The 72,089-nt window shown below is 42.9% G+C and overlaps 3 protein-coding genes across 4 annotated transcripts; all 3 read right to left on the bottom strand.

Annotated features, from left to right (window-relative positions):
• Positions 1-2,611: 2,611 nt before the first annotated feature.
• On the bottom strand, positions 2,612-21,255 carry LOC120935309 (C-C motif chemokine 20-like). The gene is made up of 4 exons (XM_040347443.1): positions 21,032-21,255; positions 13,879-13,984; positions 8,520-8,597; positions 2,612-2,930 (listed from the first exon to the last, which is right to left on the bottom strand). Exons 1-4 carry the CDS (start codon positions 21,219-21,221, stop codon positions 2,918-2,920), a joined length of 387 nt encoding a protein of 128 aa, XP_040203377.1. The 5' UTR covers positions 21,222-21,255; the 3' UTR covers positions 2,612-2,917.
• A 14,142-nt stretch (positions 21,256-35,397) lies between these two features.
• On the bottom strand, positions 35,398-41,362 carry LOC120936401 (C-C motif chemokine 20-like). Its single transcript, XM_040348691.1, has 4 exons — positions 41,084-41,362; positions 40,782-40,896; positions 39,792-39,884; positions 35,398-36,530 (listed from the first exon to the last, which is right to left on the bottom strand). The coding sequence occupies exons 1-4, from the start codon at positions 41,151-41,153 to the stop codon at positions 36,446-36,448; spliced, it is 363 nt and encodes a 120-aa protein (XP_040204625.1). The 5' UTR covers positions 41,154-41,362; the 3' UTR covers positions 35,398-36,445.
• Positions 41,363-51,426: 10,064 nt separating this feature from the next.
• On the bottom strand, positions 51,427-62,709 carry LOC120935308 (C-C motif chemokine 20-like). Of its 2 annotated transcripts, XM_040347441.1 has the most exons (4): positions 62,538-62,709; positions 59,496-59,601; positions 55,945-56,019; positions 51,460-51,723 (listed from the first exon to the last, which is right to left on the bottom strand). In XM_040347441.1, the coding sequence occupies exons 1-4, from the start codon at positions 62,692-62,694 to the stop codon at positions 51,678-51,680; spliced, it is 384 nt and encodes a 127-aa protein (XP_040203375.1). In that variant the 5' UTR covers positions 62,695-62,709; the 3' UTR covers positions 51,460-51,677. The 2 variants fall into 2 exon arrangements, with proteins under 2 accessions (XP_040203376.1, XP_040203375.1); XM_040347442.1 differs by lacking the exon at positions 55,945-56,019 and having other exon boundaries at positions 51,427-51,723.
• Positions 62,710-72,089: the final 9,380 nt, after the last annotated feature.

Here is a 72,089-nt window from a genome sequence, read left to right as displayed (position 1 = left end):
TGGCGGCCCATAATGCAGGGTGCAGAGGTGCCGCCACTAATCCATGCGTGTTGCCCCCTACTCTACATGCGGGGTGCCGGACGCATGAATTTCAATGTTTTTTTTTTTTTCGAAGCACATGATTAGAGCCAGGAGCTCTAATAGTCTTAAAAAAAGAGTGGACTTGGGGTGCTTTTGTCACACTGATTCTCCTCCTGGCCAATCAGGAAGCGGGTCTTGAGACCCATTTCCTGATTGGTTGAAAGGAGAAGCGATCCTATTGGCCTAGGAGGCGGAGGGAGGAGACGCATGGCTGTCGTGATGCTGAGGAGAAGCGCTGCCGGAGGGAAGTGCTGCCCGCACTAGAGATGGGGTAAGTGCCTGGGTGGCAAAGATTGTCTACAGATATAAAACATCAATTAATAAGCTTTAAAAAAATCTAAATCTGATCTGAAACCATTATAGACTATTGAAATAGGTGCCTATGAGATACCACCTCCTGTATAATGTCTGGTGAGCCTAAAGAACACAGCACTTAGCCTAGGAAGTCTCTGCAAACCTCCATGTACAATTCATGCAAACAGGGAGAAAGAGTGATGCCATGGAAGTCGGCTAAAACATTGTTTTATTATTGCAGGTGAACAATAGCAAAAAAAAAAAACAACGCCATCAGGCTTTAATGAAGAACTGCAGTCTGCTCACATATTTTGTAATAAAAACATCTTTGCCATTCTGAAGCTTCCCTCCAACCACTTTGCATATTATTTTATACATACTGTGATTCTGTACTTTCCAAATATGTTGCATAAATCTCCCTCACTTTAAATCAAGAGCATATTAGCAAAAATGTCTTTCTTCTTTTTAGAATTTTGGCAGTAAATTACATAATCACATTGGAATTTGATATGCTTTAATTGTCAAGGCAAGCAAAATATGCATAAATGCAGTCCTACACCCTAAGACTAATAAGCACACAAGGAAGAGGATATGCAAAGCTGAGCTATGTGGAAATTCTTTTTGAGGTACAGCTTCAGGAAAGAAAGTATCAGAAAATGTAAGTAAACATGCCACGTGGGAAACTAAGGAACTATCACTGTCGATCTTCTGAGAATGCTCATCATCTAGTTGTGCTGACCTGTTGGCTTTAATACTTTGAGTCACTGATTGAGAACAGGTAGGTTGTTTATAAGGCCTCGTACACACGACCGAGTTTCTCGGCAAAAACCAGCAAGAAACTTGCTGGGATTTTTTTTTTGCCGAGGAAACCGGTCGTGTGTACATTTTTCGACGAGGAAACTGTCGAGGATCCCGTCGAGCCAAAAAGAGAGCATGTCTTCTTTTTCCTCGACGGGAATGGAGAAACTTGCCTTGTCGAGTTCCACGACAGCCTAACAAGGAACTCGACGAGGAAAACGATGTGTTTCGCCCGTCGAGTTCATCGGTCGTGCGTACGAGGCTTTACAGTTGCAGGAAATTCCTAAATTTTTATTTGCGTACTTGTTCTGGAGGTGTGACTCTCGGTATTGAAGCAAGAGGGCCAGTAAGCATAGGCTTCCTTTAATGCCCTGTACACACGATCAGAATTTCCGATGGGATAAAACCGATGGAATTTTCCGTCTGAATTCCATTCAAGCTGTCTTGCATACACACTGTCAGACCAAATTGCAACAGTCCAAAACGTGGTGACGTAAAACACTACGATGAGCCGAGAAATATTAAGTTCAATGGGCCTGATCCACAAAAGGGATACGCCGGCATATCTACTGATACGCCGTCGTATCCCTGTTTCTATCTATGGAACTGATCCACAGAATCAGTTTCTCATAGATAGGCAGAAGATCCGACATGTGTAAGGGACTTACACTGTCGGATCTTAGGATGCAGTACCGCAGCCGCCGCTGGGGGCATTTCTCGTCGAAATCCAGCGTCGGGTATGCAAACTAGCACTTACGGAGATCCACTAAGCTTTTACGCTTCGTTTTTTCTCCGTAAGTATTAGTTTGCCGTCGCAAAATTAGGGCTGCTTTTACAAAGTGTAAAGTTAGTACACCATGTAAAAGTAGACCCTTCTTTCCCGCGACGCTGTCAATTTTTTTTTTAATATTTTTTTTTCCCGCTGCATCTCTTTTTTTTTCCCGACGCAACTTTTGTTACCCGGCGCGATTCACAAAACTCGGCGTAACGTAATTTAAGCAATGCACGTCGGGAAAATCGCGTCGGGAGCATGCGCAGTACGTCTGGCGCGGGATCGCGCCTAATTTAAATGGGACTCGCCCCATTAGATTAGGAACGCCTTGCGCCGGACGGATTTAAGTTACACCGCTCAAAATTTCTAGGTAAGTGCTTTGTGGATCGGGCACTTAGGTAGAGATTTTGCAGCGGTGTAACTTAAACGGGAAAAATTAAGTTACGCCGGATCTTTGTGGATCAGGCCCTATGCTTCCGAGCATGCGTCGACTTAATTCTGAGCATGCATGTTTTTTTTTCTCCGTCGGAGTTCCACACAGACGATCGGAACTTTCCATCGGAAAAAAATAAAACATGTTCTATTTCTAAACTCTGACGGAAAAAAGTCAGATGGGGCCCACAGATGGTCGGAATATCCGATTAAAAAAGTCTGTCAGACTTTTTTCATCAGAAATTCCGATCGTGTGTACAAGGCATAATACTTCTCTGCTGCTGGAACAAACTTTTTTTTATTACTTGATATATAAGGAAATGTGGGGTCACAGGGAAGGGAGAGGGAAACAATAAAACGTGTATGGGGAAGGCTCTGTAATATAACTCAAAGCAAAGGGTTTCCCATTGCTCTGATTAATCAGAATGAAAGAAAATGGTAATGTAATGCCTATGGGTAAAGCACTTCTCTATACATTATTATTCGTCCAATCATGTTATGCACTTGTCAGCTTCTAACATAATTCTTCATCTTCCGATGTTAGGCCTTTTCCCTGTAAAAGTAAAAAAAGCCATATATTTACAATGTTCCTCATTAATGTGTTTATACAGCGAAGAACGTTTTATGTTGTAGACAATATAAGGAAGGTTTAAATCCCTCAGTTTATTTTTTGTTGCATGTGTCCCATTTGGGGAAATTTCCTCTCACTTCACAAGAAATTTAAAGGTGTTGTAAAGGTAATTCCCCCCCCCCCCCTAAATAACTTTCTTTACCTTAGTGCAGTCCTCCTTCACTTACCTCATCCTTCCATTTTGCTTTTAAATGTCTTTATTTCTTCTGAGAAATCCTCACTTCCTGTTCTTCTGTCTGTAACTCCACACAGTAATGCAAGGCTTTCTCCCTGGTGTGGAGTGTCGTGCTCGCCCCCTCCCTTGGACTACAGAAGAGTCAGAACGCCCACTAACACACAGCTCCTTTTTCTATCTGCAACGTAGAGAGCATCCTGACTCTCCTGTAATCCAAGGGAGGGGGCGAGCACGACACCCCACACCAGGGAGAAAGCCTCGCATTACTGTGTGGAGTTACAGACAGAAGAACAGGAAGTGAGGATTTCTCAGAAGAAATAAGGACATTTAAAAGCAAAATGGAAGGATGAGGTAAGTGAAGGAGGACTGCACTGAGGTAAAGGAAGCTATTTAGGGGGAAAAAAATGTACCTTTACAACCCCTTTAAGAACATTTCTACAATGTAAGTCGAGTTACCATATTAGACTGTTATCACCTGAACCGGTGTCCCCATTGGAAAATTCTCCTCACTTCATGCTCTGGTGAGAACAGTAAAATTATGGTTACCTATTAATTTTTTCCTAACTGACAATGATCATGAGGACAAATTGGGAACATCTCCTTAGCAGGGACACATGGGATTGATTCAGTAAGGCCCCTTTCACACTGGGGCGGGAGCAGCATCGGCGGTAAAGCGCCGTTTTACCCCCCTGCTAGCGGCCAAGAAGGGGTTAAAACCGCCCGCATAGGCGCATTGCCGGTGGTATAGCCACGGTGTCCCATTGATTTCAATGGGCAGGGCGGTGAAGGAGCGGTATACACACCGCTCCAAAGATGCGGCTAGCAGGACTTTTTTTACCATCCTGCTAGCACACCGTTCCAGTGTGAAAGCCCTCGGGCTTTCACACTGGAGAGACAGCAGCGGCTGTTTAGGGTTGGTTTGCAGGCACTATTTTTAGCACAATAGCGACCGGCAAACCGCTCCATTGTGAAAGGGGTCTAAAGACAAATAGACTGTGCACTTTGCAAGGGAATTTCCCCCCCGAACTTAGTAAGTGCGGTGAAGCTCTGCTGGCTTCCATCATCCAAACATGCAGAACAAAAGAATGCTATTATTTTATTTTTCTTGCACATAATTGGATATTCTTTGCAAAGTGAAATCTTTTTAATAAGTAAATCAGTTTTACTGAGGTAATAAAGTAAAAATTGCCTTGCACACTGAACAGCTTATTTGCCTTTATTAGATCAACTCAAGCAGATCAATTTTAAATATGGTATGCAATTAAAGTTTGAAATTTGTCACCAGTGCCGATTGATGGTTTTATTGAGGTCAAGTTGCTAGTTTAACCACTTCAGCTCTGGAAGGTTTTACCCCCTTCCTGACCAGGCCATTTTTGGCTATACGGCACTGCGTTACTTTAACTAACAATTGCGCTGTCATACGACGATGTACACAAATAAAGATTGATGCCATTTTTTCCCCACAAATAGAGCTTTCTTTTGCTGGTATTTAATTTTTAATTATTTTTTATTTTTTTAGCTATAAACAAAAAAAGACCCACAATTTTGAAAAAAATTACTTTCTGCTTTGAAACAAAAGCAAATTTATTCATCAATTAATGCCAATATGCTACATATTTTTGGTAAAAAAATCCCAATATGCGTATACTGATTGGTTTGCGTAAAAGTTATATGGGTAGATTCACATACAATTGCCTAAAATTAGGACGGCCTAGCCTAGTCTTTTTAGGCTACACCGCCATAAATTATTTAGGCTATTAGTGATTCTCAAACCACTTACCTTCAAATTTTCGGCGGCGTAGCCTAAAACGAGCGGGCGTAAGCGCGCCTAATTCAAATGACTGGGAGGGGGGCGTGTAGTATGGAAATGAGGCTTGACCTCACGTTTTTTTAAGTTTTTTACACTGCGCATTGCGGCTAAGTAGGCCGTACCGGCCTATTGATTTAGACGCGAACGTAAACGACGTAAATCCCGATTCGCGGACGACTTGCCCAAATGACGTAAAAAATTCGAACCTCGCGGCGGGACATACTTAACATTGTTATTCCACCTCATAGGTGGAATAACTTTAGGCGGCCTATCGCGTACGGAAACTACGTAACTCGACGGTGTAGGCCCTGCGTACTCTCGAAAATCGTAGGGAATCGGCGTATCCCCTCATTTACATAATCTACGCCGGCCGCAATGCAAGCGCCATCTAGCGGCCACCAGAAACATTGCAAGCTAAGATAGAACGGCGCAAGCCGGCCTATCTTAGCTTTGTTTAAGTGTATCTCTGTTTGAGAATACACTTAAACAAACGCCGGCGTAGATTCAGAGTTAGGTCGGCTTATCTGCAGATAAGCCGGCCTAACTCTTTGTGAATCTACCTAATAGTGTCTACAAACTATTGGATAGATTTATGGACTTTTTTTTTTATTTTTATTAGTAATAGCAGAAATCAGTGTTTTTTAGCGGGAATGTGACATTGTGGCGGACAAATCTGACACTAAAGGCCCATACACACAATTGGACCTTTCGACAACAACGGTCCGATGAACTTTGCGCTCAAGGGCCTGCCGCAGTATATGTATGTGGGGCGGTTAATTACACACAATTTTGTTAAGTTGAGATGGCCCCAGATGGATCACAAACCTGCAGGTACTCTAGGGCAGTGGTCCCCAACCTTTTTGGCACCGGGGACCAGCTGCATGGAAGAAAATTTTCCAAGGCCCGGTTGGAGGGAGGTTGGGGATGGCATGCGGGGGGTAAGCGATTTTTCGCGGGCAATTTGTCAGCGCATTATTTCTATTTATTACATTGTAGTAAAAAATAAAGTTAAACCCACCATAATGCAGAATCAGTGGGAGCTTTGAGTGTGTCACTTGCCATGCTGCCTGCCACCAGATGCGGATTGTCACTTGCCACACTGCCTGCCACCAGATGTGGATTGTCACTTGCCACGCTGCCTGCCATCAGATGCGGATTGTCACTTGCCATGCTGCCTGCCACCAGATGTGGTAAGGCCCCAACAGATGAAGCCAGTGCCCCCACTAGGCCCTGCTCACACTCACCCTGTCACTGGTACTGTTGTCATACTCTGGGCTCCCCCATTAACAGTACTATCATCTGCCCCTATTTATATCATAACCCCACATTACAGTCCTCAGTCCCCCCCACACATTACAGTCCTCAGCCTTCCCCCCCCACACACATTACAGTCCTCATCCTCCCCCCCCCCACACATTACAGTCCTCAGCCTTCCCCCCCCCACACACATTACAGTCCTCATCCTCCCCCCCCCCCACACATTACAGTCCTCAGCCTTCCCCCCCCCACACACATTACAGTCCTCATCCTCCCCCCCACACATTACAGTCCTCAGCCTTCCCCCCCCACACATTACAGTCCTCATCCTTCCCCCCCCCCCCACACACATTACAGTCCTCATCCTCCCCCCCACACATTACAGTCCTCAGCCTTCCCCCCCCACACATTACAGTCCTCAGCCTTCCCCCCCCACACATTACAGTCCTCAGCCTTCCCCCCCCACACATTACAGTTCTCAGCCTTCCCCCCCACACATTACAGTCCTCGGTTCCGTCCCCCACACATTACAGTCCTCGGTTCCGTCCCCCACACATTACAGTCCTCGGTTCCGTCCCCCACACATTACAGTCCTCGGTTCCGTCCCACACACATTACAGTCCTCGGTTCCGTCCCCCACACATTACAGTCCTCGGTTCCGTCCCCCACACATTACAGTCCTCGGTTCCGTCCCCCACACATTACAGTCCTCGGTTCCGTCCCCCACACATTACAGTCCTCGGTTCCGTCCCCCACACATTACAGTCCTCGGTTCCGTCCCCCACACATTACAGTCCTCGGTTCCGTCCCCCACACATTACAGTCCTCGGTTCCGTCCCCCACACATTACAGTCCTCGGTTCCGTCCCACACACATTACAGTCCTCGGTTCCGTCCCCCACACATTACAGTCCTCGGTTCCGTCCCCCACACATTACAGTCCTCGGTTCCGTCCCCCACACATTACAGTCCTCGGTTCCGTCCCCCACACATTACAGTCCTCGGTTCCGTCCCACACACATTACAGTCCTCGGTTCCGTCCCCCACACATTACAGTCCTCGGTTCCGTCCCCCACACATTACAGTCCTCGGTTCCGTCCCCCACACATTACAGTCCTCGGTTCCGTCCCACACACATTACAGTCCTCGGTTCCGTCCCCCACACATTACAGTCCTCGGTTCCGTCCCCCACATATTACAGTCCATTACAGTCCTCGGTTCCGTCCCCCACACTTAGGGACAGATCGGAGGGAGGCACAGCATGAGGAGAAAAGTTGCAGGGAGGGAGGCGGGACAGTTCTGGATGGAGGGCCGAGGTAACAAACAGGTGATTGGCTGCTAGGATGAAGGACAGTCCTAGCAGCCAATCGCTTGTTTGATAACCTCGGGCAGCTCCGCCCTCCACCCAGAATTGTTCCGCCTCCCGCTGTCGGCTCGACGCAGGAGGAAGAAAAGTCTCCTTGCGGTCCGAATGGCAGAGTGCAGCGGTCCGCATGTGGGGCTCTCTCATGCCGCCTGCTCGTGGCCGGGCTGCAGAAGTGCCGCGGCCCGGTAGTGGGCCGCGGACCGGGGGTTGGGGAACACTGCTCTAGGGTACTGTGGAATTTGTCCATTAGAATATGAATTTGCCAATTCTCTCCCTGGGACCTTCTTATCTGTGTTATGTCAATAAAATACCATAATGGCTAATATTTAATACTAGAGAATTTTTTTCCCATTTTTTCCACAACAGCAATTAGCCTTCTTACAAACTTCCATTCAAATTGTTTGTATATGTGCTAGCAACATTACACTGCAAGTTCATTTGGGGATCAAAGAATGATGTAAATGATTTGATGTTCTCTATAAAAAAAATGCAGACTTAAGCCTCATACACACGATCGGATTTTCTGCGGACAAAGCCTAGGACGTTTGTCCAAAGGGCGTGGCCAGGAATTGTATTGCATACAAATGGCAAAGAATTGTCGGCCAACAGACACAAAACTATATGTTTTTCAGCTCTTTAGTGCCACCCTTTGGCCAACTTCTGCTAATGTTGTGTTATGGTTAGCATTGCTTCTGAGCATGCGTGTTTGTACTTTGGAGTTTTGTCCTATGGACTTGTGTATACACGATCGGATAATCCATCAACAAATTTGTTGGCAGACAATTTTAAAGCATGCTATCCCACATTTGTTGGCGGAAAATCTGACAACATTTGTCCGATGGAGCATACAAACAGTTTGATTTTCCGACAACACACAATTCTCGTTGGATTTTAAAAAACTTACCCAAGAATTCTTATAGCTCTCTTGACCCATCCATCAGTGGAGTCAGCACAGAACACTTTGCCTTTCTTTGTCCTGAAACTGAAGGGGAAAAAATCAGTAAATCACTGAATGCAAGTTTTTGGGAAAGTGCATGCAACATACAATATCACAAAATCCCTGTGTCATGTCAACCCAATTAAAATATATGTAAACCCTAACAATGAACGTCTTTTATTTGGTCCTTTTTGATCTGTTATATATATAAATGAATGTGTTATGTTGTTATATTTGTTCAATAAGTGCAGAAAATGCCTGTTGATCCTGCCAGAAATGTGAGTGGATACTTTTCTCTGTTCTCTGCCTTTGCCATATGTTATCAGACCCATTGGTCCTAACTCAGTGGACTCCAGAACATCTCCTATGTTCTGGAGAGAAGGAGAATGGGCGGTATTCCACAGTCCTGCCCTAGACTGATAAGGCTTTTCCTCCAGATACAGTATATTGAGTCTCAGTGTTGCTCATCTTCCTTTAAAAAAGTAATTAGTTACAGTTACAAATTACTTGTCCGAAAAAGTAATTGAGTTAGTGACTCAGTTACTTCATAAGCAAAGTAACTAGTTACTCGGCAAAGTAACTGAGATTTTTATTTGTAATATTCTACATTTCAAAGACTCCAATTATCTGTCTATATAAGTATAACAGCCTGTTATATATTTATAGACAGATAATTGGAGTCTTTTAAGCTTTACAAGCAATATCAGCAGTCAGTCAGCTCAGTCAGCTCAGCCAGTAAGGCCTTAGGCCTGGTTTGGTGAAATATGAACTTTGTGCTACTGGCTGAGCTGACTCACTGCTGATATTGCTTGTAAAGCTTAAAAGACTCCAATTATCTGTTTATAAATATATAACATGCTGTTATATAGACAGATAATTGGAGTCTTTCAAGCTTTACAAGCAATATCAGGCAGTCAGTCAGCTTAACCAGTAGCACTAGCAGCACAAAGTTCATATTTCACCACACCAGGCCTAAGGCCTTAGACTAGGCCGCTCCCTCCCAATCCGATCCTCGGCTCCTCACCTGGCTCTGGCTGCACAGGGGGCATCAGTCGGTCGGTGCTGCCTGTCTCTGCTTGCGCTCTAGCCTCTCAGTCAGGAGGTATCCCGGTCCCCAGAGTCCAGACCGCCGACCGGTGGTGGAGCGGAGCCTCCACGGGGGACGGGGGAGATGTCGACGGCTGTCGGCTGAGGAGTGAGAGTGAGTGACTCACTCAGTCAGGTCACAGGTGAGAGGAGTTGAGCGCCAGACTCCCTTGGGCCTCCTCGACACAGACACGAGCGACACTGCAGGCGGCCGCGGGCGGGAGACCCCAGGCGCGCGCATGCGCCAGCGCCACCCACCCACGACGAGTCACGAGTCCGGAGTCCGACACATGACCCGCCGCCGACAAATCGAATCAGACAAGAAGATGATGTGCATGACCCTCACCCAATCACAAACACATTGTTTGTGATTGGGTGAGGGTCATGCACATCATCTTCTTGTCTGATTCGATTCGTCGCCGCCGGGTCATGTATCGGACTCCGAACTCACGATCGTGTGTAGGCAAGGCCTGAAAAACGTTGTTTTTTTTACAACCCGAAAAATTATCGTGTGTTCGCGACAATAGTGTGCACTAGGCTTCAGAGTGCTAATTTACACCTCCAGCTGGGAGTTTGCGCTATGTCTTTTGAAGATTTGTTCTCTGGAGGAACTGGTGGAAGTAACATGCGAATGACCATTATCTCAGTAAATCTCACCAGAAGCCAGGATGGAAGTTCAAAGGAGGTAAATAGTAAGGTTGTCAACCACTTTAAGACATATAAATTATGTTAGCAATCCTTAGTAATGCAGAACAACTATTTTGAACACAATACTCTGTATTGCTTCTTGCTCTCCCTGTATACAGGTCTAACTTGCTTGTATAATAAAAACAACCACTTTTCAATTTGGCTTCAATAGTCAAAATGTTACTGAAACCCATGAGTTTGGTTTTCCCCGTCAGATTGAAATTTGGCCAGTGTAGCATGGTCCTGCCAAGATTCAATCCATCTATGGGCAGGCTGATTGTTTTTTTTTTATTGGAATTTCAATAACACCATCAACACCCACGCAGGGGAAACAAGGCAGACTGTCGGAGCCTTGGACTATCGCCTACAACGACAAAAAAAAAGTACAAAACAGCTTAAAAAATTTGTGTGGCTGGCTCACCTCTACTATTAAATGTAATATTGACAGATTAAATTGCCTCAACTGGCTTCTGCAGCCAAACTTACCCCCCACAACAGTAAGACGGCAAACCCATAAAAAAACAAAAACAAACCAAAAAAAAGACCTGAAGTCGCCCCAAGTCGCTTCAAGTCGCACTGCATGAAGAAAACAATGTAAGTGAAAGGAGCCGTCTTAATGTACACTACTGCAGTCGCTCCGACTTCAAAAAAGGTTCCTGTACTACTTCAATCCAACTTCTAGGCGACTTGTACCCATTGATTTCAATGGAAGTCGCATCCAAGTTGGATTCCCGTTCATAGTGAGGCGACTTTACAGTATGTTGCCCCAGTGTGAACCGCAAACCCCTCCCTCCCACAGAGCTGGTATTTGTTATGAATCATGAGGGGGAACTCCACGCCAAATTTTAAATAAAAAAACGGCATGGGTTCCCCCTCCAGGATCATACCAGGCCCTTCGGTCCGGTATGGAATTCAAGGGGAACCCTGTACGCTGAAAAAATGGTGTGGGGGTCCCCCCAATATCCAAACCAGACCCTTATCCGAGCATGCAGCCTGGACAGTCAGGAAAGGGGGTGGGGATGAGCGAGCTCCCCCCCCTCCTGAACCGTACCAGGCCGCATGCACTCAACATGGGGGGGGTAGGTGAGAAGAAAAGTAACCGCTCAGATGAACCAAGGAACTTTTACTCACTGGATCCAAACCATGGTTGCCGGCAATGCAATTAATGCAAAATTGAAGAGAAGAAGCTGGGACAGCCGCACTCCAAAAACGTTCCTTTTTATTAAAACTGGTCACAGAACATCACACGCCACAGCAAACAATCAGGAAAAGGCTAACGCGTTTCGCACTCCCTGCGGCCCCCCCCCCACCCCAAAGCACCTTGTCCCCATGATGGGGACAAGGGCCTCTTCCCGACAACCCTGGCCATTGGTTGTCGTGGTCAGCGAGTGCGGGGCTTATCGGAATCCGGGAGCCCCCTTTAATAAGGGGGCCCCCAGATCCCGGCCCCCCACCCTATGTGAATGAGTTTGGGGTACATCGTACCCCTACCCATTCACCTGGGGGGAAAAAGTGTCAAGAAAAAAAACACTAGACAGGTTTTTAAAGTAATTTATTAGGCAGCTCCGGGGGTCTTCTTCCGACTTCGGGGTCTTCTTCACACTTCTCCGCTCTCTGTTTTTTTCTGCCTTCTGCGGGGGTCCTCCGCTATGTTCTTCCAGCTCTTTTACTAGCGGCGGCCCAGTCTTCTGCGTCGCCTTCTTCCCTCTTCTCTTCTTCGATGTTGACACAACGCTTCCTCCCGCTATAATGCCGGGTGCGCAACGCTTTATATAGGCATGGTGCGTGGTCACCTGGTGATATCACCCAGTGACCCCGCCCCTTATGTCATCACCACCCGGTGCATGATGGCACTGTGATGTCATAAAAGGCCTATATAAATCCTACCCCATGTTGAGGGCATACGGCCTGGTACGGTTCAGGAGGGGGGGGGGCGCTCGCTCGTCCCCACCCCCTTTCCTGACTGGCCGGGCTGCGTGCTCCGGTATGGATTTTGGGGGAACACCCACGCCGTTTTTTCGGCGTACGGGGTTCCCCTTAAAATCCATACCAGACCTAAGGGCCTGGTATGCTCTTGGAGGGGGAACCCATGCCGGTTTTTTGTTTACAATTTGGCATGAAGTTCCCCCTCCTGGAGGCGACCCAAGTCGCCCCAAGTCGCGCTGTGATTCATACTCAAGTCGTGTCCAAGTTGCCTCCCAAAGTCGCGCTGGAAGTCGTGTTGCCCCTGTGTGAATGGGCTAACCCTCAGTGGGAGGTATCAGACATGTATGCCATGGAGTCCTCCTTGATCCATTTGTAGGCAGGCTGATTGTACCAAAGTATATCCATCGATCGAGTAGGGTACAACCAGCCTGTTGGATTATTTACATTTGATTACTGTCAGCGGCTATAGCCAATAGCAATAATCATTGTGTACTGCGGTCCAGGAAAGCTCCCTGTGCCCCCCCGCCCTGCACTGGCAGACCACAATAGAGCTGTAGGAGGCATTTCCCCATCAACATTGACTGCTCCATTCGCAGTAAATTCCTCTCTTTTCATATATTTGCAAATACAGGCATACCCCGCTTTTAAGCACACAATGGGGTTTATTTACTATCGCTGGAGAGTGCAAAATCAGGATCTCTTCTGCATAGAAACCAATGAACTTCTAACCCCAGCTTGTTCAATTAAGCCTGGTAAAAAAACCTGGAAGCTCATTGGTTTCTATGCAGAAGTGAGCCTGATTTTGCACGCTCTAGCGATAGTAAATAAACCCCATTGTGTGCTTAAAAGTGGAGTATGCCTGTATGTGTAAAGCAACACTGCCACTTCAAGGCACCTCTGCAATTTCTTTAATTATTATATATCAATGCATACATTTAATGAAATATCGAAATAGTTTGATTCATTATTATTTTTTAAATATCTGGAAAAATTGTTCTGGGGAATTATTGTATTTATTGTAGTGCTTGTTGGATTTGTTGCAGAGACCCTCTTAGGGACTTCAATTGCTTTGAGTGATGCTGAACTGCTTGGTGTGTATGAGCTGTCGCCAATTAAGTCTACTCAATTATTGATATTGCTATATACAGTATGGGGGTTATTTACGAAAGGCAAATCCACTTTGTACTACTGAAAGTGCACATGGAAGTGCAGTCCCTGTAAATCCGAGGGGGACATGTAAGGAAAAAAAAAAATAGGATTTTAGCTTACACATGATTGGATAATAAAATCAGCAGAGCTTCCCCTCATTTCAGATCTATCACTCAGATTTACAGCGACTGCACTTCCAGGTGCACTTTGAGTGCAATTTCAAGTGAATTTGCCTTTCGTAAATAACCCCCTATGTCTCATAGCTGAGTTAAAACTTCTAAAGCTCTGTCAATAAATGCTTGACAGAGGTTATAACCATTGCTATGCCTTTCAAGATGAAAGAAAAACAGTTACTCCCACCAATTTCTAACCACAGTGCTGCCATGATTTTAACATTTATGTGGCTGTGGCCAAAAATAAGACAGAACAGCATATAGCGGTCAGCATCTTGTCAACAACAATAATTCTTACAACGTACATGATGGCATCGATGGGGCACACCTCATTGCTCCTCTGGGTGGTATAACTCTTAATGGCTTTCACAGATACAGGCGTTTTGCGGTATGAGTAGCAGCAGTCAAATACTGTAGATACAGAATATGCATAACATGAACAGAATTAATGAGCTACTTTAAAGCATTAAAACAAAACTATTGGCAAAGTATTAAGAATCATTGAAGTAAAACTGTATTCGTAAATAACATGGCATTTACTGTTCATATCAGTAATCTGTTATTTATTGTTAACCACCTCAATACTGGCCTCGTTCACCCCCTTCCTGCCCAAGCCATTTTTCAGCTTTCAGCGCAGTCACAATTTGAATGACAAGTGCGCGGTCATGCAACACTGTAGCCAAATGAAATCATTTTTTCACCACAAATAGAGCTTTATTTTGGTGGTATTTGATCACCTCTGCAGTGTTTCTTTTTTGCGCTATAAAGAAAAGAATAGCGACAATGTTGAAAAAAAACAATTTTTTTACTTTTTGCTATAATAAATATTCCCCAAAAATATATAAAAAAACTAATTTTTTCCTCAGTTTTGGCCGATACGTATTCTTCTACATATTTTTGGTAAAAAAAATTGCAATAAGCGTAGATTGATTGGTTTGCGCAAAATTTATAGTGGCTACAAAATAGGGGATAGATTTATAGCATTTTCATTTTTTTTTTATTAGTAATGGCGGCGATCTGCGATTTTTATTGTGACTGCGAAATTGTGGCGGACACATCGGACACTTTTGACACTATTTTGGGACCATTCACATTTATACAGCGAACAGTGCTATAAATATGCACTGATTACTGTGTAAATGTGACTAGCAGGGAAGGGGTTAACACTTGGGGGCGATCAAGGGGTTAATGTGTTCCCTAGGGAGTGATTCTTACTGTGGGGGGAGGGGACTGACTGGGGGAGGTGACCGATCGGTGTCCCTATGTACAAGGGACACACCATCGGTCTCCTTTCCCTGACAGAACGTGGATCTCTGTGTTTACACACAGAGATCCACGGTTCTGCTCAGTTACTGGGCAATCGCGGGTACCCTAGTGGCTCGGGAAGGCGCGGACGTCATATGACATTCTCCCAGAACGAGAGGCTTATCGTCCCGCCGTCATTTGACAGCGGGCGGTAGCCTAGTGGTTAGAAATACTTGAAATAAGTGTATGGCTTCTTTCATCGTATTACATATCATCCGCCACCCCATAAACCTGTATGTTTTAACCTTCTTAAGCCAGTGTAACCAAATCACCCAGGCTCCCCTATGCCAGGAATTGCTGGAGAAGACCATAATAAAAGACCAATGACCTCTACCTGCAGTTTCCAATGATTTAACCTCCCTGGCGGTATGATTCTTTCAGAAAAAACATGCTGAAAGCGGTACCATTATTTGCAAGGAAATTTGGCGTTTTATACTGTAGGCCTGTAATTTTTAGAAATAACTCACTTAAATCTGACCAAACAAGATTCTGATAGGCATCCCGGGTATGACATTTTTTTAAAAACGAAATTATAAATTATAATATAATAAATAATTATAAATAATTATAACAAATAATAATATAATTATAATAAAAATTATTCAATAATGTAATCAAATCAAAATCACTGAAATTTGCTCAGTTGCAGAATTGTTGCTGTCATTATTTTTTTTTTTATGACGAATTTCCCCACAAATCGCTATCGCACAATTCTGCAAGTGATTATAATTTATTATCGCTGTTTTTTAGCTGATCTAAAAACCATTTTTGACATAAAGGGACACTTTTGGTTGCTATGGACAATCTACAGTTTGCAGGGAGAAAGAAACGTTTTTATTATATAAAATGACATGCATGACACAGGACAGACCACTAGGGACAAGGGGGGTGTGTTTTTTTTACATACAGTACTGTAATCTATAAGATTACAGTATACTGTATGTAAGATGTTTGTTTACTTTTTTGAATTTGGCGCCGTTCTCCGTCCCCGAGCGTCGTAACGTCGCAGGGAACGGAGATCGGCGTTACACAGAGGCACTGTGTGAATCGAACGAGGTCCCGCTCGCTCACACAGCGCAGTGGCATCGCTGGATCCAGGGACAAGGTAAGTAAACCAAGCCTGTGAATCTAGCGAGGCAAGCCCGAGTCTGACTCGGGGTTACCGTTCGCAGCAGGAAAATCTAACCCCGAGTCAGACTCGGGAATACCGCCAGGCAGGTTAAATCTTGTTCATTCACTGATTTAGAAAAAAAAAATGTATACATATGATATGATACCTTATTCTTGAGGGACAGCTGGGAACCAAAGGGACATTTGTCCCATGGGCCAGAATGAATAAGATATGTGTTTCTGAGTGTGGATATGCGGGGAGGTGCAGCGCTGTGCGGTAACAGTAAACACTCAGGCCGCGTACACACGGTCAGTCAAAACCGATGGAAACGGACTAAGGGATAATTTCATCGGTCCAAACCGATGGTGTGTGGACCCCATCGGTCAGTTATCCTCCGGTCCAAAATTTTAGAACTTGCTTTAAAATTGAACCGATGGACGCCTAACCGATAGGTCAAAACTGACGGTTAGTATGCAAAAGCATCGGTTAAAAACCCGCGCATGCTCAGAATCAAGTCGACGCATGCTTGAAAGCATTGAACTTCATTTTTCTCAGCACGTCGTTGTGTTTTACGTCACCGCGTTGGACTCGATCGTTTTTTTAACTGATGGTGTGTAGGCACATCAGACTATCAGTCAGCTTCATCGGTTTACCTCTATTACTGTCCCTGTTAGATGGGTGACCTATCCCGACACTACCCACATGTGCAATCCGCACCAAGCCTGGTAGCCTGGGATAGGAATAGGCTCTGCCTGACCCAAAATGGCTGGGCATGTGGAGCGGTCCGTTGGAGTGTCTGTGAGCTCACTTTATAGGGATTTTTTCACAGTTATGTATATCTTGCATACAATTAGTGCAAAAAGCTGTAGTTGCCAACATTTACTAAGCAGGAGAAGAAAAAAAAGGAGCACAAAGTACACAGTCCACATGTGGTCAAAAATTGTATGTGACCAATAAAGTGGCGGACGGTTAGTGGGGCCCATTGGTGTCAGGGAAATAAAACAAGCCCCATTACTGGTGTCAGTCTGATAAAGTAAACCCTATGTTATTAACCCCCCCTGGCGGTATTCCCGAGTCTGGCTCGGGGTAAGATTTTTATACCAAAAGCAGTATCCCTGAGCCAGACTCGGGCTCGCCACGCTGCAGCCAGAGACAAAGTTACTTACCTTGTCCCTGGATCCAGCGATGCCACTGCGCTGTGTGAGTGAGTGGGACCTCGCTCGATTCACACAGTGTCCTCCTGTGCCGCCGATCTCCGTTCCCTGCGACGTTACGACGCACGGGAGCGGAGAACGGCGCCAAATTCAAAAAGGTAAACAAACACCTTACATACAGTATACTGTAATCTTATAGATTACAGTACTGTATGTAAAAAATACACACCCCCCTTGTCCCTAGTGGTCTGCTCAGTGCCCTACATGTACTTTTATATAATAGAAACTGTTCTTTCTGCCTGCAAACTGTAGATTGTCCATAGCAACCAAAAGTGTCCCTTTATGTCAAAAATGGGTTTAGAGCAGCTAGAAAACAGCGATAATAAATTATAATCACTTGCAGAATTGTGCGATATCGTTTTGTGGGGAAATTCGTCATAAAAAAATAAAAGTAATGACAGCGAAAATTCTGCAACTGAGCAAATTTCAGTGATTTTGAGTTGATTACATTATTGAATAATTGTTATTATAATAATATTATTACTTGTTATAATTATTTATAATTATTTATTATATTATAATTTATAATTTTGTTTTTTAAAAAAATTCATACCCGGGATGCTTACTAGACACTTGTTTGGACAGATTTAAGTGAGTTATTCCTAAGAATTACAGGCCTACAATATAAAACGCCAAATTTCCTTGCAAAATAATGGTACTGCTTTCAGCACCTTTTTTCGGAAATAATCATACCGCCAGGGAGGTTAATGTCAGTAGGAAAAGATAGGTTTCATTGTTGTGTCGGTTGGATACGGTAAACCCCATACTGTTTATGTCAGTAGGAGCAAAAGACAGGAGATCATTTTGCATCGCACTCATAAAACTCGTGCTGAATCATGCTGAATATTATTCATGGTAATTGACATTCCTAAAGTCAGAGAGTTGCTCACTGTCTAGTGGTGTAGGTGTGCAGAGATATTAAAGCGGAGTTCTGGCCACAATTTCACTTTTTAAATATAAATACCCCTGTAATACACAATCTTAATGTATTCTAGTAAAGTTAGTCTGTAAACTAAAGTCCATTTTGTTAGGTTGTTACAGCATTTAGACACTTTATAAAATAGAAATGGACTGGGGCCATCTTAAGTGTGGGCATCATGAAGCCAGACTGTATGACTTCCTGGATTTTAGCCTTGCAAATCTCGCACATGCTCAGTGCTGCACAAGCAGTGTCAGATCAGGTTTCAGCACCTGTGCTGTCCAAGTCACATGATTCTTGGAGACTGGGGAGTGCACAGACTCCTGGAAAGTTACACCCACTACATTCCCAGGAGTCTGTGTGGTGTAGTTTAGGAAGCATTAAGCACCTAGGTGCAGGAAGTGGGAAGATTAACTATTCTGTCTAGCAACAACACTTTGAAGGCATCTAAAAAAAAAAAATTTTTTCGTAAAGGACTAATGACATTTTTTTAAAACTACTGATGTAATGTTATATTTATGGGTGGAACTCCACTTTAAGTATATAAAAAGCAGGTTTGATTCTGCTTCTGAAAATAGAGAACTCTATATGAGACGCTGCCACAGCAGCAAAATGACAGTAATTACATGAGAACAACTCCACCAGGGATCTATAGATGCAGAAATTCTGTGGTGACAATATTTTTAAAAACGCATACAGAATTTACACTAGGATAAACACATCCATCAACACACATCAGCTTGTTACAGATGGCACAGTGAGGGGTCGTCTTATACAGTTAGTATATCCCAAAACCAAAATTTTAGCTGGAAAATTAGGGGGTCGTCATATGCCGGCAAAAAAAAAGTCAGTTACTTTGCTGAGTAACTAATTACCGTATTTATCGCGGTATAACGCGCTCCCGCGTATACCGCGCACCCCTAAAGTTGCCCCGAATCCTGTGGAAAAAAAGTTTTTTTTGTACTTACAGTTTTGGTGTCTTGCGCGGCGTCCATCGGCGGCCTCGTCGGGTCCGGCGTCCGTCTGCGGCTTCGGGTGTCCTCTTCGTCGGGTCCGGCGTCCTTCTGCGGCTTCGGGTGTCCTCTTCGTCAGGTCCGGCGTCCGTCTGCGGCTTCGGGTGTCCTCTTTGTCGGGTCCGGCGTCCTTCTGCGGCGTCCTCGCGCGCCGAGTTTGAATACTGCACCGACATATACAGAGCGCGGTACACTCGTGTATTGTCGGGCAGGCTCGGCAACTCTCGCGCTGACGTCCTGTACGTCCAGGACGTGAGCGCGGAAAGAGCCGAGACTGCCCGACTATACCCGAGTGTACTGCGCTCGGTATATGTCGGCGCAGTATTCAAACTCGGTGCGGGAAAGCGGGTATCGGCGTATACCGCGCACCCACGATTTTGCCCTGATTTTCAGGGCAAAAAAGTGCGCGGTATACGTCGATAAATACGGTACTTTGCTAATGTAGTAACTGAGTCACTAACTCAATTACTTTTTCGGAAAAGTAATTTGTAACTGTAACTAATTACTTTTTTAAAGTAAGATGAGCAACACTGGTGGTCATTGGGATGAATTACAGATAGCAATTTTTTTTTTTTTAAATGAAGGGTGTCAGCAGGAGCTTATCTGCGAGGCAGAAATTGGACATTGTATAAGAAACCCCTAGAAACCTCTGGAGGAACTTCTTAGAGAACCCTGGTTCTAAGCCATGAAATTATACATCAGCTTTTGAATTGTTAACACTCATAATCTACTATAACCAAATATAAGTGCAAATAAAGCTATGAATATCATAAAATGAGTCCACTCTGAACAATTCCTCATCTTGCAAGACCATGTCATTGGAAATAATATGCTTAGTGCAAAATATGTTTAAACAGTTTCTAAATACTCCTCTGTATCTTCTACAAGTTTCATGAATTGCTCACAACAGTGCCCACCATAGGATTTAAGTACTCGCAGAAGGCGATGACCACTTATCTCTAAGTTGGTCAAAATGTTTACATTATTTCAAAGTACAATGTCTAGGAAGATGAGTACAATACCTACACCATACCCCCCAACCGTCCCGGATTCCGCGGGATCCTCCCGGAATTCCAAATGTGTCCCGGGGTCCCGCGGACTAGACAAGATTCCCGCAAAACAGGGCCCCGAGCGCGACATTACGGGGGCCTCCATGTTTGATTTTCCCCGCCATGTTTTGGTGTCCGTAGCCTGGCCTGTGATTGGGCGTATTGGCGTCATGTGCGTCGTGGGGCTGGCCTGTCTGCGAACGTCTATAATGCCCGCCTCCACACATGACAGCTATACGCCCAATCACAGTGCGGGAAATACTACGGACCATGGTGGTGGAAGGGGAGGTGGATGGCGGCAGGTGGATGGCGCTGGTGGGGATTCGGAACAGGTAGGAGACCCCCCTCCCGCGCAACAGCTCTGATCCCCGGCGCCCCCCCCCCCCCGCTCAACAACTCTGATACCCACCCCCCCCGGTTAACAACTTTGGCCCGCCCCCCCGCTCAACAAGATGTCCCGCATGGGACTTATTAAATGTTGGGAGGTATGCCTACACCATTTCCCTAGAGTACAACTGCCACATGGGTTCTCATTCTCCTGAAGCTTTACCTGGTCTGCAGAATACATGGGAGGCTCTTGAAATAAATGGATAACACAGCAGCAATGCTTGCCTTCTTAGTTCCCCCGAGCAAACAACAATGCAAGGACTTCACTATGTGCTTGTGTCTTTTTAGCCATATGACTCTGTACACTTTATAGCTCCTGGTCCTATTTGCCAAATGTTAGAACCAATACCAGCACATCCTTTGATGCTTAAGACTAATCGAAATGGAACTTGCTACTTTAAGAGCCGTGACAAGCATTCTATGAAAGTATATCATCCACAACAGCAGCAAAGACACTCACCTTGTGCATTTCCTAATAAGCACAACAAAAAAACAGCAGCCACAAGAATGAAAATCTTCTTTGCTAGTAGGCAATCCATTTGGCTAGAAGCACAGAAATGTGCTGTGCAGAATCTACTGTATGTATATATCTGCACTGTGTATGGGACAGAAGAAGAGACTGCCCAGGGAAATTTCCAGGGTTTTCCCATTACGCTTTACCAGTGTTTTATTATTCCTTATGTGACTGTGTGGCTCCTAAATGTTCTATAATGAGAGCTCATTCAAGGATATCCCCTAATTATGTAAAACACAAGGAACTTGGTTTTTAAATATATAATCAAACACATCAAATAGTCCCGGCTATCAGTAAGAAGGCATCCGTAAACAGGTCTTTCCTAAGCTTTGAGTATTTATTGAAGAGGATCTAAACTGTGCCTAAAAAGACAAGCAGAGGCAAAGGACAAGTCACCAGCATTGCCTTTGTGCTCTCTGCATCTGATCTTTTACCTTTATTGACTTAACGTGTCTCTGATTGGAGGTGGATTAGAAGGATAAGCTCAAGGCTTGGTCTGAGAAAGTTCAAGCTCAGGCATTTTTCTAAACGTCAGACTTTTTCTAGTTCAGCAGAAGTCGAGCATGATTCATGGTATTTCTACAACTATGACAGCTTCCTTCCTGTCATTGGTTGTTGAGCAAGCAGAGGGTACCAGTACCCGCCATGTCCTTAGAAACCAGTGATGTCACCCAACCCCATTAATTTACAGGCCAGGCATATGTGGCAATGTAAACAAATGGGTGGAGATAGCACTGACATCACTGATCAAATATGACCACATGGCTAATGACATCATTAGGGAAACCCTGCATCTTTGTTTACTTTTGGGGGGTTGAGTTACGTGTGTTCCCCTCTTTCCTGGCCAGCCAGACTGCATGCTTGAATAAGGGTCTAGTATTAATTTTCAGAGGGACATTTTCGGGTTCCCCATAAAATGTATAAATAATAAAATACTGTTCTGCTCCCAAAAAAGTGTGTCTACAGTAGCTGCCAACACAACAAAGGATAATGTAACAGAAAAATGAAAATAAAGTGCAGCTCCACCATAGAATAAAAGGAAATCCCAATGTAATGCGAGTTCTTAGGTGAAGTGAAAAAATATCACAAAAAAAGAAGTGAGATCACAACCTCATATATCAAACTCAATTAAAAGATATAACATATTAATCTTATTGAAAAATAAAATAGTGCAAGTGTCCATAAAACGAAAAAAACAAAACTGTCCATAAAGGTGATGATATCAAAACATCAGATTCTTTCACGAAGAGTAGGAAATGGTTCCTTTAACATCAGTGCAGATTATTCACGCCTGGAAGTATATTCGTCATGCATCAACAGAATAAGATGGATACTCTTACTAGATCTGGTGGACCCACCTCACCGTACCATTACCATCCATACCAGAAACTCATACAGAATAAAGGTCTTGTAAAGACATGGAGAGTCCTTGGCTGTTTGTTTACAAACAGAAATAAAGAGGCCAAAGCTGACATCTACCTGCAATTTAAATAGCAATCTTTTTCTATTTTAATGTAGACTTTGCTGCACTAGATTCTATACTGTATATCGTACAGATGCACTACATCACAGCTAGGTTAAAGTGAAGGTCCACCCATTTTTTTTTTTTAAAAGCCAGCAGCTACAAATACTGCAGCTGCTGACTTTTAAAAAATGCACACTTACCTTTCCAGCGTGCCCGCGATGTCGGCAGCCGAGGCTGAGCAATTGCTTGTCTCTCGGCTGCCCCCACCATCATCCTCGGTGTGGGAATCAGGAAGTGAAGCGTGGCGGCTTCACTGCCCGGTTCCCTATTACGCATGCGGGAGTGGCGTGGCCCGTCCTCACTGGTCCCCGCTGTCTGCACCCCCCTTCCCCTCTGAAAGGTGCCAAATGTGACAACGGAGGGGGGGGGGAGGGTTCCGAAAAGCGGAAGTTCCATTTGTGGGTGGAACTCCGCTTTAAGGGCACCCCAGACATTTTTTTTTAAGAATTTTAGCATATTGAATCTTTTCTCAAAAGCATTATTAAAATCGTTGCTCCCTGCTAAAGAATTTGTTTTAAACTTTTTTTTTTTTTTAATTCTGTTGTATTAAGTTTGAGGTAACCAATACAGTTACAACAAGAGAGAGCCATGAAACAAACCCCCAAACAAGCAGTAATGAAGGGTTGCACAGAACCCAGCTGCTATCCCCAATAGTTCCCCCCATGGAATAGTAGACCCACACAACCATACCATAAAGTGCAATAGGGAATAGGACACTGTGCATACATAGTTAGGACATCCAAACCGAAAATAATATGCATACCCAAAACAGAGTGTAGCTTCCCCCACGCCGGTCAGAGAGAGTCATTTAGGTCATAACAGGCTCAAAAATCAACTGGGTATATTTTGAGCACCACAAACTTATCGGCTTCTTTGCCCTGCACCCAGAATAAAAGGATATCTACACAGAATTACCCGTTGGTATCAGTTCCCAAGATCCAGCTGCCCCATTCCTTCTCAAACTTCCTGGGACATCCCCAACTTAAATATGTGGCCTTATAAAAGGGGATTACCTTATTCACCAGTCCCTTCCAGGCAATAAGTGTGGGAGCCTCTGGGTTCTTCCAGTGCAGGATAAATACTGTTCATGCATAACAAAGCAGTATACTCAACAGCATTCTGTGAGCCAATGTATTTGCAAGGCCTTCTATCAAGCACAACTGATTGGTCAAGGGGACTGGCAAGGTTGTGACACTAGTTATAAATTGTGCAACATCTCTCTAATACCGTTGAACCAAATGATAAAACCAAAAAAATGTAAGAAAATCAGTCAGAGAAAAGCTACATCTCCAACACTCAGCCATGGGGGACTGGTTAATACTTGCTGGTTTAGCTGGTGTATAATCAATAAAGGTGGAGAAATTTGTACTGTATTGATCTATGCCTAGCCGAGACAGGGTCCTGGAAATGGGTAGTCTCATATGTCTCCCAAATTATCCTACGACCCACTTTTCTTTACTTCTTGCAATTGTGAGGGTTCTATTAGGGGGAAAATCTTTATATGTTTCAGACAGAGGTTTACACAAAGTAGAAGATTTTCAAGAGAGGAGGGCTGAGTCACAAGTTTAAGCGAGAATAACTGAGATTTAAAGACATGTCTTTGCTGTAACTATCAAAAAAAGTACCAATTTTGGAGGCTCCTGAAGAGTCTTAACCCCTATCTGTGGGTGAGATGAAGTCCATAGAAAAGGACTAAAAAGTTCATCAACCTTCTGGAAAAATTACAGAATTCGTTTTAACCCCTTCTTGCCGACAGTACGCATATATATGCGACCTCAGTGAACTGGGCTTTTAACCATGGGGTCACATATATGTGTATCTGCTTTTGTGCTTTTTTTTTAAAACAGCTTTTTTTAAATAAGTATCAGTGTCAGTTAGTATTAGTGTCAGTGAGGCCGCGTAAACACGGTCGATCCATCCGATGAGAATGATCCGACGGACCGTTTTCATCGGTTCAACGCTGAAGCAGACTGATGGTCTGATGTGCGTACACACCATCAGTTCAAAAACCGATCGGGTCAGAACGCGGTGACGTAAAGCACACGACGTGCTGAAAAAAACGATGTTCAATGCTTCCAAGCATGCGTCGACTTGATTCTGAGCATGCGCGAACCAATGCTTTTGTGTACTAACCATCGGTTTTGACCGATGGTCAACCGTCCATCGGTTCGATTTTAAAGCAAGTTCTAAAACTTTGGTCTGAAGGACAAAAGTCCAATGGGCCGTACACCCGGTCGGTTTGGACCAATGAAACTGGACTTCGGTCCGTTTTCATCAGTTTGGACCGGTCGTGTGTACGCGGCCTCAGGGGTCAAGTCCTGGGGAAAAAAAGTGTGGGAACTCACCCAAGATTCACCCCCCACCTCAAAAATAAAAAAGTGTGTGTGTGTGTGTGTATATGTATGTATATATATATATATATATATAAACAGTGGCCCGGATTCAAGTAGCAATTGCGCCTGTGTAACCATAGGTTACACAGCGCATGCTTACTTGCCCCGGCGTTACGAATGCTCCTGATTCAGGAACATCGTAACGCCGAAGAGCCATAAGGCTCTTATGCCACGCATATCTTAGGCTGCATTCTTGCGATGACCGCTAGGGGGCGCTCCCATTGTGCTCAGTGTATAGTATGCAAATTGCATACTAACACCGATTCACAATGTTGCGCGAGCCCTGCGTACGCAATTTACGTCGTTTCCGTACGGCGTGTTTAGCGTAAGGCTGCCCCTTCTAATAGCAGGGGCAGCCAATGCTAAAGTATACCCGTCGTTCCCGCGTCGCGACGTTCGAATTTTACGTAATTTGCGTAAGTGATTCGTGAATGTCGCTGGACGCCATTCACATTCACTTTGAAGCAAATGACGTCCTTGCGACGTCATTTGCCGCAATGCACGTCGGGAAAGTTTCCCGACGGAGCATGCGCTCTACGCTCGGCGCGGGAGCGCGCCTAATTTAAATGATTCCCGCCCCCTACGGGATCATTTACATTAGGCGCCCTTACGCAGGGCAAGTTTACACAGCGCACACGCAATTTACGGAGCTACTGCTCCGTGAATCGCGGGTAGCGCAGTAAATTTGCCCTGCGCCTCCGCAAATAAGGGGCAAATGTACCTGAATCCGGGCCAGTATATTTTCATGTGACAGTGGCCGCTGGAGGAGGAGGACCGAGGAAGAGGAGAACGGGCACGCTGGGGTGACACCCACCCAATGTGTGGCACTCGGGGCAGACTGACTCCCATTGGCACGGACGCCCTGCACTTCCCGCACACCAACACTGCCTCTCACAGCATTCCCGCAGGACTCGAGCCATGGTGTCTATGATTTACGTTACGCCGCCGCTATTTTTTTAAGTAAGTGCTTTATTCAGAAAGCATTTGCCTGTAAAGTTGCGGCGGCGTATCGTAAATCCCCCGGCGGAATTCAAATTCCGCAGCTAGGGGGCGTGTACTATTTAAATCAGGCGCTTCCACGCGCCGATCGAACAGCGCATGCGCCGTCCGCAAATTATCCCAGCGTGCATTGCTCCAAATGACGTCGCAAGGACGTCATTGGTTTCGACGTTAACGTAAATTACGTCCGGCCGTATTCGCGAACGACTTACGCAAACAACGTAAAAAATTCAAAACTCGGCGCGGGAATGACGGCCATACTTAACATAGGATACGCCGCACTTACCCCTGCTATAGCAGGGGTAACTTTCCGCCGGAAAAAGCCGAACGCAAACGACATACAAAAAAAAGCGCCGGGCGGTCGTTCGTTTCTGAATCGGCGTAAATGACCATTTGCATATTCGACGCGTAAAAGACACGGAAGCGCCACCTAGCGGCCGGCCTGGAATTGCAGCCTAAGATCCGACGGTGTAAGTCACTTACACCTGTCGGATCTTAGGGATATCTATGCGTAACTGATTCTATGAATCAGTCGCATAGATACGACCGGCCGGCCTTAGAGATACGACGACGTATCAGGAGATACACCGTCGTATCTCCTATCTGAATCTGGCCCAATATGTTTAAGATAGGATAAAAAAAAAATGCAAAATGCACATTATTGTTTCTGGGCTGTACTACGGGTACAAACAACAACTAAAAAACACATATGTGATATTGCTGCGATCGTTGGGAACAGGAGAATTTTTTTTGGGTTGTTCTTTGGTGGTGGGTTATGGTAGTGGCAAGAAATATACAGCTAAACTCGATTTTTTTTTTACTATTATAGCTAACAGTTTTTATATATATATATATATATATATATATATATATATATATATATATATATATATATATATATATAGATATAGATATACATATATATATATATATATATATATATATATATATATATATATATATATAGATATAGATATACATATATATATATATATATATATATATATATATATATATATATAGATATAGATATACATATATATCTAGATATATATAAACTATAATTTATATTATATAAGCTAACAGTTTACCTTTGATAATAAAAAAAAATCAGGAGATATCCATTACCATTTACCACCAAACGAAAGCCCAATTTGTCCTGAATAAACAAAGTATAATCCACCTGGATGCAAAAAGTAATTGTGATGATATGTATGGTTTTACTAACACTAGGGATGGCCTGGCGGTTCGCCCGGCAGTCGTTTCGCGGCAAACTTTGCTCGTTCGTCGAACAGGCGGACATCTGGCGATATTCGTGGCGGTCCGCCATTTTACATTGAGAGGAACTTTGACCCATGACACATCCATCAGGCGGTACAGGACAGCCAATTGAGACATTTCAGCACATGGACATACCCCCTACCTTATAAATAGACCTTATCTGGTGGCCATCTTACATTCTGCTGTTTGTCAGTGTAGGGAGAGGTTGCTGTGCTGTGTGGAGCAGGGACAGGCTGTAGTACTAGTGACACAAATTGTTAGCTAACAGGTCCACAAAAGTCCTTTTAAGGACTGGTATAGATGTACTATTATTTGGTGTGCACTCAGTATATAGGTGTGTAATACACTTAAATACTTTTTTTCAGTGTAGGGACAGGTTGCTGTGTGCGCAGAAGGAACAGACTGTAGTGACACAAATCGTCACCTGAAAGGTCCACAAAAGTCCTTTCAAGGACTGGTATAGGTGTACTATTGTTTGGCGTGCAAGTTTTATAACTGGTGCGATAAACCAGTGGCCCCCCAAAATGACGGATTGAAGAGGGGTGTTATATACCTTCTTCCACAAATACTGTGCTTCTATAGAGACTTTTGTCACAGGGTCATTTAAAAAATGACAGGCAGAAGAAGAGGCAGGCCCTTCCACAGGGCAGGAGCACCAGCCTGGAGCCAATGTGGGAAGTGGCACAAGGTGTGTTCGATTACGTCAAATTACGCACCCGACATGGTTGAGTGGCTCACCACCAACACCACCACCACCATATACCCTCCGCTTGAGTCACAGGAATTATTTTCTGATCCATCAGAAGACATTTCCGATGCGCAGCCATTCTTGGCATTAGATCAGGAAGAAGAGGTAGCAACAGCCACCACTCAGCGACAACTTACATTGCACAGGAGGGACAAACCTGACTGCTAATGTATCAGGAGCGAGCCATCAACCATGTACAGTCACATCTGGAGATCCTAGGACGCCGGCCTATGGCTCCGCGGTATGGGCTTTTTTTAACGTGTCCGCTGCTGACAATAGTGTTGCCATCTGCAGCCTTTGCAGTCAACGCATAAGTCACGGTAAGCCCAACACTCACCTAGGGACGACCGCCTTAAGAAGGCACCTGGCCTCCCATCACCGAGCCCAGTGGGAGCAACGCCATCAGAACCAACACTCCAGCCTCTTCTCCTTCTCCTTCTCCTCTATCCTCACAATTGTCCTCCACTCCACCTTCCATCATGCCGGCCTCAAATTGTTCTGCAAAAAGGCAGGCTTCCGTGGCCCAAATGTTCGATCGTAAAAAAACAATGACGCCGGATAACCCTCTTGCCCAATGGTTGACCGCTGGCTTGTCGGAACTGATAGCCCGCCAACTACTGCCATATAAACTGGTGGAGTCGGAAGCCTTTCGAAAATTTGTGGCCATTGGAACACCACAATGGAAGGTTCCAGGAAGGAAATATTTCTCTCAGAAGGGCATCCCAGAGCTTTATGGCCATGTTCAGCGGCAAGTGAATGTATCTCTGGCCCACAGTGTCGGTGCCAAGATACATCTGACCACAGACACGTGGTCTAGCAAACACGGGCAGGGAAGGTATATAACTTTTACTGCCCACTAGGTGAACCTTCTGATGGCCATCAAGCATGTAACCTGTGGCACCCATGTAGATTTTGTTTTACCTCCACGGATTGCATGCAGGCCTTCCTCTTCTTCTCCTCCTCCTCCTACTCCATCCCCCTCTCCTCCTAGGCTGACTCCTCATTTTCCGATTCGATCCGTCTCTTCCGCTGTGCCGCCAAAGATTCCCAGAACCTATTCGACATGCCAGGTGAGACGCTGCCATACTGTGCTGCGTCTGTTGTGCCTGGAAAACAAGAGCCACACTGGTCCTGCACTCCTTTCAACTTTGCGTTTACAGGCAGATCAGTGGCTAACACCGCTCAATTTGACAGTTGGTAAAGTGGTGTGCGACAACGGTGCCAATCTACTGAGCACGCTGAAACAGGCCAAAATTACCCACGTGCCATGCATGGCACACGTCCTGAACTTGGACGTGCAGCGATTCGTTGCCAAATACCCTGGGGTCCAGGATGTCTTGCGGCAGGCCAGGAAAATCTCGGACCATTTCAGAAGATCTTACACGGCCATGGCTCGCCTTGCTGACATTCAGCGGCGACACAACCTGCCCGACGCGATGGAACTCAACCTTGTACTGTATATGCTTGATAGGCTGCTCCATCAGAAACATGCAGTTAACAACTACCTGTACAAACCCTGCGGCAGGACAGGTTCTGGGGAGCTTTGTTTTTTTCACCGCGCCAGTGGCTGCTCATGCGTGACTCATGCAGACTTCTGCGGCCATTTGATGAGATCACCAAACTGGTCAGTCGCAGCCAGGGCGCCATCAGTGATATCGTACCTTACGCCTCTCTTTCTGGAGCGTGCATTGCGTCGTGTCATTGATCAAGCCGGCAGGAGCAGGAAGCAGGAAGATGAGGAAGTCGCAATGCTGGATGAATTCCCAGGGGGGCTACTCCACCTGAGACAAGTCAACAACGGGAGTCTGAAGAGGAGTCAGAGGAGGATGGTACCGGGGAAAATGAGGAGGAGCAAGAAGAGCATGCTTTAAACCATTCTGGGATCCCTGGTGTTGTCCGTGGATGGGGGAAGGAGAACGAGGACGACATTATACTGGATGATGAGCAGGAGCCAGGCCACTACACCACTTTCAGTTTAGTGCAAATGGGGGCCTTCATGCTCCAGTGTTTTAAGAGGGACCCCCTGTATAAAAAGCATAAAGAGCAAGGACCAGTACTGGGTGGCAATGTACTTAGACCCCCGGTACAAACAAAACATGGCGGAAATGTTACCACCATCACAGAAGGCTATCAGAATGCAGCACTTCCAGGCCTTGCTTCGAGAAATGCTGCCTTCTGCTTTTGCGTGCGCTGGCAGAGGAAGTTCCACTCACAGAGAAACAGTTGCAGGTACCAATCCAACAGCGCCTGCAAGAAGAAGGCAGTTTGAAGATGTCTTGGTCACTAATGATATGAGATCATTCTTTCAGCCGACCCATCGACAGCTGTCCTCCGGATCCAGCATCAGGGAACGCCTAGACTGACAGGTGTCCGACTACATCAGGTTAACGGCCGATGTGGACGCACTGAGAAGTGATGAACCCCTGGACTACTGGGTGGGCAGGCTTGACCTCTGGCCAGAGCTTGCACAATTTGCAATGGAACTGTTGGCTTGCCCCTCGTCCAGTGTCCTGTCCGAAAGGACGTTCAGCACAGCAGGGTGGGTCGTGACTAGGGGAGCAATGGATCAAAAAACTCACGGATCGGATCGATCCTCGGATCAGGAGTCACGGATCTGATCATTTTCGGATCAGCAAAAAAAAAAAAATCATTTATAAGAATAGAAGGAAAAGCACTTTCACATGGCTTAAAAATTATCATGTGACAGGTTTCCTGCTCCCAGAAAAAAAATCTCCTATTTATTTGAATAAATAGGACCTTGCTTGCTTCAGAATCATGAAACAAACCATTCACAAAGTACATTTACAATATAAAGCACACTATGATGTTTTATAAATGTGTCAGGGGAAAAAGCTGCAGTATTACTGTGGTTAGGCAATACTGCTGCTTTATAAATCAGAATGGTCATCTTATAAGTATGTTCAGGTTGTCTAAAAGTGTTTAAATTAGTATCAAAAACATTCGTTATTGGTATTAGAATGTGCACAACCTGATAATATAAATGAATAACAAGACGGAGCCAGGTTTAAGAAGCATCAGACAGGGCATTCATTCAAGAGTTATGCAAAAGAGCTGTCAGGGATCAAACTTTAAGATTAAGGACAACTTATTAGGAATACTTTAGTCATTTAAACAGGATAGGCAGTCCCATTTCTTGCAGAAGATCCACGAGCAGAGGGAGGGGTGATGACGTCAGCGCGCACCGCCGCCAGGTGTACCAAGATGGCCGACCGCTCTGGAGCTAGGCCGAAGCCGCGGCCTTTCCTAAGGCCGCAGCGGCGGTGCGCTGCGCGGATCGCATTCTTTTTCCCGATCCAAGCAGGTCGGCCCATTCGGATCACGGATCGGTCACGATCCGTTGCACCCCTAGTCGTGACCGATAAGCGCACTCGCCTAGCTCACAACAGTGTTGACTACCTCACATTTCTCAAAATGAATGAGACATGGATCTCGGAGGAATTCAACACATGTGACCAGTAGACCATGTTTGATTCAAATTCAGGTGAAGGCCTGTGGGCTAATTTTTGGGGCCTGTAATAGCCGGCACTTACTTCTGTATCCGGTGAATGCCTAATGTACCACCAGGCACAGAATACAAAGTTGTTTGCTGTCAGGTGAACGCCTGTGGGTGAATTTTTGGGGCCTATACTGGCCGTCACTGTGAATAGCTTAACCTCTTGCCGACCGCCCACCGTAAGTTTTACAGCTGCGCAAAATCACGTAATTTAACATGATTTTGCATTTCAACCACTCGGGGCGCCACTAGGGGCCCCCTGCTCGCCCCTGGTGCTGATGCGCGTTCCCGGTGGGCGCGATCACTGCCAGGCACCCGCAATCGCTCGTTACAGAGCGAGAACCGGGAGCTGTGTGTGTAAACACAAAGCCCCCAGTCCTTTCAGGGGAAGAAATGACTGATCGCATGTTCATACAATGTATGAACAGCGATCTGTCATTTCCCCTAGTCAGTCCCACCCCCCCTTGGGAACATAATTAACCCGTTACTCGCCCCCTGTGTTAACCCCTTCCCTGCCAGTGAAATTTTTACAGTAATCAATGCATTTTTATAGCACTGATCGCTATAAAAATGCCAATGGTCCCAAAAATGTGTCAAAAGTGTCCGAAGTGTCCGCCATAATGTCGCGGGAACCGATAAAAATCACAGATCGCCGCCATTACTACAAAAAAAATATTAATAAAAATTGCCATAAATCTATCCCCTATTTTGTAGACGCTATAACTTTTGCGCGAACCAATCAATAAACGCTTATTGTGATTTTTTCTACGAAAAATATGTATACGTTTTCGCTGTGTAATATTCTTGTAATAAAATATAGTAGCGAATATTGGCTTGATAATGATTTGTCATTATTGGCACGGTATAGTATTGGTATGATTGTAGTAGTTGGATTCAGGTTTAAGGTTGGTACTTAAATTTGATTTAAGGACTAGATAAAGGTTAAGGTGAAAGTGTAGGCAAACCTGTTAAAAAAATTATTTCGAGACTTTCTAAGTTTTCTAAATTCAGAGTTATCTAAACTAAACATCCATTTTACACAGCACAGCCTGATTGCAACCTGCAGTTAAATCAACAAAGAATGGTCAAGGACTACCCCTGTGACTGGATAGTGAAAAAATATCAGCCACTTTGCTCTCTTTCCCTCTCTTCAATGCAATAAAGCCTAATTGGCCTACTGTCACGTTTTATATATATATTTATATTAGTGTGTATGCATTGTATATGTATCCACAATTAGGTGCTAGTTTCAGTAATTAGAGTATTGGTTAAAGTGGTTGTAAACCATTACATATACCCAGTGAAGTGACTAGCCTTGGGTGATACTAGAGAATAAACAAAACCTCCTACATAAGGCGTGCCTGTTTATCTGCAGTTGTTTCTTCTCTACAGCTGTGCAAAGTGTTGAACTTAGAAAGCTTGTCTGAGAGCTCTGAAAAAGGGGGAGTATCGCTGAAGTTACACTCTGCAGAGCTTAGTGAGGAGAGCTCTGCAAGCTGATTGGAGATAAGGGACCCCCCCCTACAGCTCACAGGAACAGAGCTGAGGCTGTCAATCAGCTGGAGATCCCTCCCCCATCACCATTTACCTCTTGGTGTCAGAAAAACCTGTCAGAAGTGATTCACGTAGAAAGCAGAAGAATGAAGCAGCAGACAGAAATTACACTTAGTGCTCTGGATTGAGATAAGTACACACTATAGAGGGATATGCTTGGTTCAAATTTAATGTTGAAGGTTTACAACCACTTTGAAGGATGTAGGTTCATTTTTTGAACATGATAAATTATTTCTCTGGTGTGATAAATTATGTGTTGATAAATTGTCATGCCCGAACCAGCTGCGCCAGTTCCATTATGTAGGAAACTACTTTACCGTTTTTTGTGTGCTTTCATTTTAGATTTTGCCTGTGAAGGATTAAAAGTTAAGTAGTGGAAATACGGTGTTTAGATAATAACAGATTTTTTGTCCAGTCCTGAACCATAGCTTTAACGTTTTTACAGCTAAATTATGTGTAAGAATAAATCAACCCTGAATTAAGACTTAGGCCGCTTACACACGGTCGGTCCAAACCGATGAAAACGGCCCGAAGTCCAGTTTCATCGGTCCAAACCGACCGTGTGTACGGCCCATCGGTCCGTTGTCCTTCGGTCCAAAATTTTAGAACTTGCTTTAAAATTGAACCGATGGACCACTGCCCGATAGGTCCAAACCGATAGTAAGTACACAAAAGCATCAGTTCAAAACCTGCGCATGCTCAGAATCAAGTCGACGCATGCTTGGATGCATTGAACTTCGTTTTTTCAGCACGTCGTGTGTTTTACGTCACTGCGCTCTGACCCGATCGTTTTTTGAACTGATGGTGTGTACGCGCATCAGACCATCAGGCCACTACAGCGGTGAACCGATGAAAACGGTCCGTCGGACCATTCTCATCGGTTTGGACCGACCGTGTGTACGCGGCCTAACACATTGAAATTTGGTTGCACTGTCTGGGCAAGCGTGCGTTGATCATAAGGGGGACTGAACAGAAAAGCTTTTGCAGGTAAAACCACTTCTGTACATGAATGGAACTTATGTTTTTAACATATGATCGGGAGTTTATCTTTAATAAAATATTGCAAGACTAAACTCTTTAGACACTAAGATGAGTGGTCATAGGTGTTTTTTTGGGGTCAAAGACATAAATTCTGGAACTGAAAAAGCTTTGTTTTCCTTTTGCACCAATTGCCATAACTCAATTCTATCATTCATTTCAACTCCACCTTTCAGACAGATTGGTAATCTCTGCCAGGTTTGAAGGCTTTCTCACTATGAACTAAATGCACAAGCTTTATCCTCAACGTTGACTAATTTTCTGTCAGTCAGATCAAGGAGACCCACAAGATAGACAATCGGCATGAACGAGGCTGGAATGTGAAAGTATACAAACTGTGTTACGGAGTACTTCTGTGTATGTTGTTACCATAATTTAGAGTATGAATTATGTCAAAAGCACATTTATTTTGACTCCCGTTTCTATTCTTGCCTTCCCACCCCAAAAAATAAATAAGAATACACCTATCAAGATGTGCCGAAATGTTCAAAGGTTTCTCTGCTACCAATTAGAACAGGGTTCTCCAAACCTTCTAAACAAAGGGCCAGTTTACTGTCTTTTAGACTTAAGGGGGGCCGTCTGTAGCAGTTGTGAGTAGAAAAGGCCCCGACATCAGTAGGAATAAACAATGCCCCATCTTTGATGTCAGTGGGAGGAATAGCGCCCTCTCACCACTGTCAGTGGGATAAATTGTTCTCCATTGTTGGTGTCATTGGAAGGAATTGTGCCCTTTCATTGGTGTCAGCGGGGGGGAATTATATCCCACTGTCAGTGAATGAAAATAGTGCCCTAAGGGCTGGATAAAAGCAAGCCAAAGGTTGCATCTGGTCCCCAGGCCGCAGTTTTCAGATCACTGAGATAGAAGATCAGACCGAATAACTTATAATGAAATCAGACACAGATAAGGTGAAAATCATTTATATATTACATTTATTCTGGGATGATATATTCATCAATAAACATACATTATTAGTATTACTTAAAAAAAATTATATATACAGTATATATATCTCACGTAACAGGTTTAGAAATCACCTAAACAGTATAAGTTATATTAATTCTTTCCTTAAACTAGGCTTAAAAAGCCAAACAAAAGAACTGTATGATGCAATATGAATCAAATTGGAGCTACAAACTTCAATCTAGTTTCAAAAGAAACAAAAATGTTGTTAATGATAACTGTAAAACAGCAGTCAAAACTTGTTTCAGGTTATGAGACACTTCCATGTAAATGGTGCCATGCATACAAATGGATTTATAGTGTTGCTTTTACATGTCCTCCTGGTAACATATGTTGAATTAAAACTCATATTCTCATATGAACAGTACCAATGTCTTTTTTGTAGACAGCACACATTATATGGCGATTGTAAAATATTTTATAGCAAGGCAAAAAGTGTTTCCTAGTCAATTGGTGCTCATATTGTGAGCATGGGGTACCGCTAGTAAGCAAGCATGAATATATCATTATGCAGTCCTCCAGTAGATCTCTGAGTTTGAAAGTGCCAAGGGGAATAGGAATTTTAAATCACCAGTGTCTCCTTCCAACCAGTAAGTGTTCACACAAGATGCTCGTTTGGAACTATGACCTGGTGTGGAGGCTACCTCTAGTACCATCAGAGAATGCTCAGAGTTAAAGGGGTTTGTTGGGTATCAACTGTCAAACCTAAATCTTTATGTTGCTATGACAATATGAAGATAGTGGGGGAAAAATCATAAAGGTACAACATTTGACTTAAAGTTAGAGAGATGCACATAAAAATACCCATACAAACACAGAAAACTAAACTCTGAATATGCCATAAATGGAGCAATAATGGACAATAATTCTACCATAAAATATAGGTGTTTGTCTTACATATTAAAAAAAAAAAACAGCAAGACAGAAAGTTTGTGTTCAATATAACAACCAATCATATGCATTGTTTGTGTCCTACTTTACTAGAACAGAATGTGATTGATTGACATGATGAGCAAAACCTCCATTTTGCCACTAAACGCAAATTGAGGCCCAACGTGAGTCTCAGTGATCTAGGAAGTCATTTGTTAAGCAAACAGCATGCCCAAGGGGAAGTAAATAATGAAGCTTGCCCTTGCTCGACTCAAACCCGCCAACCACATATAACTAGAGCAATGCGTGCTCCAGTATAACAGACTTAGGTATTTGCAGAATGATTTTGAAGGCTAGGTTACTTTTTCATGCTTAGTGTCCATTTTATGCATTGATATCTAACATATCTGTCATTTAATTCTAACAAATACTCCTATAAGGAGGTTGTATCTTGTTGAATTTCAGTTTAGGGAGGAGTTAATACAGTTGCTTTTTCAGACGAATGCAACTCTTCTTAAGCTTCTTCAGTCTCCTTTGTTTTTTCTTCTGGGTTCTTTGATCCCTATAAGAGTTAAAAGGAAAATACTATTTTAACAAACATCATCAATAGGGCCGCCAGTTGTCTTTATTAAACATAATATAGACATATCTCATTTCTTTAAACTGCATGGCTGGATTAACAATATATTGTGACGTTTGTTCATGGATCCTTTGTATACAGTGCCTTCAAAAAGTATTCATACCCCTTGACATTTTCCACATTTTGTCATGTTACAAACAAAAACATAAATGTATTTTATTGGGATTTTATGTGATCGACCAACACAAATTGGCAAATAATTGTAAAGTGAAAGGAAAATTATAATTTTTTTTTAAATGTTTTATAAATAAATATGTGAAAAATGTGGCGTGCATTTGCATTCAGCCCCCCTGAGTCAAAACTTTAGAGAACCAACTTTCGCTGCAATCACAGCTGCAAGTCTTTTTGGGGATGTGTCTACCAGATTGGCACATTTAGAGAGTGACATTTTTGCCCATTCTTCTCTGCAAAAACAACTCAAGCTCTGTCAGATTTGTGGAGTGCACGACTAATAGTTGTCCTGTGTTCAGATTCTCCCACCTGAGCTGTGGATCTATGCAGCTCCTCCAGAGTTACCATGGGCCTCTTGGCTGCTTCTCTGATTAATGCTCTCCTTGTCCGGCCTGCCAGTTTAGGTGGATGGCCATGTCTTGGTAGGTGTGCAGTTGTGCCATACTATTTCCATTTTTGGATGATGGATTTAACAGTGCTCCATGAGATGTTCAAAGCTTGGGATATGTCTTTATAATAACCCTACTTTAAACTTCTCCACAACTTTATCCCTGACCTGTCTGGTGTGTTCCTTGATGCTGTTTGTTACCTAAGGTTCTCTAACAAACCTCTGAGGGCTTCACAGAACAGCTGTATTTATACTAAGATTAAATTACACACAGGTGGACACTATTTACTAATTAGGTGACTTCTGAAGGCAATTAGTTCCACTAGATTTTAGTTAGGGGCATCAGAGTAAAGGGGTTGAATACAAATGCATGCCACGCTTTTCACATATTTATTTGTAAAAAAAAATGAAAACCATTTATTATTTTCTTTCCACTTCACAATTATGTGCCACTTTGTGTCATTCTATCACATAAAATCCCAATAATATACATTTACAGTTGTAACATGACAAAATGTGGAAAATTTCAAGGGGTATAAATACTTTTTCAAGGCACTGTATTTGCTCTTATTTGGTATGTCTTTTGCTTTTATGTTATATAGGATGTACTTGTGTAAGAATGTTGGTGAACCTAACTAGCTGCAATTTTAGTGCAAAGAATCCAGTACATGAAATCTGTAGTACAAATAAGGAAGTAGCTGATTATTATTTAGCTTTGTTTACATTGCGTGTAGACTTTAATCTTGCTTTGGGTAGTAATTTGATACTGGGGTTGTAACGACAATTCGATTGTTGAAATTATGGTAGTTGAAACTATCAATATTCATTTATACAGCTGTCAAACAATCCCAACAATAGTCTTTTACTGCTTGAAGCTATGGAGCAGAGACAAAGGCACTTAACCTGTATCTATTGATTTTTGTTGTAGAAATTATGTATTGCCATCATCTGTCCTATCCTTTTCTACTTTTGTTTTCATCCGGTGATCCTGCCAGTAGCACACTTTGTTTTGTAGGGTTAACTCTCAAGCCTCGTACACACGACCGAGTTTCTCGGCAAAAAACAGCAAGAAACTTGCTGGGAGATATTTTTTTGCCGAGGAAACCGGTCGTGTGTACATTTTCGTAGAGGAAACTGTCGAGAAACTCGACGAGACAAAAAGAGAGCATGTTCTCTATTTCCTTGATGGGAATGGAGAAAATTGGCTTGTCGAGTTCCTCGACAGCCTAACAAGGAACTCGACGAGGAAAACGATGTGTTTCGCCCGTCGAGTTCCTCGACAGCCTAACGAGGAACTCGACGAGGAAAACGATGTGTTTCGCCCGTCGAGTTCCTCGACAGCCTAACAAGGAACTTGACGAGGAAAACGATGTGTTTCGCCTGTTGAGTTCCTTGGTCGTGTGTACGAGGCTTCATTCACCATTCTATATTATTATTATTATTATTATACAGAATTTATATAGCGCCAACAGTTTACTCAATATAGAAGGGAGACAACACAGTTACAATATATTAAAATACAAAAGGATTAAGAGGGCCCTCCTCAGAAGAGTTTACAATCTAATTCTAGATTTGTGAAGGAGCAGGGTTGTCATCCCAAGACTACAGAAAACCTAACCCTATCCTCTTGCCCACAACATGGGGAGGAAGGGGATGGGGGGGGGGGGGGGTTGGGTAGTTTGCTGAGAAAACTGGTAACTATGCTAATTGATAACATTCAGCATAGGTTAAGAGTAGAGGAAGCTATCACCTTAATGTATTTCTGGCAGGATCTGCAAATATTTTTCTGTAGCTGTCAAACAGATATAATAAACCTCTTCCAATGGTGTGTTTAGCAGATGAAAAAGTAGCAAATAAAGAGAAGCTCATTGTTAGGGCCCTTTCATACAAGCTTTTTGTGTAGGTCCGCCTGACAAGTGGCGGTCTCAGCCTGGACCCCCACCAGGCCACGCATGAGCAAGCTCCAGTGGGCGGAGTGAAACAGATTGGGGGCGTGGCCTGATGGTTTTACATAGACTTTAAAGCTTAGGTTTACCTAAATCAAAAATCAGTACAAGGGACATGACTTACCTTCTGTATGATGTGTCCCTTATGCTGCTGTGTCCTCTTTTCACCCAAATCTTCCTCACTCCCCCCCGGATTAATCATACTGAAACAAAATCTATGAATGGAAGATGGGCAGATAATGGATAGGTATGCTCCCTCTATTCATAGAAGCTGTAGTAATGGCTTCTATGAATGGAGTAAATGGGTAGAGAGGGCAGACATAATCCAGCACTCTAGATGAGTGCCTATAACACAGCCCTTAGTTCTATTAACCTCACCATACTGGAAGATTATGGGGGTGGAGCATCAGAGGAGGAAGATTTTGGAGAACACAGCAGCACATTGAAGGTAAGTGATGTCCCGTGTGACATTTTTTTCTTTTTTTGTTCTAGGTAAATTTAGTCCTCTCAACCAGCTGGAGAAAACTCTCACCTTAGTTATATCCTTTCTATTACAGAGTGCCTAATCAGGCAATGCAACTCTGATTCTCTTCAGCTATCTTTGATTGTAATATGAGCAATAAACCTTATAGCATAAGTCATTTACATTTACAATAAGTGTACAATTTCTCAACTTACAGAGCTTTAATCAGGTTCTGGACCCACTTCTGTCTGGGATCTGCACACACTCTGACTGTAGCGCTAATGCATGGACTGGTACGAACCAAAAAACTGAAAGAGAACATGAACAAACTTGTCATCAAATGCACCTACAAAATTATTGACTTTCATTGTTATTATCAACTGACATGTTTGTCTTTCTTATGGTTGTTTGTACTGTGGCAACCGCTGATAAAGAAACTTTCATGGTTGAGTTGTAAGCTTATCAACTAACAAAGCCAGATTTCAAATATGTACGCCCAGCTGCTTTTTCCGCATCCCCCTTCTCTCCAAATTCAGGGAATATTATGGATTTATAGTTACTACTTACTAAAGAGAAGATAATAATCATTTTAAAAAGTGAATGTTCTCTTAGCTTAGCAAAGAAAGTGAAGTTGTGTGCTCTTTGCCTATTATATCATGTAAGGGAAGTTATGTAAAACAGGATTTTGCTTGGACATGATTGCATGATTGATGTTAACATTTTTTCATGTTATTCACTAAACTAAATGAGCATTAACTTTGCAAACGATTGTTCCTTACTACTACTTTTATCAACCCCATTGAATACGGTAAATCAGGGCATTTTGTACAAATGATGTGCCTAAAGTAAATGAAAAAAGTAGGGTCTAAATCAGTGATATCGAACCTTGGCACCCCAGATGTTTTGGCAACTTTTTTTTCCATGATGCTCATGCAGTGTAGTTGAGCATCACAGGAAATGTAGTTCCAAAACATCTGGGGTGCCAAGGTTTCGCCATCACTGGTCTAAATGCAAGGTTTATTGCCCCGTACCTTGCCAACCATATTCCTGGATTTGAAAAACATCATTGACTTTCTAAACATTCTATAACTTATGTTATAATTGCAAATACAGTCTTAAACTGTTGAAGATGACATCTAAGTGGCAAAGTGTATTTGGAGATTTAAGGACTGTTGGCAGTTAGAGTAGTTGTGTTTGGTACTTACATTGTAGCATCTATATCACAGACTTGTGTGGATTTCTGTTGATAGTAGTCCTCAATCATTTTTAAACTAGGCTTTTTTTTGTTGTATTTTATACAGCAATCATGGCTTCCAAAAGCTGAAAATGACATAACATACATGTATTTTAATATATGTGAGAGAAGTAAGGAAAACAAAGTTTTATAGCTTGGTGTGGACAAGTTAAATTGTCCTGTTAAGAAGTTTATATTCATATATTATAGAAAATTGTTGCTAAATGAGATCTGAATGCAAATATGAGATGTCTTTGTCTTTGTATTTCTTACCTTGTGAAACGTCCAACACCATGACAAGAAAGGCAAATGATAATACATATAGGTTCCTGCTTGTAGCCATTGTTACAGCAAAAATGAATGGCTTTAGCAAAGGTTTCCTCAAATTTATACCAAATTCATGGTCACTCCCACTGTTTCTATGACAGGACGTAATTTCCCTCCTATCTGCAGTGATTTAATATTCCACAATGCACTGGCATTTTCCTTGCCAGATTGCTGAGCTGGGTTTTCCCAGGCTTGTTCAGCAAGGTGTATTAGAATCTATGAAGCAACAATGATCATCTGACCTGGATATTTTGACAGGTATGTGGTGACAGGATTTTTCTAATCTCGAGTGTCAGGCTGCAGTGGAAATTCTAACAAACGAATAAGCTACCTTGTGAAGTTAATATTCAAACCACATAAAGACAATAGATAAGTGCAGTCTGTAAAATATACATTATTATGAAACCAGTTCTTTCTCCCCGCTGTAATAACTCAGTATGTGACAGAGGGTGCCATCCCACTTTTTTAGCATTATGTGAAAAGTATGTGAAAAGGTGTGGTACGCTAAACCATGTTCTTTAGTAAGCACCCCTCTTAACCACTTCCATACAGGGCTTTTATACACACCTCCATACCGGACCTATTCTGGCACTTCTCTCCTACATGTACAAATCATAATTTTTTTGCTAGAAAATTAGGCAGAACCCCCAAACATTATATATGTTTTTTTAGCAGACACCCTAGGGAATAAAACGACGGTCATTGAAACCTTTTATCTTGCACGGTATTTGCGCAATAATTTTTCAAACGCCTTTTTTTGGGGAAAAAATTGTTTCATGAATTAAGAAATAACAAAACAGTAAAGTTAGCCCAATTTTTTTGTAAAATATGAAAGATGATGTTACACCGAGTAAATAGATATCTAACATGTCACGCTTTAAAATTGAACACACTCATGGAATGGCGCCAAACTTCGGTACTTAAAAATCTCCATAGGCAACGCTTTGAATTTTTTTACAGGTTACCAGTTTAGATTTACAGAGGAGATCTAGTGCTAGAATTGTTGCTGGCACTCTAGCGCACGCGGTGATACCTCACATATGTGGTTTAAACGGCGTTTACATATGTCGGCGGGACTTGCGTGTGCGTTCGCTTCTGCGCGCAAGCTACTGGGGACAGGGGCGTTAAAAAAAAAATGTATTTCTTTTTTTTTTTTTACATATTTATTTCTTTTTTTACACTTTTTTTTTATTTATTTTTTTTTATTATCACTTTTATTCCTATTACAAGGAATGTAAACATCCCTTGTAATAGGAATGTGTGTGGCAGGTACTCTTTATGGAGAGATGCGGGGTCAATAAGACCCCACATCTCTCCTCCAGGCCTGAAAGCATGAAATCGGTGAAAAAAAATTCACCGATCTCATGTTTACTGTTGCTTATCAGCCACAATCGCGGCTTTGTTTACTTACGGGGACCCGGGCGTGACGTCATCACATTGCGCCCGGGTCCTCCGATGGTCATAGAGATGACTGGTGACCATCTGGTCACCAGTCATCTCTATGCTTCCTGCGAGCGCTGGACGATTTGTTCTCCGGGCCCCCGATGGCACGGGAGAGCCCGGAGAAGCACCGGATGGCGGCGGGAGGGGGGGGATGTCCCCTCCCGCCGCCTGTAAGAACGATCTAGCGGCGGAACCGCCGCTATGATCGTTCTTACGTTGTGCAGAATCGCCGGCACAAGAGAAGGATATCTGAATGATGCCTCTAGCTGCAGGCATCATTCAGATATCCCCCCCACAAAGCCCAGGACGTCATATGACGTCCACTCTGAACGGCAGAGGTTCTTTGTGGACGCCATTTTACTATGGGCCGGTAGGGAAGTGGTTAATCATGCACAATAATCTCTCCAACATAGCGACACACTTTTGGGGTAACTTACTAAAAAAACTAAGAATCATAACAATAAATTGTAGCTGAGTCAAGTTTGAATATCCATCATGTGTACATGAAATATAGACTCATTTACTTTTCACATGATTAAATAATTGGAGCAAAACAATTTTTCTTTTTTTTGCAAATTAGCCTTGCTTATGCTGTACTTGAGGAAATACTTCCTACCATGAAAGGGCCAGTTGGTTGTGTTTTCCTCCCTGGCCAAATGTTTCTAGTGTTCTTCTGGTACATACAGACCCCATGGTTCTGTACTGGGGCAAGCCAAGCTAAATGTATTGCTAGTAGCAATCAGTCAAATGCCAAAAACACATTTTTGAATGGTGTTTATTTTGCTGCTACATTTCACTATGAACAATAGTCCATGCATAACTTGATACCATAATAAAAAAAAAAAAAAAAAAAAAAAAAAAAAAAATATATATATATATATATATATATAATATATCGCCCTGTTCCCAATGAGTGGGTGCTATATGTTGAAATTATTGTTGCCTGGGCAGTAGTTTGGCCCAGAGAGATTTTGTTCAAATTCATGGCTCTGTTCCAGTTTAGCTGGTTGCATGATTTTCCCTCTGACGGTGGGTGTCGCTGTCGCCGCTGGTCAGAGTTGGAAAGGCAACAGGCTAGATGCATTGGGTAGCTCTTTCCCAGAAGCGGCCCAGAGGGCGTGGTTAACCCACTGTGCATTCTAGGAGAAGGTACTTAATGGGCAGACACCATTTTGTGGGGTTCATCTTTCAATCCCACCCTGAGGGCCCTCCTGGCCTCAGGGATGTGTTGGCAGTTACCGCCTCTGGGCCATGTTGGCCTGAGGCCTTACAACTGAGATATAGGCCCAGGAGCTACTGGGACCTACTGATCCAGGGATGATCCTTTGTCACCTTGCCTGCTGGAAGGGACCGAGCAATTGAGGACTCAATTGGAGGATATGTCCGGATCTCAAAGTTTACCTCACAGTGCTGCCGGAATGGCTGAAAGATCCTGGCACTGAGAGCTGAGTTCTACAATTCACCTAGTCTGTGGCAGAGACTATCGAACAAGTTCTACAATTCACCTAGTCTGTGGCAGAGACTATCCTTTGATCGAGCTTCGCACCGGCTGCTAGACCAGTGAGAGTGGGCCTATCCAGTGGTTGCTGAGTCCAGCGTGGAAACGGCTGTTCCTCTGGACCTAGAAAGATTATCTGTGGTTTGCAAGTCAGAAGCTGTTGTAGCTGCAAAGGGAGTACCAACTCAATATTGATCCCTACGGACTAAGACTCTGATTCCAATTAAGTTCTTGTGCGTGTAAAGACAGGAGTCACAATACTTTTGGCAATATAGTGTGTGTGTGTGTATATATATATATATAAAAACATTGGCATACATTAACCACTTAAGCCCCGGACCATTTGTCTGTGTAAAGACCGGGCCACTTTTTGCGATTCGGCACTGCATCGCTTTAACTGAAAATTGCGCGGTCATGCGACGTGGCTCCCAAACAAAATTAATGTCCTTTTTTCTACCACAAATAGAGCTTTCTTTTGGTGGTATTTGATCACCTCTGCGGTTTTTATTTTTTTCGCTATAAACAAAAATAGAGCGACAATTTTTAAAAAACATGCAATATTTTTTACTTTTTGCTATAATAAATATTGCCAAAATATATATATATATAAAAAAAATTTCCCTCAGTTTAGGCCGATACGTATTCTTCTACATATTTTTGGTAAAAAAATTGCTGTCTCTCTAAGAATAGAATGAAGTCATGCAAATTCCTTTTTCTGATTTAATTGGTCAATGATTACCTAATTGGTTCCTGATGTGTGAAACGTGATACAAAAGAGATATGAAACTATTTGTCATTATAATTTCGTTCCAACCTGAAGAAGGGCGCAAGCTTTACAGCCCGAAACTGTTGAACTGGAACTGTTACATGATGCAATTTAATTGTATGTGATTATTTTTGAAAAAAATAATTTTTAAGTGCAGCAATCCTTTGACTGGTTTCTATATATGGTCGAGTAGGAAGGCCTGATTGCAAGCACTAGAAGATTGTTGTGTTACTGTTTAATCTACCTTTGAAGCCTTATATATATATATATATATATATATATATATATATATATATATATATATATATATATATATATATATATATATATATATATATTATACTTTCCCTATCATGTTTCTCTTCACTAACTTTAGAGCTTCAACTTGACCTTACTTGTGTTTGGGTATTCATGTCAGGAATCCATCTTATGTGCATCTGTGCATGGTAGCCAGTCGGCTTCTAACTACAGCTTGTTCAATTAATTCAGCTCTTAACTGAAAGGTCAGGAGGACCCTGCTTATAGCCAATCTTGCCACCAAGTGATACAGAATGTGCTTTTTAGGAGGAAAAAAAGATCATAACTATATAACATAACAAGTCCTGCAGGCTTAAAGCGGAGCTCCACCCAAAAGGGGAAGTTCCACTTCTCCCCCGCTCATCTTTGTGAAATTGAGCTTTTGGAGAGGAGCAATGGGGCAGGTACCCAATTTTGACAGGTACCCGCTCCCCCTTTCGCTCCAATCCCCTGCAGGGGTAAGCAACCTCGGCCCTCCAGCTGTGGTGAATCTACAAGTTCCATGAGACATTGCAAGACCCTGACAATCACAGGCATGACCATCTAGAGGCACAGGCATGATGGGATTTGTAGTTTCACCACAGCTGGAGTGCCGAGGTTGCCTACCCCTGCCCTAGATGATCAGAAGCAGAAGTTCTGCTGGTTCTGATCACCGCTGCAAGCTGTCACAGCCGGTTGTCCATAGTAAAGATGTTGGCGACGGGAGAGAGACACACTGGATGTAAACGGCTGGTGAGTGGCTGTTTCTTACAAGTCAGCAGCTACAGTTTTTGTAGCTGCTGACTTTTAATTTTTTACTCTTTAAATAAAAATAAAAATAAAAATTATGAAATAAGTTCACCACATTAGTATGCCCATTAGGTCATCTACAAAATCACTGAGGAAATGTCATCATTTGAATAATGACACTTTCTAAGCAGTAATGATTATTTCACTTACTGCATTTGGCTTGTGGCAGATGAATCACCAACTAATTTAACTGGCAGGCGTAGCATAAAACCACACAATCACTGTAAATGAGGAAGACTTAATCCTGTAAGGCACAATGCAACAAATGTCACAGACCATATTTGTTTTATCTGTGTATACAATTGCATGGATCACAAGAAGGGCCCTCCTTGTGCCTATCTTCCTGTAGATAAGTAAACATTATTTAAGATTTAAGTTTTCACCACTGAATGATTGATATCACCCCTATGTTGATGATCATTACAGGCATTCCAATTTTTAAACATTTGTATAATATTGGTAAAGGGCATAATGCAAATCAATATAAACATTTGTCATTAATGGGGGGCGGGGGCATGTGCCCTTGTACCTGACGTCCCTTCGGCCTCCCTGTCACACCTTGAGAGGCGAGGGGGCGTTTTTTACTAGAGCTGATCGCCTATATTTTTCTCTTGCAGCCACTGAAAGCCAGCTTCTCCTCCTCTCCCTTGCCAGATTCAGCAGCTGCAGGAGGAAAATACAGCCAATAGTTCTAGTAAATGCTGCCCACACTGCCCCTACTCCCCTCTTTTTCTGCTGCCCCTAGTCTCCCTCATGTCTCCCCTCTCCATCCTTGCAGCACTGCAGGCTTCCCTCCTCTCCCGCTGGCTGATGATAACTGAAGCATAATAAACTGTCTTTACTATTGTTCAGTTTGTGAATGAACATGAAGCCACTCAGTACTTTCCATTCATTCACTGTCCAGTGCAGCTGAGACTGCAGAGAAAGGGACTGAGGAATCTCTGTCCTTACTCCCTTTCTCTGTCTCAAAAGTGAGAAATCAGTGGTCTGTTTAGACCCTTGACATATTACCCCACACCCCAAAGGGGGCTCCTAAAAATGTTTTAAAAAAATATTTGAAAAATACATATACTAATCTACTGACACCGTCCTCTGCCTTACTGACACTGCCCTATTGACACCATCAACTGCTCTATTAACTGACACGTCCACTGCTCTACTGACATCATCCATTGCCCTACTGAATGTCCACTTACTGTATAAAGTAGGTTAAGTTTATATTTTTACACGTATATTTGTTATATTATATTTTTCAAAATTTTCCTTTCTATTTAGTTAGGCCTTGCTAGTTCTTTTCCTAAAATAAAAAAGGGGGCGCCAAATCCTTTTTGTTCAGGTAGATTTCTACCTCTCAGAGGTTGCCTACCTCTGGATTATGGGATGCCCAACTTGACTTGAAGAGCAACAGATGTAGACAGGCTTCCTTCTGTATGTACACAAAAAAATTTGACCCTGGACTGTACTTCCTCTGGAATTGTCACAGTCTCTGTGGTTCAGTGACAAAGTTCTTCATGTACCAGGAGCTCTCAGTCACCTTTAGTGAAATAGCACAACGTTCCAAACTGTATGCTGGAGTATCGTGTCTCCTCAGTAGAACCTCATACAGTTCTGATGCTTGAAGATACTACCAGCCCAACTGGCTGCTTCATACCTCCCAACTTTTTAAGATGGGAACGAGGGACACCTATTAACAAAGGTATCTAGGCATAGGACACAGCCCTGCCATGCCCCCTTAAAGAAGGGATATAAAAAAAGATTAGTTAAACCCATAAGTGCATTTTTTACCACTACTATTCTTTTATACTGGCGTTTGATATTTACAAATGCAGCAATTTAGAAATTGGATGAAAGGTTTAGCACTGGGAAACTTTTTGAAAGCTAAATAGTCTATATATATATATATATATATATCAGACCAAAATGAGGGACAAATGAGGAGGAAAGAGGGACTTTGTTCCAAATCAGGGACAGTCCCTTGAAATCAGGGATAGTTGGGTGCTATGCTGCTTTGACTACCAGCTCCGGAGAGTGCCCCAGGCCAAGTGATTGGGATTTAGCTCAACTTTGTCCCTGGAAAGTATGCTATGTCTGTCAGTCTTTGCCCTTGTATACCCCTGTGTGTGCTAAGGTACTCACACTGTCACTTGCTTCCTGCTGCACTGGGCAAGACTTCTATTCAGGCCTCCTACTTTCCAGATTCTCCTATGCCAGCCAGGATGTTTCTGCACAAGACCCAAAGGTAATGGAGATTCCTCTCTTAGGCTTCCTCTCCTTCCTTTCCTCAGCTCCAACCTTGAGGCAGAGCCCCCCAGTCCCAGGGTCCAATCCCAGACCTCACAACAGCATCCCCAGCACTTCATCTTCCACCCAAATCTCCTTGCTGGCCAGGCTCCAATATTTAACCCAGCCACCTTGCCAGGGCCTTCTGCCTGGGGATTAGCCAGATTACCTCAAGTATGCAGATCAGGGCCTAATGGCCTCCGTCCATCTGCTTCTAGAAGCTTCTCCGAGCTTCTAGAACCGGGGGGGGGGGGGGGGGTACCAGAGACTTGCCCTGTAGAGCTCCCCAGCCTGACCTAGAGTAACCTCACCCATATACAGACCCACACAACTACCATGAGTCACAAACAAATGTATCTACACTAGCCTAGCACTAGAGGGTGCTACATATATTATCTCCCTTATGAGCAAAATCAGAATATGTTTAGTGATCAATTACCCAGAAAGTATTAAAGCCATAGACAGCTACCATTTTTAGAGTGAGTGAGTGAGTGAAAAACTTGTAAAGCGCAACACATGCGAACTGAATCGCCTCTGGGTGCTGTTTCCATTCCATGGGTAAGGAAAACCCCTTGACCTCAGAAGAGATGGGTTTTAATCTTTCTCCTGAAGGCCAAGTGGTCTGACTCTAATCGGAAGGTAGTTGGTAGCGCATTCCACAGCCGAGGTCCCTGGACTGCAAATCTTCGATCTCCTTTGGACTTGTATTTGGCTTTGGGTATTTGGAGTAGGTTTTGATTTGTGGATCGCAGAATGCGATTTGGGTTATGGGCTTTTATTTTTTCGCATAGATATTGGGGGGCATTTCCGTGAATACACTTATGCGTTAGGTAGAGCCCCTTGAAAGCGATTCTGTCTTTTACTGGCAACCAATGAAGGGCTCTCAGCGAAGGTGAGATTGATTCCCATGTTTTTTTGCCAGTCACTAATCGAGCGGCCGTATTTTGAACGACTTGCAAACGAGTGATTTGGTATTTAGGGAGTCCTAGATAGAGGGCATTTGCGTAGTCCAGTCTGGAATTGATGATTGTTCCCCCTACGACTGCAATGTCCTCTTTCAGGATAAAAGGGGCGAGTCGGTCGTAGTAGGCACAGCAGATGATGGGATCCGCTGACTACAGACCCTATTTGTGCATCCATTGTCATGTAGGAGTCAAAAATGACGCAGAGACTTTTGACTTTGGTGCTAGGGGTGATATTTTTACCCAGAATGGGCGGGGGGTCCAGGTTGACGCGGGGTGATTTTTCCAGTTTGCGTGAAACAGGAGAAGTTCTGTTTTTGAACCATTGAGCTTAAGATAACTGGATGTCATCCAGCCATCTATTAGAGCGAGGGATTTCTCTAGTCCAAGAGAATGATTCTTTTTGTTGCAGATGCGGAAATACAGTTGAGTGTCGTCTACATAGGAGTGATAAAGAAGCTTCTGGTTCCTGATGAAGGAGGTTCTTCTCTTAGCACAGGTTTGCTTCTGCTTGCAGCAGACTCCATTCTCCCAGTGATGATGCCTAGACACAGCCAGTCAAGAACTGCCTCCAAGGCAATTCTTGACTGACTGTGCCTAGGCATCATCACTGGATTAGAGTTCACATTTAACTATTTAATAACAAATCATATCGATCTCTTGTTTTTTATAAACAATATACCTCCTCTAAAGGGCTCGATCCAGGAAATTGCTGAAGTGGGTAATGCCAAGCCAGCATGCCATGTCCCTGTCTATTGCACTGCATATTTTCCCCCAATGGTGTGGGGGGGGCTGACAAGGATGACCTACTTCCTTGGTTGCTATGGTGCCTGCTGCTGGTCTGCCTGTATCATAGAAATTGATCCAGGGCAGGTATTTAGAGGGGGGTGGAAGTCCTGCTTCAGTCCAGACCTGCTCCACATCCCCCCTCTGCCATAATGCTGCAGCCATAGTGAAGGTGTGAAGGGGGCTCTGGAGAGTCTGTTGTAAAGGGGGTCTCTACTGTGATGGGGGCTGACTGTAATGGTAAGATGGACTCTAATGTGAAGGGGAGAATCTGATGTAATAGAGGGATTCTGATGTAAAGGGGGGTCTCATGTACTGTAATGGAAGAACACTGATGTGAAGGGGTACTCTAATGTAAGGGGACACTCATGTGATGCATGGACTCTAATGTGAAGGGGTACTTTGATGTAATGGAGGACTCTGCTGTGATGGAGGATGGGAATCTATTGTGAAGAGGAGGCCGTAAGGTGGTGGCACTCTAATGTGAATGGAAGCTCTGGTGTGACAGAGATTTGTTTGATTGGCTGTGGCCAGCAAAACTCTAAACTGAATTGACAAAATCCTCACCTCGTATGGCTTCTTTTGTGACAGATGAAAGGGAGGAATGGATGTTCTTTCCAGTGGCGTCACTAGGGTTGGTGTCACCTGGTGCGGTAAAATATGGTGTCACCCCCCCCCCCCCCAATAACATTTTTCAAATATTTTTTACCCTACTGTTTGCTCTCTGTTCTCCTTTCTTCCCCTTTTCTCTCTCTCCCTATCCATCTTTCTTGTTCGTTCTATCCCTTCTTCTTTCTCTCCATTTTTCTTTGTCCCCTCCCCCCACCTCTCTTTCTCCAGAACCGGAATTCACATCTCAGGAGCCTATAGGCCAGGGGCGTACCTAGAGCATTTGGCACCCGGGGCGGATCCAATATCTGGCACCCCCCACGTTAAAATGTAAAAGCACCCCACTGTGCCCCCTGCATACCTCTGCATCCTTCAATATCTTTGAATTGAATTGTCAGCTAAAATCGGGATGGTGTCACCCCTCTAGCGGGTGTCACCCGGGGTGGACCGCACCCCCGCACCCCCCTAGCAACGCCTCTGGTTCCTTCATCTCCTCTGTGCGCGGCTGACCTGACTGCTTACATCGGTCCCAGGCTCCCCAGTGGAAAAGGGAGAGTCTGGGAATGGCAGCATACGGCAGCATGAGGGGAATCCATTCCAAGCACTGTAAAGGTGATCTGGCGTGTTGTATAGTTGCTCGGATCACTTTTGCTAGAAAGCTGGTTGGCGCCTGTAAAAAATGATACCAAGGTCAAGCCATAACTACTTTCATCCATGGCATTATATATACAGCCTCTGGGCTGGAAGTGGTTCATTTGTAAATTTACTGATAGGTCCTCTTTAGAAAAATAAGAGAAATGTGAATATGAATAAAATAGTAAATACAAAGTATACAACTTGGTTTCCTATATGTTTAGCCTTTATTATTACATTTGCAGAATTTGGCAAATAAACATTGTGTTTTTTTTTTTTTTTTTTTTATAAAATAATCTAATAAAGTGAATAAAGTGAAGCTAAGCAAAACAAAAAAAAACAAACAAACAGGTATAAAACATAAATGCTCTTACAAACAATGATACAATTTAGGCGCAAAACAAAGAAAAAGTAGCATTCTGTAGCTTATTGTAGAAAAAAAAGGTTTACATTTATTAAACATTGTTGGAAAAAACATTACTGTTGTTTTTTGGTGGCTGCTTGTGTTATTGCCTTCTTCCGCCTACAACAAAAAAAATATATATCATTAGTTCAACAGCCAGACATATAGGAAACGTGTTCTATTTAGTTTACTAAATACAGACAGTTTATTAAATAAAATGCAAAAGAACATCAACACTAATGTATAATACTAGACCTCAAAAACTGTAAAAGGTAATTGGCTGAACTGGAAAAGAAGAACAATTTCCACAAAGGTGTGTTTCATCATATTAGTAAAAAATGTAAATGATATTGGATTTAAAAAACTGCTGATCTACCGGGTTTTTTACACACAACCATCTCCACGGTGTATAGAGAATGGTCCGAAAAAGAGAAAATATCCAGTGAGTGGTAGTTGTGTGGATGAAAATGCCTGGTTGATGTCAGAGGTCCCAGGAGAATAGGCAGACTGGTTTGAGATGATAGGCAAGAGTAACTCAAATAACCACTCTCTGAATGCACAACACAAAGAACCTTGAATTAGATGGGCTACAGCAGCAGAACACCACACCGGGTGCCAGGAAACTGAGGCTACTATTCGCACAGGCTCATCAAAATTGGACAGTAGAAGATTGGAAAAAGGTTGGCTGGGCTGATGAGCCCTGTTTTTAGCTGTGTACCCATCTTCTTCTGATGGCTCCTTCCAGCAGGATAATGCACCATATCACAAATCATCATTAGGATACAGGTATATATATATATATATATATATATATATATATATATATATATATATATATATATATATATAGATATATTAGGATACAGGTATATATATATATATATATAGATATATTAGGATACAGGTATATATATATATATAGATAGATATATTAGGATACAGGTATACAGGCATACCCCGCTTTAAGTACACTCACTTTACATACACTCGCGAGTAAGGACATACCTGCGAGTGTATGTAAAGTGCCTTACAGGTACTGTACAGACATTTTGCAGCCGCAGTAGAAGGAGCTGAAGCTCTGAGAGCATAGCCCGTCCTGTTCCAGTGTGCCCCTGACACCTCCACTACAGCCCCTGAGACCTCAACTACAGCTTCTGACACCCCTACTACAGTCCCTGACCCCCACTACACCCTAGAAGTGAAAAAAGGTATTGTTTCACTTTAAGAACATTTTCGTTTTACATACATGCTCTGGTCCCACTGTGTACTTAAAAGTGGGGTATGCCTGTATATATATATATATATATATATACAGTATGGAGATAGAGAGTGAGCAAGACGTGTTTCTTTGCTCTGCACAGAATATGATGTGAGCACACAACTGTAACATAATGCCACGTACACACGGTCAGAAATTCCGACGACAAATGTTCGATGTGAGCTTGTTGTCGGGAAAATCCGACCGTGTGTACGCTCCATCAGACATTTGCTGTCGGAATTTCCGACAACAAATGTTTAAGCTGGTTCTCAATTTTTCCGACAACAAAAGTTCTTGTCGGAAATTTCCAATCGTCTGTAGCCAATCTCGACGCTCAAAAATCCTACGCATGCTCGGAATCAATTTGACGCATGGAATCATTGAACTTAATTTTTCTCGTCTCGTCGTAGTGTTGTACATGACCGCGTTCTTGACGTTCGGAATTTCCGACAACATTTGTGTGACCGTGTGTATGCAACACAAGTTTGAGCGAACAATCCGTCGGAAAAAAATTCCACGGTTTTGATGTCAGAATGTCGGATCCTGTGTACGTGGCATTAAAGGAGTGTATTTCTTGCTGTGTCCCTGACCTTCTGACCTCATGCCACCCAAGACCCCTTTCACACTGGGGCATTTTTCAGGCGTTAAAAAAAGCGCCTGAAAGAAGCCTCGTCTGCAATCCCAATGTGAAAGCCTGAGTGCTTTCAGGGCCCTTTCACACTGCCAGCGCCCAAAAAACACTGGTAAAGTGCTGCTAAGACCCCTTTCACACTGAGGCCTTTTTCAGGCACTAAAAAGGTGTTAAAAAAAGAGCCTCAATGGGAAGGGGGCTTTAGGAGCGGTGTATTCAATGCTCCTAAAGTGCTGCAAAGAAGCTGCTTGCAGGACTTTTTTTGATGCTCTGCCAGCGCAACGCCTCAGTGTGAAAGCACTCAGGCTTTCACATTGGGATTGCAGATGATGCTAAAGCGCCTGAAAAATGCTCCAGTGTGAAAGGGGTCTAATTGCGCTGGAGAAGGGCAACCCCTTTTAACTATTTCCTGTCTTCTAGTGGCCCAATTGTTTCAGCCAGTACTGTATGTTAATCTCTTTCAGAAATGTTATGTTTTCTTTTGAGCTGCCACTTTAATACACGTCAACTCAAAGGGTCGGTTCACACCAGGCTCGCAAATGGAACCTGCAGGTTGAAACCCTGTGTGATTCCTGCGTGTTTCAGTTTGGTGCTTTTTGACACCCTGTTCATTTGAATGGGCTGAAAAATGCATCGGACCATGGGAAAAGTCAGTTCTGCACTACTTTAAAAAAAACACTGCACCAAACCACATAGTGCTCTGGTAGAGTGCGATTTGCTACCGGAAACCCGACTATGTTTGAGATTTGTGTTTGGGGTGCTATTCCACATGCAGATCACAAGGTAAGCGCGTTCACCTGCAGTGTGGAAAACACACCTGGAACGTGCCTATGCCGAACCGCAGAGAGTAGAAAATGTCCTTGCATCCAGTGGGAGTAAACAATGGCCCATGTTTGGTGTCAGTGTGAGATTTCCTGTGAAGTTTGGAGAAGAATTCAGGGAAAACTGGTTCTTATAATACAAGCGAGTTTGACCTACTTCTTTTAATATAAGAAATCTTATTACACCAGTTAGTGAGAGCTTTGAGGGGAGAGGAGGAGCACATTTACAAGTCTAGATAATGTTAATGTGATCACGAGAAGTGAAGATGCATTCAAATGTGGATGTTGTGGACACTTGGTTGAGCACTCTATTAATGATTACAGAAGGTACAATTTAACAGTGGACATTTATTTTTGCACATGCATTGTTTACACATGCATTTGTAGTATAGCACTTTATATGTCACAGTGGAACCTTGGATTAAGAGCATGATCCATTCCAGGAGAATGCTTGTTAATCAAAGCACTCGCATATCAAAGCGAGTTTCCCCATAGAAGTCAAAGGAAATTAAGATAATTCGTTCCGCATTGACGTCTATCGCATTCAATATTGCATTTGGCCAGAGGTAGGGGCCGTCGGAGAGATTCAGAAATAGTTGGAGACAACTTGGCTGAAATCGGAAACACTCGTGAACTGAGTACCGTATTTATCGGCGTATACCGCGCACTCTTTTCCCCTTAAAATCAGGGGGAAATCGTGGGTGCGCGATATACGCCGATACTGTTGCAGCTGTGTTTGTTTTTTTGAATTAGGCGCCAAGCGCCGCAGCCTAGAGCCGAGCCCGAGTGTACTGCACACTCGGCTACGCTCGGCTACGCCCGCAGCCACCCGAGAGAAGCCGAGAGGAGCCGAACAAACAGGAAATCCGGCTTCTCTCTGCGCCTAATTCAAAAACGAACACCGCCGCAACCCCGGGCAACGTGCGGATGGAGGACTGGACGGACCCCGCAGACGGACACCTGGACGAACGCCGCGAGGAAGGCTGGACAAACCCCGCGCACGGCCGCAAACGGACGCCGGACCGAACAAGGCCGCCGATGGACGCCGGGCAAAACACAAAAACTGTAAGTAATTCATTTTTTTTTTTAGGAATTTCCCTTCTAGATTAGGGGTGCGCGCTACACGCCGGTGCACGCTATAGGCAGATAAATACAGTATTTCTGAGTGATTCCGAACCATTCTGAGTTTTACTGGCGCCCCTGCACCTCTGGCCAAATGCGGTACTGCACACCTCAGAGGCTTGAATCCTGCTAGTTTTGCGAGACAACAAACCGAGTCAGGATTTTTTTTAAAAGTTGCTCGTCTTTCTAAACGCTCATTAATCGCGTTACTCCAAAACCAAGGCTCCATTGTATTTATATTTTTTGAGCACTTTAAAATCATGTTTGCACAAAAGCTGTTTTGAATATGCACGTGACACATTAAAAGATCTTTAAGAGGTTTGATATTTGTCACAGTATTTAATTTCTCGAGCGCTGTTCATATCTTTTAGAATAATTGTATTTGAAGGTGGCCTAATGTCCAATTGTCGTCTATGGCGCTGGCCTGTCAATGGGAACCTTGCTGTGCTTAATGAATAGTTTAATTAATATATGGTTGCTCAGAAATATTTTTTATAACATTTACTTACTTAAGTGCTGCCACAAGTCTGTTGACCCATGGTTCTCTAGGATTTGCACACACTCTGAATCTCATTGTGATTAATCTGCAAAAAAATAAAATAAAGATATATACTGTATGTTAATTTAATGTCTAAAATTAACAGAAGACCTCATTAACCACTTATCCACCGCCCGCCGTAAAATGACGGCAGGAGGCAGACCCTATTGTTCTGGGTGGATGTCATATGACGTTGCGCCCTTTTAAAGCCACTAGGGGGCGCGCACGACCGCCGCGTCACTGGGGACACGATGCGCGTGCCCGGTGCCCGCGATGGCCGCCGGGCACTCGCGATTGCCCAGTAACTGAGCAGGACTGTGGATCTGTGTGTATAAACACACAGATCCACCTCCTGTCAGGGAGAGGGGACCGATGGTGTGTTGCTTGTACATAGGGACAACCATCGGTCGCCTCCCCCAGTCACTCTCCTCCCCCCACAGTAAGAATCACTCCTTAGGGAATACATTAACCCCTTGATCAAATGTGTCCGATGTGTCCACTGCAATATAGCAGTCACAATAAAAATCGCTGATCGTCGCCATTACTAGTAAAAAAATAAAATACAAAAAATGCTATAAATCTATCCACTATTTTGTAGACCCTATAACTTTTGCGCAAACCAATCAATATACGCTTATTGCGTTTTTTTTTTACCAAAAATATGTAGAAGAATACCTATCGGCCTAAACTGAGAAAAAATGAATAATAAAAAAAAAAAGATATTTATTATAGCAAAAAGTTAAAAATATTGTGTTTTTTTTTCAAACTTGTCTCTCTTCTTTTGTTTATAGCGCAATAAATAAAAACCGCAGAGGTGATCAAATACCACCAAAAGAAAACTCTATTTGTGGGAAAATAATTATAAAAATTTCATTTGGGTACAGCATTGCAATTGTCATTCAAAGTGTGACAGCGCTGAAAGCTGAAAAATGGCTTGGGCAGGAAGGGGGTGAAAGTGCCCAGTAGGCAAGTGGTTAAACTATGCTTCAGTTAACCTAGAATGACCTTATAACAAGAGCCCATTTTGGGAAACCAGCAACCCATTTAATGACAAACCTTGCTTTTTACATTGTCTGAGAACCGCTAAATGACTCCACACGTTGTAGTCTGGAAGTCAGCTTTATAAAGCTTTGTTAAAAAAAAAAAAACCTTTACTCTGCTTATGTGCTGTACTTTTTTAAACCTGCACTTTGGCTGTTCTAAGGCCATACTGTTGTTTTTATTGTTATAGTGGACTTCCGCTATGAATTAGGTTTGCGAGGCACATCTGTCAGTTAAATTTTATGTAATTGATTCATTACTAGTGAATATTTGGTGAAATTCACATTCACTACTTTATAAAAATGCCCCAAGGCCTCTATATAAAAAGCAAAACATTAGCGGTTTCCTTTCTAAATGTCTTATTCAAACCCTATATCATTTTATGCAGAACAGGGAGGTAGGCTTTTCTGAACATAGCAAAGCTTGGGGTAATATAATCCAAAAAAATATGTCAGCATTCATGGGGCTTAAAAGGTGGACACTCAGTAATAGGGTTAAATGTTATGTTTCATATTTCAGCAAAGCACAGGTCCTGAGGAAGACGAGCTTGTGCCTCATTGAAATAAACCTTATTGCTGAGTAGTCACATTCCAAGCCCCATGAGTGCTGCCTTATCTTTTGAATTATATATACACTATATTGCCAAAAGTATTGGGACACCTGCCTTTACACGCACATGAACTTTAATGGCATCTCAGTCTTAGTCTGTAGGGTTCAATATTGAGTTGGACCACCCTTTGCAGCTATAGCAGCTTTAACTCTTCAGGGAAGGCTGTCCACTAGGTTTAGGAGTGTGTCTATGGGAATGTTTGACCATTCTTCCAGAAGTGCATTTGTAAGGTCAGGCACTGATGTGAATGAGAAGGCCTGGCTCACAGTCTCCACTCGAATTCATCCCAAAGGTGTTCTATCTGGTTGAGGTTAGGACTCTGTGTAGGCCAGTCAAGTTCCTCCACCCCAAACTTGCTCATCCTTGTCTTTATGGACCTTGCTTTGTGCACTGGTGCGCAATCATGTTGGAACAGGAAGGGGTCATCCCCAAACTGTTCCCACAAAGTTGGGAGCATGAAATTGTCCAAAGTGTCTTGGTATGCTGACGCCTTAAGAGTTCCCTTCACTGGAACCAAGGGGCCAAGCCCAACCCCTGAAAAACAACCCCGAATCATAATCCCCCCTCCACCAAATGATTTGAACCAGTGCACAAAGCAAAGTTCATAAAGACATAGATAAGCAAGTTTGGGGTGAAGGAACTTGACTGTCCTTCACAGAGTCCTGACCTCAACCCGATAGAACACCTTTGGGATCAATTAGAGCAGAAACTGCGAGTCAGTGCCTGACTTCACAAAGGCTCTTCTGGAAGAATGGTCAAACATTCCCTTAGACACACTCCTAAACCTTGTGGACAGCCTTCCCAGAGGAGTTGAGGCTATTATAGCTACAAAGGGTGGGCCAACTCAATATTGAACCCTACGGACTAAAACTGGTATGCCATTAAAGTTCGATACCTGGAACCGGAAGTCGGCGGATGGAGAGAGCAGAGCGGAGATCGGTCTGACAGTAGTGGATTACGGGGGTAAGCTGGCCAAGTCAGGGGTGCAGGGCATATAATAAAAATACTGAAATCCAAACTTGGATGATATAACATAATATCCGAATGACTAAATTCGTCTATTAGGGGTGCAGGGCGCCACTGCATATTCCTTCCAAAACGGTGACCGGATTCCGGAGCCATCACATTCGGTGTAGGAAGTAACGTTCCGTGTCTCCGTCGGAGGGTAAACATCACGACGGCCATCTTGGTACACCCTGCACTCGGCTGCAGTAAGCCAGCAGCGGACATCTTGTTACACCTAGCCCATATAGTTCAGACTGCTGCTGGCTTACTGCAGCCAAGTGCAAGGTGTACCAATATGGGCGTTGCAGCATACTTACTAGAAGTTAAATGACATGAAAGATGAGAGAAAAGGAAGGATATGCCATATAGCATGGCAAAATCCTTCCTCCCCTCTCATCATTCATATAATTTATTATGCAATTGCCAATCAGTGCCGCATTTCAGTGCCCATCAGTGCCTGCCCATAAGTGCCCATAAGTGACATCAGTTCCATCTATCAGTGCCACCTTTCAGTGCCCATAAGTGACGCCTTTCAGTGCCATTTATCAGTGCCCATAAGTGCCATCCATCTGTCAGTGACAATCAGTGCCCCCTATCAGTGCCCATTAGTCAAATTGTCACATGACATTAAAAAAATGTATCGGTAATCGGTATCGGCGAGTACTTGAAAAAAAGTATTGGTACTTGTCTTAAAAAGTGGTATCGGGACAACCCTAATATATATATATATATATATATATATATATATATATATATATATATATATATATATATATATATATATATATATATATATATATATCTACATTATATTGCAGAAAATAACAAATGAAGAGTTTATATAATAAATAAACAAAAGCACTTACATGACAGCATCAATGTCACACACCTCATGTGAGTTCTGGATCATGTATCCTTTAACAACTTTCCGTGACAATGGCTTCTTGGTGTAGGCATAGCAGCAGTCAACCACTAGAGATAAGAGAAAGGTAGATAGGAACCCATGATTTATGTTTCTGATTGTTACGTACTAGTACTTAGAAGTTTTCAAACTTTATGTTGGGAAAATCCTGAAACCAAATCAAAATCCTAAAAACCCAAACACAGCTGTGTTAACTAAAATCAGATCAGTTCTATTATAATTTGAAAATTAACAGGTAAATATTTTACTTGTCAAATTTTATTAATTGGAGTGTTACACATGATGCGTTCCACTTTAACTTTATAATGCATCCATCCTAAATTTTAGATTTGTTTTATCTTCCTTAAAGTGGACTGATACACCCAGATAAACTCTTCTTAAATGTAATCATCCCTGTTATTGATTGTGAGAAAATCAACAGACTGATGTAGAAATTATGCCCTTGTCCTTTGTTAAAGCGGTAGTTCACCCTCAGTGTCAACATTGTACCATAAAATCAGGCATTGTAGCGCGAGCTACAGTATGCCTGTCTCGAATTTTTTATCCCCGTACTCACAGTGTACTGGTACATTATAGATTCCGACTCCCGCAGGGAATGGGCGTGCCTATGGAGAGGGAGGATGATTGACGGCCGGCTCTGGCACGTCACGCTCCCCGAAGACAGCCGGAGTAGGTCTCGGCTCTTCACGGCGCCTGCGCACAGGCTATGCGCAGGCGCCGTGAAGAGCCAAGCCTATTTCGGCTATTTCCGGAGAAGCGTGACGCGCCAGAGCCGGCCGTCAATCACCTTCCGTCTGGATTGGAACGCCCATTCCCCGTGGGCAGTCGGAATCGTCTATGTACGATTACACAGTGAGTACGGGGATAAAAAATTCGAGACAGGCATACTGTAGCTCGCGCTACAATGCCTGATTTTATGCTAGAAGAAAAAAAAATGTTTTTTTCTTGTTTATAGGGTGAACCCCCGCTTTAAGGCTTAGACCCATCTGTGCCAGTAATGTAAAAAGTATTTTGGAAACAGCCAAAAGGAGTTGATTTACAAATAGATTGTTTTTATATATTTTTTATTTTAGTTTTTCTTTCACAAAGATATTAATACACCATTCATAAAATAAATCTGAACAACAGTTCTGTTATTTTGAGCATAACATCTTATTTTCCTTAACATTAGTTACTCTTTCACCAACAATAACAGTTTTTCAGTTCTACTTCAACTATCTCATCATTTAAATCACACTTTTATATAGGTCTACTATAGTTAGGGTTGCCAACTCATCCCTTTAAAACAGAACACATATTAATTACACAGGTTCTGTGGCTGATTAAGGAGGTAATTAAACTCACTTGGTGCCTTATTTGCATTAAATTAGCCTCAGAACCTGTGTAATTCATATGTGTTCTGTTTTAAAGGGATGAGTTGGCAACCCTAACTATAGTCCCATATCTTTGTTCTATTTTCATTACCCTGTTCCCCACCCTGGTTATACAAAAAGAAAAAGTATCATAGAAATTAAAACGTAGAACATAAATATAGAAAGATAAGAAGAAAAAGAAAGAGAGAAAAAAAAACCTCCACATCTCCCCTCCCTCCCTAAGCTCCTTCCCCTCGCGTCAACTGTTCCCTATATATAATATAGGGAGTCCAGATTTTGCGATAGTTGTCCTCCTGCTCCCTTAGGCCCCATACTCACGACCAAACATGTCTGCTGAAACTGGTCCGCGGGCCAGTTTCAGCAGACATGTTCGGTCGTGTGTGGGCGCGAGCGGGCCGAATTCCAGCAAACATTTGCCCGCCGGGCCTTTTCCCAGCAGACAAATATTCCTGGACTTGTTTTAAAACAGTCCGCTGGAATTCTGCCCGCTCGGACATGTACGGTCGTCAGTACAGACCTACCGTACATGTCCAGGCGCCCGCCGTCCCTCGCATGCGTCGAATGACTTTGACGCATGCGTGGAAGCATTTTAAAGGCGGGCCGCCCACGTCGCTGCGTCATTGTCGCGGCGACACCGCGTCATCGACGCGGCGACACCGCGGACACGCCCCGCGTATTGTTTACGCGCGGACTTCTGTACGATGGTGTGTACAACCATCGTACAGAAGCCCTCTGGCAGACATGTATGGTGAAAACGGTCCGACGGACCGCTTTCACCATACATGTTTGGTCGTGAGTACCCGGCCTTAGCGTCATTGTGAGATTTTCCATTTGTTGAATTTCTGTTATTTTAGCAAACCATTGTGGTCTAGTAGGAGAGACAGTACTTTTCCATAGAGCTGGAATACATGCTTTAGCTATCGTAAGTAGATGTCTCAGTAAAGATTTTTTACATTTTTCGGATGATAAAAGGGATATCAAACAGCAAAAAGGCAGCAGGATTCTCTCCAAGAGACACATATGTAATTTCTTTAATTGTTTCAGATACCATTTTCCAAAAATCTTTTATACCCGGGCATTCCCAAAAGATGTGTACCAGAGTGCCCACCGATCCTTAACATCGCCAACAAAGATTTGACACCTGTGGGAATATCCGATTCAATACTGCCGGGGTTCTATACCATCTACCATCTACCCCCCTTCTTGATATCTAGTTGCCAATTACGCCTTATGTGTGAAGAAGGTAAGACCAATTGACCGGCGCACATGGCGTTGCGCCGTCGTAAGCCCTTTCAGAATCTGGGCCATTGACTTTAGTAAACCAACCCCATGGTTTTTGCTGACAGGGCTTGGGTGAATAATTCTGATATTTTTGGCTAATACCAGCTGACTAACCCCTTGGCACTAGCACCAGAATGGTTCATAGTTGCAAATGCTACCAAGACCAATATTTGTTTTATGTCTGTTACCTATCTTACTAAGATTAATTATTGCAGTAAAGAAAATTTCTTGGTCAACTGCTCTAAATTTGATCCTGTTTACAGACCAGTCATTTATTCAGTCTAACAATGTAACAAAACATGTTTAAGTGCATTCTGTAAATAAAATCTCACCTGCAGCGTGGGTCAGGGACTGGAGTCCTAGCAACACGATACACAAAACACACAAAAAAGAGCTGGCACGAGACATAATGCAGACAAATTTCCTCTTTGGTTTCTGTAAACAGTTATTGGTAGTTATATACTTAGATTGTACAAAGACTCCTCCCATCCTTCAGCATAGACTTCCTCCATTGCTTTCCACATTGTGGCCACAGCCACAGCAAATAGAAAATAGATTAATAGCATTTCGTGAACAATAGCTTGGAAAGTAGTAAGTACTACTTTTCAAGCATCCAGTTCTGTGGTCTAATGTTGGAGAAAAACAAATTAATGCCGTGTATTGCCTTTAGTGACATGATGGAAAGAGTAACAGGTGTGTGTTAGCTTTTCAAACCTTAGTCTTGTTCTAATAATAACATGAAATACCTTGATTGGTGCAGGTAATACTAAAACCTGCTGCATCTTTACAAAAAATACTAAAAGCTCTTTAAATTAAGACTTATTAAACCCAAAACTTACATTTTATTAGATGGTAGATGCTAGAGCATTAAATAAATAGGAAACCTTTTCAAGTAATAAACTCGAGTAGTGAGGCTTTTGGCACTACCAATATCACCTGCCTACAAATCTGCATCGTTGGAGTACTCTGCATCCAGAAATGGCACAGGTGATAGACACAAATGGCATGTGTAGCACTCCCTTTGGGGGAAAGGCTGTGAGTTAAATTTAGTTTGGCTCCACTGTAATCAGTGGAGCAGGGGTTGATTAGTTAGGGCTGCTCGGGTTTTGACAGGCTGCTGCTCTGCTACATTGCCCTGTATTCTAGAAATCTTTAAAAAATAGTGGCAGAGATTGTAGTCTGAATATTTATGGAACTTTCACTGATCTTTAGGGAGGTGTGCCCAGAAGGTGGGAGAAGAGCCCATAAATATTCTGAGCCTGAGTGGCAGCATGCTGGTGTAAAGCAGTGGTCCAGGGTCCATCCTAGAGGAGACCCCTGTTGAGGGACCTTGTTTTCCAGGGCAGAAGCTAACCCAAAGACACCCGGGCTCCAGCTTGGCTTAGCTGGAGAGCCCATTTCAGGAATTGTGGGGGTGAGGAGAGAGCTTATAGGAGGAGAGCCAGAAAGGAAGCTGTTGGAGAGAGACCAAGTTGTCCAGAGGCTGAATGAGCCTTCATCTTTCATCTCCCTCAAGTGGGAAAGAGCCTGGTGAATATCGCCAGGAGGCAACCGATGATCCTGTGTCAGTACAAGACCCCAGTGCTGCAAGAGTGACTGTATTGTGCTTTAGTCTTTAGAAGACAGATCACAGGCAGCATAGAAATTCTATGGCACAGTTGCTGCGAGAAGTACACCCCGAAGTGTGCCAGTGCAGCCAAGCAGGGGTGCAATACTGTTGGGTATTGTAAAGATGCAGCTGAAGGTGTACAAGACTTTTGTCAAGAGCCAGACAGGAAATTAGTTGTCCTCATTTTTTTCAAGTTCAAGATCTACAGTTCCGGGGTATCCTATGCTCCTTATCCCCATCCAAGTTTATTGTTACTAATAAAAACTACAAAAAAGAAACCCCTGGACTGATTCCTGAACCAGAGAAGGACTGTTGGAAAAGCTGTGTGAGCTAAGAGGGGGAAAAAGGCCAAAACTACCAGTGGCTCTCTAGATCATCTCTTTAGAGTAAAACTTTCTTTACAAGATAAGAAAAAACACCCCTGGGGTGGTAGGACGCAGAAGGACACGGGTTCATTTTTGTCCTAAGGTGAGCTTTAAGCATTTCTTATAATTCATACTATTTTGTGAATTTGTTCTCCCATGTGCACATATTTCCTGGGAAGGAAGGAATATCTTATGCCCCGTATACACCATCACTTTATGTGATGAAAAAAAACGACATTTTCTGTGAAGTAAAAAATGACGTTTTTGAAACTTCAATTTTCAAAGACGAAGTTGCCTACACACCATCGTTTTTCTCACAATGTTCTAGCAAAGCGAGGTTACGTTCTCACCACTTTTTCCATTGAAGCTTGCTTCATAAGTAGCTTCTGGGCATGCGCGGGTGAAAAAACGTTGTTTTAAACAACGTTTTTTACTACACACGGTCAATTTCTGTGAAGTAAAAGTTGACGTTTTGAAAAACGACACATAAAATTGAAGCATGCTTCAATTTTTTTTGGTCGTTTTTTAGAAGACATAAAACGACGTTTTCCCCCACACACGGTCAATTAAAGTGACATTTTTAAAAACATAAAGTGATGGTGTGTACGCGGCATTAATCTCAATCACAGTGATGTGCCATCTTGAAAACATGTCCTAGCTAAACTTTTTGATAACATAAATCTGACCTACTCGGTGCCTTGCATAAATTTCCACACATGCGCAGTTGTGTACTACTTTTGGCAACCTGTTATCACTGGAGCTGCTGCTGCTACTACTGGGGAAGGTTCTGTGTCATCAGTCCAACAATGAAAGGTCTTTATTTTATATTTTTGAGATGCCAAGAATGAGATTAGTAGTGTACAGGCACAATAGAGACTCTTATTTAGCAATGCTGGCTGATAAGCTACCATTTTCTTTCTACAAAATGGAGGTTTGCTTTAAGCTAAAGTTAAGCAAACATTTAGGATATTTTAGTTTCCTAGGATAAAGTTCCTTTTTTAAGTGGGAGAGTTTGCATGCTATAGATATATGACCAATCCCAGTGGTATAATAAGACAAAGATGGCTGAAAAAAAAAAGGGGGGAGCCAATCACATACACAGGAAATTAAATTTTTGGGGTTCATCTGTACTTAAATGGCATACAGAATAGTATTTGTTATCAGTTCAATGACTTATTTCCATCCATCCCTATTCCTTTAGATGGACCCGTGCAAGATTTCAGGCAGAGTGTTTGAAATGAAACGACTTCTACTGTGCTCTTTTTTCACAGCACTCATAGTTTTGTCTGAATACTTTGTCATGGGTTTACTCTGTATTAAAGCATGACCCTAGTCAAAACCTTTTTGTCTCATTTTGGCAAGACATTAGTTAAAAACATATAGGGCCAAATTCACGAACAATTACGGCGGCGTAACGTATCCCCTTTACGTTACTCCGCCGCAAGTTTTCATCGTAAGTGCTTGATCCACAAAACACTTGCGAGTAAACTTGCGGCGGCGTAGCGTAAAGCCGTCCGGCGCAAGCCTGCCTATATCAAATGGGGCGTGTACCATTTAAATTAGGCGCGTTCCCGCGCCGAACGTTCTGCGCATGCTCTGTTAGGAAATTTTCCGCCGTGCTTTGCGCGAAATTACGGCACCCCGATGTGTTTTTTGAACGGCGACGTGCGTTACGTCCTTTCGTATTCCCGGACGTCTTACGCAAAAAAAAAAAATTTAAATTCGACGCGGGAATGACGGCCATACTTTAACATGGCTGGTCTAAATCTAAGCCATGAAATAGCAGGTGTAAGTTTGCGATGGAAAAAGCCGACTAGTGACGACGTAAGAGAATGCGACGTACGCGCGTACCATCGTGGATCGCCGTAAACAGCTAATTTGCATACCCGACGCGGAAAACTACGCAAACTCCACCCATCGGTTGCCGAAATATTGCATCCTAAGATCCGAAGGCGTACGAAGCCGTACGCCTGTCGGATCTTAGACAAATGTCGTCGTATCTTGGTTTGTGAATTACAAATAAAGATACGACGCAGCAAATTTGAAAGTACTCCGGAGTATCAGCAGATACTCCGGCGTACTTTTTCTGTGAATCTGGCCCATAGACCCCAAAAAAAAAAAATACTAAAGTCAATATAGTTTCCCTTAAAAGTACAATTATCTTTTAATATATTTTTTTTTTTTTATAATGCAACAGTAGATACATCTATTGCTGTAGCAACAGAGCCTCAATGTGGGGAGGGCCAGGGCACAGGAAATGGCAGGAAGATCTGATCAGTAAAATCCTCACAATATATAGGGATCAATCAGTTGACCCTTCTTGTAAAAATAAATAAATAAATAAAACACTTTTTGGACTGAGCCTTCAAACTTGTTAACAGGAAGACTACAGAGTCGGCTATAACGTTCTGAATAACATTAACATTAAAGTGTATGTCTAGTCAAAACTTTTCTGCACAGTTGGGAAGGGTTAGCAACCCTGTCAAGGTTGTAATGCTATTTTGCAGCTCTGTTTTAATAATTTGTCCCTCCTCTTCTGTCATTCAATCAAAAAACAATAATAAATTTGACTTTTTTGGTGCCAAAATTTAGAACACAAATATATGTATTACACAAAATCACTTTTATTACATACAATTGAATTTATAACTCATACATTGTTAAAACCATGTCATAATTCCTGTGCATAAATTATTATCATTGGTGGTTTCAACATGTTTCGTTCCTGTGCTTCATCAGGAAACCACTTAAGAATGAATGCAGACTGTATAAAAAATTAATTTAAACATATTCGATATAATAACAATAACCTATCTCATCACCACCAGTATCGGTGTGCCATGATTCCCAGAGAGCAAACCCACCCAACACAAACACCTACAGACAAGCAGAGAGCCCAAGGGTCCAGCCCAAGGTGTTTTTTTTAGTGCTTTTTTTGAGTTTCTGATTCAGCCTTGCCTCATACACTTTGAAACTAAATCACTTTCTGTCATAAAGACAATGGTTTCACTAAACAGGAAGTGTTAGAAAATCTCCAAAAGGGACAGACAGCTAATCAAGTTGATAATGGTTCTAGCCTTCCCTACTCTTCTGGAAAAAAAGCATTTATTAGTTGTGTGTGTTGCTGTTGAAAGTTTTCCCTCTCCTACTGTCTGGTGAAACTGTTATTACCTGGACAGTAACTGAAATCTCTCTAATCAAGCTCAAGATAGCAATAAAAAAGTACAATGTTTTTAATTCTTCCACAATCTAAAACAAAGCAAAACTAATTATCTGGGCAAATACCTCACTCAAATATTATATTTAAACAGTGTATGCAGTAGTGTACCTGGGAGAGGAAGTCCTGCCGGATGCACACTGCCATGTTACCCACAACTCTGCAATTCTACACCTGGCAGACCTGCTAGTCCTCAGGTACAGAAGTGGCCAAAAAAAACCCTCCTAAGCTCCTCTGATGAGTCACAAGACATAGCTAATGGAAGCCTAGGAGGACTTTCCTCAATCTGTCAGGTGCCAATGTATCTGAGGTCTGGTACGTGATTTTATGGAAGGAGGGGGTTAACTGGGGAAATGGAGGTTGATGGAGGATGGAGTTTGCCAGGAGGGTTTTCTTTTCTGGGGGGTTTATGTTTAGGGGAGTTTTGCTGGGGAAGTTGGACTTTTACTGGTAGAGGCTTTTGCAGAGGGGAAGGAGGATTTGCGTGAAGAGAGTTTACTGATCAGAGCTCTGGCAGAAAGTTTATTGAGAGGGGGGTTAAGTTTGTTGCCATCCCTGAAGAAGCTCACGCTGATTGGGCGAAACATGTCGGTCATAACACAATACAGTAGTGACGCATAAACGTCACAGATGACGTGGCTCAACGCGCTCATACATGCTCAATGTACTCTATGAGGACAGCAGAATCCATCTTGGCAAAGGCACGCTGAGGCGGCTTTACAGTGAGCGGACCACACGACTGCTATCGCTCCAGTACTCCTGACTCAGGGTCCAAGTGAATGCGGCCAATCCGGCTTGATCCATGCAAGCCATACACTGGAGAGCAGGCTCCAATCAGGACACTGGGGCTATTGCCTGTGACTGGCTATCCTTGTCAGATGGCCGGGTGAGCGGACCGATCATTCCTTGACTGTTATGTTAGCCTGCAACTGTGTACTTTACTACTTCACCAAATAAACTCAGAATTATGTGATTATAACCTGCGTGTCTTGACACATCTCAGCACATCCTGACAGACTAGTCTGTCTTGAGCAAAAAGTAAGCTCTGAGTAACTGACACTCAGTGGGTACATCTAGTTATTATGCAACCTTGTGACTGTTTATGAGAAGTTTTATATCTCACCATGAACGTCAAGCTTTGATTGATTGATTGATTGATTTAATGGATTTGTAATGCGCCAAATACTGACCCGTCAGCTTTGCTCCACATGTTACTCGGGAGAAGCTATATGATGGTGTCAAGGTCCTCTTAAGTGTACTACTATCAATATATACACACACCTATTGTGCATGGTGTGATACATGGTGCTGCTGCAACATTTTTAGACAATGTTGTCTTTTTTAACCTAGCCCAGGTGTTGGTGGTTGTTTTTACCCATTTTTTTTAAATGTTTTATGTGCAATAAAATCCCTTGCTTAACCACATGCCGAACAGCACACAATTATATACGTCGGCACAATGGCACGACTGGGCAAATGGGCATACAGGTACGTCCCCTTTAAATCGCAGCATTGTTTGCGCGCACGTGCCTACCGCATGCTCCGTGACCATGCCCGGACTCAAAGTCCGCCGGTGTCCTACAAAAGTGTCACAGAGTGGCAGAATGGGGAGACGCAAACAAGGCATTTCCCTGTTCTGCCTAGTGACAGGACAATGAGCTACTGCTTCTGTGATCGGGATCACTGTCGTGTCACTGGTAGCCCATCCCCTCACAGTTAAAATCACTCCCTAGGACACACTTAACCCCTTCAGTGCCCCCTAGTGTTTAACCCCATTCCCTGCCAGTGTCATTTACACAGTAATCAGGGAATTTTTATAGCACTGATCGCTGTATAAATGACAATGGTCCCAAAATAGCGTCAAACATGTCCGATGTGTCCGCCATAATGTTGCAGTCAAGATAAAAATCGCAGATCGCCGCCATTACCAATAAAAAAATGCCATAAATCTATCCCCTATTTTGTAGACGCTATAACTTTTGCGCACACCAATCAATATACGCTTACTGCGATTTTTTACCTAAAATATGTAGAAGAATAAACCGAGAAAAAAAATATATATATATTTTTTTTTGGGGGATATTTATTATAGCAAAAAGTTAAAAATATATATATTTTTTAAATTGTCGCTCTTAATTTGTTTATAGTGCAAAAAAAAAAAATTGCAGAGATGATCAAATACCACCAAAAGAAAACTATTTGTGGGAAAAAAGGATATCAGTTTTGTTTGGGCACAACCACGCAATTGTCAGTTAAAGATGCAGTGCCGTATCGCAAAAAGTGCTCTGGTCAGGAAGGGGGTAAATTATTCCGGGGCTTAAGTGGTTAAGCTGCATGGTCCATTTGTACCTTCCTTTTCGGGGGTCTTTAACCCCTAATGTTTTTTGCTGTATGCCTTTTTGAGTTATGTAGACAGCACCAATCTGAGGGATGCTGCACCTGCTTATACACTGAGCGGTACCGCGTATGTACTCTAGTGAGTTGATCGCATCTACATTTTGAATTAAGTCTGATGTCGTAAAGCGCTGCGTAAACTGTTGGCGCTATATAAATCCTGTATAATAATAAGTTTGTTGCCCCCTAGATTTTCGTGATTTCCCATTTGCTGCATGCAAATTGTCATGTTTGTTCAGTTGTTAATTAGCATATTTTCGAAATTGGCTGTTTTTAGCCCCTGTATTTGAATGATTGTTGCTTGATTGTTTATGTATTGTATACAATTGCTCTTTTGAGGCCCTTGTATTGTCAGGTTAGCTTTTTTTGTCGGGGTATTTGAAGTCACAGCTGTTTAGAGGATCTTATATATTCTTCTATATGCTATAACTTAGTTACCTGTAGGCCTGTAACTATCAAATCAGTTTTAGTTGTGTTTCTGTGCAGTACACTATTAAGTCCTTGAATTTTATTTAGCATGTTGTTATCACCCATGTTTTATTTTTTTCAGCACACCGGCAATTCCTCCTTTTTTTGACCCTGCCCACTATGTGTAAAACATTCAGAGAAACAAAATGTTCCCTGTTTTATTTTTACTATTTGTCTCATTTCATTATTGCTGTTGAAAATATTTTTAATGTATAGAGGAATAAGCGAGCAAGGAAGGGTGTTACAAGATAATCCGCCCCGAGTGTCAAATATGCAAGTAAATCACAGAGAGCATTTATGTGCTTGGCAGTAACTTGTCATACAACCTGTCACATTAATTAGAATTGCAGGGTCATGTGAAACCTTGTAGAAAGTTCCTTGTAATCATTCATTTGATGTGGTTACGTCTTAGATTTATGTGGTCTATGGGTCACTGTACACTGCCCACAGAGCTTGGTGTGCACAGAAATATTCTATCACTTTATTTAATGGTATTTTTAGTATGTCGCTCCTCCATAGTATACAGTGCCTTGAAAAAGTATTCATACCCCTTAAAATTGTCCACATTTTGTCATGTTATAACCAAAAACGTAAATGTATTTCATTGGGATTTTATGTGAAACACAACACAAACACAACACAAAGTGACACATAATTGTGAAGAGGAAGGGAAATTATAAATGTTTTTTAAAATGTTTTACAAATAAATATCTGTGTGTGTAGTGAATGAATGAATGAATGAGAAACTTATATAGCGCGACACATGCAAACCTAATCGCCTCTGGGCGCTTGATGTTCCTGGGACCTTGGACCGCGAATCTTCTATTTCCTTTGGACTTGTAGTTGGGTTTCGGTATCTGAAGAAGATTTTGATTGGTGGATCGCAGAACGCGATTGGGATTATCAGTTTTTTTTTTCCGCATAGATAATGGGGAGCATTCCCATGGATACATCTATGGGTTAGACAGGGTGCTTTAAAAGCAATTCTGTCTTTTACTGGCAACCAATGAAGGGTTCTTAGTGAAGGTGAGATTGTTTCCCAGAGCTTTTTCCCAGTGACAAGTCTGGCGGCCGTATTTTGAACGACTTGCAGACGAGCGATTTGGTACTTTGGGAGTCCGAGGTAAAGGGCATTCGCATAGTCCAGTCTGGAGTTCACAATTGATCCCACTACGACCACTATGTTTTCTTTGGGAATAAAAGGAGTAAGTCTGCGTAGTAGGCGCAGCAGATGGTGAGATCCGCTGACTACCGACTCTATTTGTGCGTCCATTGTCATGTAGGAGTCGAAGATGACCCGAGACTTTTGACTTTGGCGCTAGGGGAGATGATTTTGCCCAGAATGGGCGGGGGTATCCACGATGTTGCATGTTGATTCCTCCGTTTGGCGTGAAATAGGAAAAGTTCTGTTTTTGCTCCGTTGAGTTTAAGGTAACTCTTTGTCATCCAGTTCTCTATCAAAGAGAGGCATGTCTCTAGATTGAGGTGGTGATCCTTTCTATTGCAAATGCGGTAATATAGTTGTGTGTCATCTGCATATGAGTGATAAAGCATTTTTTGTCTGCTGATGATTTCAAAAAGGGGAAGAAGATAGATGTTGAATAATACCGGCGACAGAGGCGATCCTTGAGGGACTGTGCGTTTCTCAGAAGTGAAGGGTCCTAACTTTACTGTTTGAGATCGGTTTTCCAAAAAAGAGGAGAACCAAGATAAATCGCCCTCTGCAACTCTGGCTACTTCAGTTACCCGTGTCAATAATAGTTTGTGGTCTACAGTGTCAAAAGCTGCGCTTAGGTCTAACAGAACCAGAAGACAAGATTCTCCTTAGTCT

The sequence above is a fragment of the Rana temporaria genome, chromosome 4 (genome assembly GCF_905171775.1).
Source record: "Rana temporaria chromosome 4, aRanTem1.1, whole genome shotgun sequence".
NCBI lineage: Eukaryota > Metazoa > Chordata > Amphibia > Anura > Ranidae > Rana > Rana temporaria.
This window is presented reverse-complemented; position numbering and strand designations above follow the sequence as displayed.

Bases quoted from the DNA above. Each gene is read 5' to 3' on its own strand.
- LOC120935308 (XM_040347441.1), bottom strand. From the start codon at position 62,694: ATGGGAGGAGTCTTTGTACAATCTAAGTATATAACTACCAATAACTGT. The intron at 59,602-62,537 runs GTGAGATTTTAT...TCTTATCTCTAG, and splicing joins GTCCCTGACCCACGCTGCAG to TGGTTGACTGCTGCTATGCC. The intron at 56,020-59,495 runs GTAAGTGCTTTT...ATTTTTTTGCAG, and splicing joins TGTGACATTGATGCTGTCAT to ATTAATCACAATGAGATTCA.
- LOC120936401 (XM_040348691.1), bottom strand. From the start codon at position 41,153: ATGGCTACAAGCAGGAACCTATATGTATTATCATTTGCCTTTCTTGTC. The intron at 39,885-40,781 runs GTAAGTACCAAA...GTTCTCTTTCAG, and splicing joins TGTGATATAGATGCTACAAT to TTTTTTGGTTCGTACCAGTC. The intron at 36,531-39,791 runs GTAAGTTGAGAA...TAACTCTTATAG, and splicing joins CAGAACCTGATTAAAGCTCT to GGATCAAAGAACCCAGAAGA.
- LOC120935309 (XM_040347443.1), bottom strand. From the start codon at position 21,221: ATGGGAAAACCCTGGAAATTTCCCTGGGCAGTCTCTTCTTCTGTCCCA. The intron at 13,985-21,031 runs GTGAGTGTCTTT...CTGTATCTACAG, and splicing joins CTTATTAGGAAATGCACAAG to TATTTGACTGCTGCTACTCA. The intron at 8,598-13,878 runs GTACGTTGTAAG...TTTCCCCTTCAG, and splicing joins TGCCCCATCGATGCCATCAT to TTTCAGGACAAAGAAAGGCA.